Raw genomic sequence first — 51,980 nt, 5'->3', positions numbered from 1 at the left:
AATAATATCCATAAAGCAAATGTTCTACCCCATGAGTGCATAAGTTTAGTACATTTCAAGAGGGTAAATAAGTTTCAAAAAATATTGGTAACAAAAGATTTCTAGAACATTCATCTATAACAATTCAAAATTATCTCAAGTAAGGTCTAGTTCTTCATCGTCTTCATCATCCATTTCTTGATCTGCTCCACCTAAAAAAGAGGATAAATAAAGTTACTATCCTTCAAGAGAATCCGGTCTAAGAATACTCATAGCACAAATTGCCATGAAAAAAAAGAACAGAGAGCTAGCTACTATTACAGAGTGCAAAAAATAGAGAAAACTCTCAGTTATTACACTCTTTTTCAAAAGGCTAAAGCAAAAAAGTGTCTTCTCTGTAGCTTTAACAAGATCCCCAGATGCGTGGGCTGCCATGGAAAGACTATCTTTCCCTCCATCAATTGCAATCCCAAGTTCAATCATAGCCTCAGAAAGAGCAAGAGCAGCGTCATAGATTGCAGCTCCTTCACCATCTAGCTTTGCAGCATACATCCAATTTCCACTTGCTTTAACATCAGAAAGAGAGGTAACTTTCGCCCAAACAAGATTTGTGAGTGCTTCTCCGACAGCCAGCCGTGCCATTGCTTTTGGATCCAAAAGACCTTTTATTGGCTGCTCCCCAATTGAGCACGCACCTCCAGTTAAGTCTGTATAAGTTTGAGCTATAACAGCAACATCAGAGAGAGTAATCTGGGATGGATATACCTTAATATTTTACCTATTCCCCTTAAAATTACCTTGTAAAAAGTTATGATTCTTGGTTTCAGAAAACAGAGGAATTGGGAGACAACCACTAAATTGGATAACAAGAATATCCATCATAAAAGATGTTGCAAAGGCTTTGAATTTCTTGCACCAGTCATTACCATCACATAAGGTGCCACATGGAAACATCAGATCAAAAAATGTTCTAATCCAACAAGACCCCAACAATAAGAATTACCATTCCAAGCTAACAGATTATGGATTCTTGCCTTTGCTACCATCTAAAGAATCCCCAAAAAAATTAGCAGTGGGAAAATCTCCAGAGTTCTGTCAAGGGAAGAAACTAACAAGAAAAGCTGATATCTACTGCTTTGGTATTCTACTTTTAGAAGTGATCACTGGAAAAATACCAGGTGAATTATTCTCACCAGAAAATGGGGTTCATATTGTAGATGATGATCTTTTTGAGTGGGTTAGAATAGTGGTAAATAATGATTGGTCAACTGATATTTTGGATATGTAAATACTAGCACAAAAAGAAGGGTATAATGAAATGTTGAAGCTTACTGAATTGGCTTTGCAGTGTACAGATGAAGTACCAGAAAAGAGGCCAAAAATGAGTGAAGTATTTAGAAGAATAGAAGAGATTGAGGTTGAACAAAAGAGATCAGTCACTGATGTTGAAGATGATTCAGTTTCTTAGTTTTAGTTTCCTTCCTAAACTGTAATCAAGAAAGTTAGAAATTTAGGAGGAGGCTTTAGCTTAAAAGCAGAGTTAATTTAATTAGTTTTGTGATATTATTTTCATTCTACAACCTAATCCCATTTGTTGGACAAGCATGATAAATGCTTGTGGATTACATGGATGTGGTAGGGAAGCCATTGATATATTCACCATTGATATATTCAATTTAAACTGTTATACGTGTGATACTACTATACATGCAATTTGTTTTGGGAAAAAGCATTTACAAATGCATATACTGTTTCTTTTACATATGTTTTTCTTTAACTGATCAAAAAATCGTATATGCATTTGTAAATACCTAATCCACAAATCAGAAACTGCAAGAAAGTTGTTTATTCAGTTTGTAAGAGCCATGTATAATATCTCTCTAAAGTGTAAAGCCTTAACTTGTGTAAGAGATATGTGAACTTCAAAGTAATCTCTGTAGCAGAAAAGGAGCTTTCTACATCAACTAGGTAGGTGGATCTCTGATCCAATTCCAATCAGTTTAGACAGAATACATAAACATATTGCATGAAGCAGATATAACATTATAATAGAGACAGTAAACAGATGATATAAATGTCAATATAACTGTACAAAGACATGATAATACAGCCATATGGACTGCCTAGTGAAAATGGAAAACATGGCATTTCATATCCCCTCTGCCTTGAACCAAAGAAAAATCCCAAGCAAGGAAGGAAGAGAAGAAGAAATAGAAGAAGATGTATAACATTTGGTGCATATTGACCTTGATTGTTACTACCAGCAGATGGTCGACTGTTTAGTTGAACAAGAATTTTTTGTGCATAGGAGGCTTCTACAGGTGAATGTGCACTGAACCTTAACATGTAAGGATCAAGTTGCAAATCTGGGTTCAGACGCTGAAGTCGTGTGATGACGTTCATTGTAATATTTTGTTCCATGGCATCCTTTTGTTCGTTCAACTTTTCATGCATTCTTTGTTGCATCTTCTCTTCTATTTTCTCCATTTTCTGTTGCATCCTCTCATCAGAAGATCCAAGACTCCCTTTTTCCCCTTTTAACACAGTCTTGGTAACCCCTCGTCCATACAATCTCACGCGACCTGGATATTCAGGTCCCATGACTGATGCAAAAGCGTCATCTGAATGACTGCCATCTTCACTTTCCTGAGTTGATTGTATTCTCTCCATTTCAGCCTACAAACCAAAAATGCGAGAAAAAGGAGTTTTAAGTAACTAAAGTTGAATCAATAATTAAGAACAAATAAATAAGCACGACAAACTTTAAATTAGAAATTTCATACAATTTTACTAATAACATTGAAACATGTATACTCGGCCAAGTTTTCTTTTTCTTGTAGCCACAAACATGTCCTTACTTGATACAGTATATGAAGTATTAGAGATTTCCTTATTTTTTTCCTAGTTATATGAAGACAGGTATAAGAATCTTTCCATATAAAGTTAGTAAGTTCATAATTTAAAAAAATAATAAAGATAAAACATCAAACCTCGCAAATTAAAGCAAAAGGTGTTCTGCCAGCAGTGTGCGAACACTTCAACTTATTTCGATTCTTTGTATTGGTTTCGGATATTTTCTGCAAATAAAGGAGTCAACCAATAGGTGATTGATTTACTACAATTGGGAAAGCTTATAATTGAGAGAGTGAGCCTCCGAGTTTCATACTCTCTTATACAGTCTCTTCTTATAATAAACCACCCTATCAACTTAGTAGAACATCTCACAACAGCTGCAGTCACCATTGATGCCCAGTTTTTGTTTTGTTATTACATTTTTCACTGGGTTATTTATCTTGTCTACCTTATGAAAGAGGTCCCAGGTTAGTATAAACCTGCATCTCCAGTGGACTGACAGATTTACTTGTTTAAAACTGGGTAGAAATTGGATAGAAACTTGGCAGAATTTTTCTGAAAAATATTCGCCAGCATTTCGGAGCTTTTTGGACATTTAGAAAGAAAAATAAAAAGAAGAAGAAGAAGAAGAAGAAGAAGAAGAAGAAGAAGAAGAAAAATGAAAATAAAAAGTGCAAAAGCAAAACATACCTGTTGAAACTTGAAAGTTGTTGTTGTAATGTTGAAGAAGAAGAAGAAGAAGAAGAACCCTTACTCGACCAAACTGACTAGTAGTACTACTAATTTACTATATAAACATTTCAAACATAACATGGTAGGGCGGTAGATTGGGAAAAAGCAAATGGTCAGAATTGCTACAATGAAACATAACCAATTTCTGGAGTTCCTAGAGTTTGGATGAAACAGAACTATAGACTGTATATATTGGTGCCTTCCTGAAGTTCCTGAACTATAGTATGTATTCCAACCAAAGTATGTGGTATTAATCACAAAACCACAGAAAGTCAAAAAGCACATGTATACACCAACAACTGCTAATATCAAGCAGAAGTTGATACAAAATAGGTTTAAACGTATTATGCCCACTCCTAGTTACAACAATAGTAAAACTGTAGAATTAGTTTATTCTTGAAAGGACTAAGACCTTCATGTTCGGTACTATTTTACTTTTGATTTTTTTGACTCAGACACCAAAAAATAATTATGTTAAAACAAGAGAAGAGATTATGAATGTAATTACCTTGTGAGGATCGGAGTTCCAATATTTAAGAAGATCCTTAAAGTGAGATTTCGGAATATCTACTGGCCTATTCTCCATTCGAAGCTCATCATTCTCATAGGTTGTGAAGTGAGTTGTCTTAAATTGACTCTTATACTTTCTCCAAGCACTACAAACTGATTCAAAAACCCATGGTTTCGCCTCGTCAGGAATGTCATATGTTTCCTACAAATTTAGTGCAATTGGGTTAGTGTAAGAAATAAGAAATATCATCCATGTTTATTAGATATTGGGAACTTCATACCTTGATATATTTCCACATATCATCTTTTGTGTCAAGTTTCCTCCAATTAAATACATTAAGAGGACAAAAAGTCCCACTCCTTGCCAATGTGCTGAGGAAGCTACCCAACTCTTTTATAACCTCTATAGTAGGACCAACGGGTTGATTATACTCATTTAGAATGATTATTTTACGCTCTTTTCTACCATGAACCCTTGGCATTTGAGTACGGCCTCTTTTTCTTTTTGGCGAGGAGGGGCCTGCAATAGTACAAAACAAAGATAATCATTAATTACTGTTTTTAGTTAAGTTTATGATTAAAATTTATATATATTTGCCTTGTTCCTCAAATTGTTCAACTGCTTCATGAGTGGTAGAATCATCAGATCGGTCATGTACTCACTGTGATGCAGGTGTGATGAAATCCATATTCCCTTGTTGCACTTGTTCATCTACTCATTGTGTTGCTGAAGAGGTGCGATTCCGTGGCAGTTGCTGCACTTGTTCTTGCAATTGAGATCCACCTTCGGAATTATCATAGACAACATTATATACTCTGGCTTCATGCAATCCACAGTGATAAATTATAGTTCATTAACATAACAGGTTACGTGCTATGAGAAATGCTCATGGTCCGAAACGGGTTGAAACCATCACTTGAAAGACCCAATCTAACATTTCGAGCATCTCTAGAGAAGTCTGGGTGCAAAGAATCAAAAGCCTTCCAAGCTTCCCCATCAGCAGGATGTCTTATATTCCCATCATTGGGTCGTTCATTAGCATGTCATCTCATTGCAATAGCCGTTTCAGGACACATGAATATCCTCTGAAGCCTAGGCTTTAAAGGAAAGTACCTTAAAACCTTTGCAGGGATTTGAGAGCTTAATTTAGTCAAAAGACCACCACTCTTCCATCTTGAAGACAGACAAATAGAGCAATTATCGGCATTAGCATCTTCTTTCCAAAATAACATGCAATCATTAGGGCATACATGTATTTTTTCACAATGAAGACCCAAATCTGTTATCGTGTTTCTAGCATTGTTGAAAGATTCTGGTACTTGAGCAAAGGGAAATGTCTCTTTTATCAAGTCTAACAAATCAGAGATAGCCACATTACTCAACCCATGCAAGGATTTAAGCAAGTACAATCGAATAGTGAAACTCAGTTTACTGAAATTTTCACACCCCAGATATAACTCTTGTTTTCCTTACTCCAGCAATTTGAAAAACTTATTTGCATCATCAGATAGTCTTTTCCCTGCTCCTTCTTCATCCCCTGCTTGACCCTCTATATTTCTAAATGTATCATGAAGTAGTCCATCAGTATCGTCACGCATGGTAGAACCTTCATCATCATTGCTTGGATGAGGTGTATTTCTCGAGGAAAATCCTTCCCCGTGGAAAACCCATTTTGGTATAACCATTAACAAATCCATGAACAACCAAATGATCCTCCACCACATTTCTATAATACCAATAGCGATTCACGCACTTTTTGCAAGGGCATAATATTTCATTTCCTTGGGCGGTTCGTTCAAATGCGTTATCAAGAAAATCATTCACTCCACGGATATACTCATCCGTCCATCTCAAGAGATTCATCCAACTTTTATTACCATTATCCATAGATATCCTATATGATAAAAGTAAATCAACAAAACTAACCAAATAAACCAAAAGCATATTAATTTGACATTGACCACTGCTTTTAAGGGTGGAACTCAGAAAGTCACAAACACTAAAGCAATTTAAGACCTTTAAAAGTTAACTTCTTAAAAATCAGTGGATTGTGGTAGATTGAAATAGGATTTGTGTAATTACCTTCTCAATTTCCATCAACCAAACAGTTCTATTTTATAAGAAAAAATAATTGTATCATGAGAAAGTAGGGAAGTTACCAGTTTTAAAACACCACCAGATCCTTTCATAGAATCCCCAATATTCATAGAAGATATAAATGTCATTGAAAAATTACATAAAGATAGCCATGAACTTTAAGAAAAATGAATCAGAGGGAGTGATAGCAAATTACAAACTCTCAAAAACTTAGGTACTTTAAATTTCACATTTATCTCTACACTGGCATACAAGTCTCATTGAATATTTACTGGCATACACTTCTCTAGTTGGACTAAAAAGACTCCTTAAAAATACAGAACTGAATGCAAGTGTAATTGTAATAACTAAACCTTAGTCCAAGTAGTTGGTAATTTCTATATAGATAATTTTCTGCAATTGTGTATTCTATCTTTAGTTAGTTCAATCGATTCTGAGAGATTTTAGGTCTTCTGAACCAACCTCATAAGATATACCTCATCTCCTTTAGAACATTCAATAATCACAATGTCACACCTATAGAAGGGCATGTGGAGATCTACCTAGGAAGCGGCGAAACTATCACTTCGACCTTTTCATTTCCTCTTTGTGCTCTACTTGCACTGTTAATTGCTCATTTTTAAGCTCATTTTCTCAAATTGCATTAGTAAGATTCAGGTATCATTTCTTCAGCTCAGAGAGTAATATTCATAATATACGATTGAAACTGTAACACTAGAGAAATTGTAATATCTACTATATAAAATCAGGAAGGAATTCATAAAATCAGCATTAGGAAGGAATTATAAAATCAGCAGGAAACAAAATCAGCAATAGAAAGGAATCTGTATTCATAAAATCAGTAGGTAAAAACACAGAACTAAAAACACAGGACTAAAGCATAAATTAAAGTATTAAACACAGAACCCAAAAGACTACAACATGAATTAAGAACCTTTTTTCCAAGAACTAAAAAACACAGTAAAAACGTATAGCAATGGTAACAAAAACAGTAAAAATGACCAAAAAGAGAGAAAATTACCAGGCTATGGTGATTTTTGGCTTCTATTATTCGAGCACAAATCTGATTTTAGAATTTGGGGATTTGGGGAAGGCTAGCAACTTTCCTTGATGATTTTGGAACTCTAGGGTTTGATGATTAGGATGGTCTAATGAAGAGGTATTTGCATAGATATAGAGAGAATAAAACTCGGCCAAGAGAGGATTTAGTAAATCTGAAACTCGACCATTAATCTGAAACTCGACAATATATTCTAGATATTGATTAATTCACCAGTCTTCAGAAATTCGATGAGGGATTTAGCTGAAAGAATTTCGATGAGAGATTTAGCTGAAAGAAATTCGATGAGGGATTAATCCCAATATCTAATCTGTATCTGTGTTAGGATTTAGTTGAAAGAAATTCGATGAGGGAGTTTGGATGTATCGATGAGGGGGGATACACCGGAGGTGGAGGGGTTTATTGTATTTACCTATTTAAAATTAGTTAAAAAATATAAAATGACAAGTCACTTGGCGGGCCAGGAAATTTTCAACGGAAAAAATGAGGCGGGAATGAACAACCGTTCCCATAGGATTTTTTTTCCCAAAGCCGTTCCCATATACATATCTATTGGGACGGTTTATAAATCCGTTGCAAAATAAATATCTATGGCAACGATTTTATTACAATTGCAACGGTTTGATGTCTAAAGTGTGCTAATGCCACCCAAATTCTATTGTAACGGTTACAACCGTTACTATATCTACTCTATGGCAATGGTTTTCGAACCGTTGCCAAAATAACTGTTCCCATAGGTCCATTTTCTGGTAGTGCCATTTCATATAGTACCGTTGCAGGCATGCAACCCGCTCCCATTTCATATAGTACCGTTGCAGGCATGCAACCCGTTCCCATTCATATGTTACCATTGCAAGCGTGCAACCCGCTCCCATTTCATGTATTACCGTTGTAGGTGTGCAACCCGCTCCCATTTCATTTATCAACACCATTCATAAAAGAATGCCAGCAAGGGAACAATAGCATAATAACAATATCCCGGCAAGTGAACAATAATATTACAACAACATCCAGGCAATGGAACAATAATATCACAACAACATCCCGGCAAGGGAACAACACTATCATAACAACATCCCGGCAAAGGAACAATAATAAAATTCTCATATGAAGCACGAATAAACCACAACAGAGTCATAAAAATTACAATACAAGACTCACGAGCATGCTTGACACCGACGTATAGATACTCATCACCAAGCTTATACGTCCTACTCCATAGTTAACACATAGCAAATAAGACACGATTCCTAATCCCTCAAGCTAAGGATAGACCAAACTCTTACCTTAAACTTCCACGGTCAACTCAAGCCTCAAACACCGCTTTTCCTTTAGAATTTGCCTCCAAATTACTTGTATCTAGTCCAAATTAATTTAACAACATCAATATATACTAAAGAATTCATACCCAACGCTTAATTATAAGTTTGTTTTTATCATTTTTCCCAAAAAGTTAAAAATCGACCCCGGGCCCGCTTGGTCAAAGTACGAGGTTTGGACAAAAACCCGATCACACATTCACCCACGAGCCCGAATATGCAATTAGTTTCGGAATCCGATCCCAAAAAGAGGTCTAAATTCCAATTATTCAAAAAGCCTTAACTCTACCTAAATCCCCAATTTCTACCATAAAGAATCATGATTTAGGCCTAGAAATCTAAGAAAAATCTCAAAACTTTCAAAGTATCAAATTTCACAACTACGGGCCCGAATCACATCAAACGACTTCCGTTTCTTACCTAATTTCATAGACGCGTCTTACATGTCATATTGAACCTGTACCGGGCTCCGAAACCAAAATACGGGTCCGATACCATAAATTTCAAATATAATCAAATTTCCAAAAACTCTTATATTTTCAGTAAAACTGTTTCTTTCAAAAATTCATTTCTGGGGCTTGGGACCTCGGAATTGGATTCCGGGCATACACCCAAGTCCCCATATTTTCCTACAGACCCTCCGGGACCGTTAACTCACAGGTCCGGGTCCATTTACCCAAAATGTACTTAAATTTAATTTTAAAGGCTAAATTAACATTTTCATCACATTTTCACATAAAAGCGTTCCGGATATGCGCCCGGACCGTGCATGCAAATCGAGGTGAGGAAAAAAGAGGCTTCTAAGGCCTCAGAACATAGAATTTACTCATAAATAAAGTGATAACCTTTTGGGTCATCACATCCTCCACCTCTAAAACAACTGTTCGTCCTCGAACGGAAAAGAAGTACTTGAGTCGGGGAAAAGATAGGGATAATAGCTCCGCATATCGGACTCAGACTCCTAGGTCGATGCCTCAGCAGGCTGACCTCTCCCCTAAACACGAACAGATGGGAAACTCTTCGATCTCAACTGACGAACCTGGCGGTCTAGAATAGCTACCGGCTCCTCCTCATATGACAAGTCCTTGTCCAACGGGACAGTGCTGAAGTCTAACAAATGGGTTGGATCGCCGTGATACTTATGAAGCATGGACACATGAAACACTGGATGCACGGTTGATAAACTCAGCGGCAACGCAAGTCTGTAAGCCACCTCTCCCACTCGAGCAAGAATCTCAAACGGGCCAATGAACCTAGGGCTAAGCTTGCCCTTCTTTACAAATCTCATCACGCCCTTCATAGGCGACACTCGAAGCAACACCCACTCGCTAACCATGAAAGCCACATCACGGACCTTACGGTCGGCATTACTCTTTTGCCTGGACTGAGCTGTATGAAGCCTATCCTGAATGATCCTGACCTTGTCCAAGGCATCCTGTACTAGATCCGTACCCAACAATCGAGCCTCTTCCGGCTCAAACCCTCCAATTGGGGACTGACACCGCCTACCATACAAAGCCTCATAAGGAGATAGCTGGATACTCTACTGGTAACTATTGTTGTAGGAAAACTACGCTAAAGGCAAAACCTGATCCCACGAGCCTCCAAAGTCAATGACACAAGCTCAGAGCATATCCTCCAAAATCTAAATGGTACGCTCGGACTGCCCGTCTGTCTGAGGATGAAATGATGTGTTCAACTCGACCCGTGTGCCCAATCTTGTTGAACTGCTCTCCAAAAATGCGAGGTAAACTGCGTACCCCGATCAGAAATGATACACACGGGCACACCATGAAGACGAACAATCTCACAGATATAGATCTCAGCTAACGTCTCGGAAGAATAGGAGACTGCCATAGGAATGAAATAAGCTAACTTAGTCATCCTATCAATAATAACCCACACTGCATCAAACTTCCTCTGAGTCCGTGGGAGTCCAACAACAAAGTCCATAGTGCATCCACTTCCGCTCGAGAAGCTCAATCCTCTGAAATAAACCACCAGGTCTCTGATGCTCGTACTTTACCTGCTGACAATTCAAATACCAAGTAACATACGCAATAATATCCTTCTTCATCCTCTTCCACAAATAGTGCTGCCGCAAATCCTGATACATTTTAACGACCCAAATGAATAGAGTACCGGGAACTATGGGCCTCCTCTAAAATCAACTCTCGGAGTCCATCCATATTAGGCACACAAACTCGACCCTGAAGCCACAAAACTCCATCATCTCTTAATGTAACCTGCTTGGTACCACCGTGTTGCACTGTGTCTCTAAGGACACATAAATGAGGATCATCATACTGTCGATCTCGAATGCACTCCAATAAAGAAGAACGAGCGGTGGTGCAAGCTAATACACGGCTGGGTTCAGAAACATCCAATCTCACGAACTGATTGGCCAAAGCCTAAACATCCAAAGCAAGAGGCCTCTCATCGACCGGAATATACGCAAGACTGCCCATACTGGCTAACTTCCTACTCAAAGCATCGGCCACCACATTGGCCTTCCCCGGATGATATAAGATGATGATATCATAGTCTTCCAATAGCTCCAACCACCTCCTCTGCCTCAAATTCAACTCCTTCTGCTTGAATAAGTATTGCAAACTCTTGTGATCCGTGAACACCTCACATGCCACGCCATACAGATAATGCCTCCAAATCTTCAACACGTGAACAATGACTACTAACTCCAAATCATGGACCAGATAGTTCTTCTCATGAACTGGGCAAAACCAACACCGACACCGTTGTCAAAGCTATCTTGAGCTTCTGAAAGCTTGCTTCACACTCGTCCGACCACCTGAACTAGGCACCCTTTTGGGTCAACCTGGTCATCGGGGCTGCAATAGATGAAAACCCCTCCACAAACCGACGATAATAGCCTACCAAACCCAAGAAACTCCGGATCTCTGTAGCTGTTGCGGGTCTGGACCAGTCCTTGACTGCCTCTATTTTCTTTGGATCTACCAAAATACCCTATGATGAAACAACATGACCCAAGAAAGAAATTGACCCTAACCAAAACTCGCACTTCAAAAACTTAGCATACAACTGACTATCTCTCAAAGTCTGAAGAACAACTCTCAGATGTTGCTCATGCTCCTCCCGGTTGTGGGAATAAATCAAAATATCATCAATGAAGACTATCACGAATGAATCCAAGTAAGTCCTGAACACTCGGTTCATCAAATCCATAAAAGCTGCTGGGGCATTGGTTAACCCAAAAAACATCACCAAGAACTCATAATGCCCGTACCGAGTGCGGAAAGCTATCTTAGGGATATCAGATGCCCTAATCCTCAACTGATGGTAGCCAGATCTCAAGTCAATCTTCGAAAATACCTTGGCACCCTGAAGCTGATCAAACAAATCATCAATCCTCAGCAATGGATACTTATTCTTGATTGTAACCTTGTTCAACTATCGGTAATCTATACATATTCACATCGATCCATCCTTCTTCTTAACAAACAACACCGGCGCACCCCAAGGCGAGACACTAGGTCTAATGAAGCCTTTCTTAAGCAAGTCTTGCAACTGCTCCTTCAACGTTTTCAACTCAGGCGGGTCCATACGATACGACGGGATAGAAATGGGCTGATTGCCCGGAGCCAAATCAATGTAGAAGTCAATATCCCTGTCGGTTGGAATACCCGGCAGGTCTGAAGGAAATACCTCAGGAAACTCACAAACAACAGGAACAGAATCAATAGAAGGAACCTCAGCACTAGAATCACGAACATATGCCAAATAGGCCAAACACCCCTTCTCGACCATGCGTCGAGCCTTCATATATGAGATAACACTACGGGTAGAATGACCAGGAGTCCCTTTCCACTCTAAACGAGGCAACCCTGGCAAGGATAAGGTCACAGTCTTGGCATGACAGTCCAAGATCACGTGGTATGGTGATAACCAGTCCATCCCCAATATGATATCAAAATCAACCATGTCCGAAAGTAATAAGTGTACTCGGGTATCAAGACCCCCAATCACAACTATACAAGAATGATGGACACGATCAACAATAATAGAATCATGCACCGGTGTAGACACATATACATGAGCACTCAAAGAATCACTAGGCATGATCAAATACAGTGCAAAATAAGATGATACATAGGAGTATGTAGACCCTGGATCAAATTGCACTGAAGCATCCCTACTACAAACCAGAACAGTACCTGTGATAACTGCATCAGAAGCCTCAGCCTTAGGCTTGGTTGGAAGAGCATAACATCGGGTCTGGGCCCCACCACTCTGAACTACATCTCTGGGACGGCCTGCTACTGGCTGACATCCACCTCTAGCGGCCTGAGCTCCACCTCTAATACCTCTACCTCCACCTCTAGCACCTCTACCTCCACTTCTAGCTTGCTGAGCGGGCGGTGGAATAGTTGGTGCCTGAACCATGGCACGAGAACCCTGGTGCTGAGAACTGCTCGGTGCTCGAGGGCAATATTTAGCAATGTGCCTCGTGTCGCCACAAGTAAAACAAGCCCTTGGCTGCTGGGGATGACGACCTTGAAAACTATAAAGCGGAGGTGCACTGATAGGAGCTAGTGATTCACTGTAGGACTGATGATCAAAATACTGCATGTGAGAACCACGGCCACCTGGGGCAGTGTGTGAAGCCTAAAGTGCTGACTGAAAAGGCCTAGGAGGATGACCTCTACCAAAAAATCCCTACCTCCAAATGAGGAACCACTAAATCTGCCTGTATGATGAGGCCTCTTGTCAGACCCCTGACCACCTCCCTGTGATAGAACCATCTCAACCCTCCTGGCCACATTGGCCGCATCCTGAAAGGAAATCTCATTCCCTGTCTCCTTAGCCATTTGAAGTCAAATAGGCTGAATGCGTCCCTCAATGAACCTCCTCACTCTCCCTCTCTCTCAGTGGGAAGTATAAGAAGAACATGATGGGCCAAGTCAATAATTCTGGTCTCGTACTGAGTAACAGTCATAGAACCCTGCTAGAGACGCTCAAACTACCTCCGATATATCTCTCTATGATTGATAGGAAGAAATTTCTCCAGAAATAGCTGAGAAAACTGGTCCCAAGTCAAAGCTAGTGACCCAACTTGTCAAGCCAAACAATAATCCCTCCACCAAGTCTTGGCAGATCCAGATAAGATTAAAAGTAGCAAAGTTGACACCATTGGTCTCCACTATCCCCATGTTCTTGAGAACTTCATGACATCTGTCTAAATAATCCTAGGGATCCTCAGAAAATGCATCACTGAAAGTGGTAGTGAAGAGCTTGGTGAACCTCTCCAATCGCCACAAGGCATCAACAGACATAGCTGCTCCATCATCGGTCTAAGCTACCACACTCGACTGAACTGCTCCAACTGGCTGAGCTATTGGAGTCTAAAACTGGGGAGCCATCTGCTCCGGAGTGCGAGTAGTAGGAGTCTAGGCTCCTCCTCCAGCCCGAGAGACGGCTGATGCGACAGAAAGAAAGCCTGCCCGGGTGACACTCTCCATAAGGCCCACTAGACGGACCAGAGCATCTTGGAGTAATGGGATAGCAATGAACCCCTCTGGGGCCTGAGCTGGGCCCACCGGAAGCTCATCATCATACTCAACCTAAGGCTCCGTCGCTAGTGCTGCTGCTCTAGGCTGAGCTTTGCCCCTACCTTGGCCTCTAGCACGACCTCGCCCTCTCCCCCTCGTAGGAGCTGCTGATAGGGGCTCGGGCTACTAATAGGTGGATGAGGAAGAATGTGTTCTCACTGTCTGCGAAAGAACAGAGTAGAAATTCAATTAGCATTGAGAAACCAAACCGCAAGATAGAAAAGAATAAATGTGAAGTTTTTCCTAACTCTGTAGCCTCTAGGGGATAAATACAGACGTCTCTGTACCAATCCCTCATATTCTACTAAGCTTGACCGTGAATTGTGAGATTTATGTAACCTAGACCTCTAGTACCAACTTGTCACGACCCGGATTTTTCACCCTCGGGAGTCATGATGGCGCCTACTCGTGGAAGCTAGGCAAGCCAAATATTGTAAAATAATTACCTTCCTTTTTTTAAACAAGTTCAACAATTTAAAATAATAAGTGATTAAAAAGCAGAATAAATTAAGTAACCAGAATGCGGAAGACGAAAAACTTAATAATTCAACCAAACACTGCTACATAACCTAAAGTACAATACTACCCAAAATTTGGTGTCACAGGTCACGGACTATCTAAACATACAACAAATAAGGTCTGAATGGAAATACATAAGTCTGTCTCTGAATAAGTAAAAATAGAAAGAGAAAAAATAGGAGAAGATGCCAAGACCCGCGGACGTCTGCAGAACTACCTCAGGTCGCTTCAATGGACTGAAGACATCACCCTCACTGTAGTCCAAACGCTCTGGAATCAGTATCTGCACATAGTGCATAGTATAGTATCAACACAACTGACCCTATGTGCTGGTAAGTGTCTAGCCTAACCTTGGCAAAGTAGTGATGAGGCTAGGACCAGACTACCAAATAAACCTGTGCAGTTAAATCATATACAGCGGAAATAGAAGCAGATAATTACAACTAAAGTTGGGCGGGGGAAACATGTTTTGGGGAGTAACAGATAACAACAGAATAATAGTAGACAAATATAAGGAACGCCATAAATCAATTTCAAGCAAAAGATAAGGAAATAAGAAGAACAAGTACACATGTAATACCATTGCAGGCGTGCAACCCGATCTCATTTCATATAGTACCGTTGCAGGCGTGCAACCCACTCACATTTCATATAGTACCATTGCAAGCGTACAACCCATTCCCATTTCATATATTACCGTTGCAGGCGTGCAACCCGCTCCCATTTCATGTATTACCGTTGCAGGTGTGCAACCCGCTCTAATTTCATTTATTACCGTTGCAGGCGTGCTACCCGCTCCCATTTCATTTATCAACACCAATCATAAAAGAATCCCGGCAAGGGAACAATAGCATAATAACAACATCTCGGCAAGGGAGCAATAATATTATAACAACATCCCGGCAAGGGAACAACAATATCACAACAACATCCCGGCAAGGGAACAATAATAAAATTCTCATATGAAGCACAAATAAACCACAACAGAGTCATAAAAATTATAATACAAGACTCATGGGCATGCTTGACACCGACATATAGATACTCGTCACCATGCCTATACGACTTACTCCACAGTTAACACATAGCAAATAAGACACGACTCCTAATCCCTCAAGCTAAGGTTACACCAAACACTTACCTCAAACTTCCACGGCCAACTCAAGCCTCAAACACCGCTTTTCCTTTAGAATTCGCCTCCAAATTACTTGTATCTATTCCAAATTAATTTAACAACATCAATATATACTAAAGAATTCATACCCAACGCTTAATTATAGGTTTTCTATCATTTTTCCCAAAAAGTCAAAAAATCGACCCCGGGCCCGCTTGGTCAAAACACGAAGTTCGGACCAAAACCCGATCACCCACGAGCCAGAATATGCACTTAGTTTCGGAATCCGACCCCAAAAAGAGGTCTAAATTCCAATTATTCAAAAAGCCTTAACTCTACCAAAATCCTCAATTTCTACCATAAAGAATTATGATTTAGGCCTAGAAATCTAAGAAAAATCTCAAAACTTTCAAAGTATCAAATTTCACAACTACAGGTCCGAATCACATCAAACGACTTCCGTTTCTTACCAAATTTCACAGACGCATCTTAGATGTCATATTGAACCTGTACCGGGCTCCGAAACCAAAATACGATCCCGATACCATAAATTTCAAATATAATCAAATTTCAAAAAATTCTTATATTTTTAGTAAAACAATTTCTTTCAAAAATTCATTTCTCGGGCTTGGGACCTCGGAATTCGATTTCGGGCATACGCCCAAGTCCCATATTTTCCTACGAATCCTTCGGGACCGTTAACTCACAGGTCCGGGTCCGTTTACCCAAAATATTGACCGAAGTCATCTTAAATTTAATTTTAAAGGCCAAATTAATATTTTCATCACATTTACACATAAAAGCATTCCGGATATGCGCCCGGACCACGCACGCAAATTGAGGTGAGGAAAAAGGAGGCTTCTAAGGCCTCGAAACAAAGAATTTACTCGTAAATCAAGTGATGACCTTTTGGGTCATCACACTCCGCCAATGGCAAGAACTGATCCTAAGACCCTCCAAACTTAATCGCACACGCACGGAGCATATCTTCAAGAATCTAAATAGTGCGCTCGAACTGTCCGTCCGTCTGAGGGTGAAATGCTTTACTCAACTCCACCCGAGTACCTAACTCATGCTATACGGTCCTCTAGAACCGTGATATGAACTGAGTACCTCTATCTGAAATGATGGAAACTAAAATACCATGTAGACGAACAATATCCCAGATATAAATCTCCGCTAGACGCTCCGAAGAATAGGGTAGTACACATAGGAATGAAATGCGCGGACTTGGTCAGCCGATCCACAATCTCCCAAATGGCATCGAACTTCCTCAAAGTCCGTGGGAGCCTAACTACAAAGTCCATGGTGATCCGCTCCCACTTCCACTCCGAAATCTCTATCTGCTGAAGCAACCCACCCGGTCTCTGGTGCTCATACTTCACCTACTAATAGTTGAGGCACCAAGCTACAAACCCAACTATATCTTTCTTCATCCGCCTCCACCAATAGTGGTGCATCAAATCATGGTACATCTTCACGGCACCCTGATGAATGGAATATCGCGAGCTATGGGCCTCCTCTAGAATCAACTCCCGAAGCCCATCAACATTGGGTACACAAATCCGACCCTGCATCATCAATACCCCATCATCACCCATAGTCACATCTCTGTCATCACTGTGCTGAACCTTGTTCTTGAGGACAAGCAAATGAGGGTCATCAAACGGTCGTTCCCTGATACGATCAAATAAGGAATACCGGGAAACCATGCAAGCTAGAACCCGACTGGGCTCCGATAGATTCAATCTCACAAACTGGATGGCTAAGGCTTGAACATCCATCGCCATAGGCCTTTCCGATGTTAGTAGATAAGCCAAACTCCCCAAACTCTCTACTCGGTGACTCAAAGCTTCGGCCACCATATTGGCCTTGCCCGGGTTATACAAAATAGTAATATCATAGTCCTTCAGCAACTTTAACCACCTCATCTGGTGCAAATTTTGATGGTTTTGCTTGAACATGTGCTGCAAGCTCCGATGATCAGTATAAATCTCACAAGGAACACCGTACAAATAATGACACCAGATCTTTAGGACGTGAACAATAGCAGCTAGCTCAAGATCATGGACATGATAATTCTTCTCATGTACTTTCAACCGTCTGGACATGTAGGCAATCACCCTACCGTCCTGCATCAATACCGCTCCAAGGCCAATCCTCGAGGTATCACAATAGACAGTGTAAGACTCCCAACCTGTACGCAATATCAAAATTGGGGCTGTAGTCAAAGCTGTCTTGAGCTTCTGAAAGCTCGCCTCACACTCTTCCGTCCACTGGAACGGAGCACCCTTATGGGTCAGCCAGGTCATAGGGGCTGTAATTAATGAAAACCCTTCCACAAAATGACGGTAGTAACCCGCCAAGCCAAGAAAACTTTGGATCTCTGTAGCTGAGGATGGTCTGGGCCAACTGTGCACTGCCTCTACTTTATTCGGATCCACCTGAATACCCTCACTTGACACCACGTGGCCTAAAAATGCCATAGATTCTAACCAAAACTCACATTTCGAGAACTTAGCATATAACTTCTTTTTTCTCAAGGTCTGAAGCACTGTCCTCAGGTACTGCTCATGATCTTCCCAACTCCGGGAATACACCAAAATATTATCAATAAAGACAATGACGAACGAGTCAAGTTACGGCCGGAACACACTGTGCATCAAATGCATAAAGGCTGTTGGGGCATTGGTCAACCCAAATGACATAACAAGGAATTCATAATGACCATACCGAGTCCTGAAAGCAGTCTTCGGGATATCTGGCTCCCGAAACTTCAACTGATGGTACCCTGAACGCAAGTCAATCTTAGAAAACACTCGTGCACCCTGTAACTGGTCAAACAGATCATCAATATGAGGCAAAGGATAATAGTTCTTTGCTGTAACTTTGTTCAACTGGCGATAATCAATACACATACGCATAGAACCATTTTTTTTCTTCATAAACAAGACAGGAGCACCCCAAAGTGATACACTGGGCCGAATAAAACCATTATCAAGCAATTCCTGTGACTGATCCTTCAACTCCTGCAACTCAGGAGGGGCCATACGATACGGAGGAATAGAAATGGGTTGTGTGCCCGGCAACAGATCAATGCCAAAATCAATATCTCTATCAGGCAGCATGCCCGGAAGATCAGCTGGAAACATATAAGGAAAATCCCGTACTACTGGGACTGAATCAACTACAGGGGTATTAATATTGACATCTCTCACATAAGCTAGATATGCGTCATACACCTTCTCAACCATACGCCGAGACTTAAGGAATGAAATAACTCTACTAGAAGTATAATCTAAGGTACCCCTCCACTCTACTCTCGGATCACCTGGCAAAGCCGACGTCACGGTTTTAGCATGACAATCAAGAATAGCATAATGGGGCGAAAATCAGACCATGCCCAAGATAACATCAAAATCTACCATACTAAGCAATAACAAATCAGCTCTGGTTTCAAAACCACTAAGAGCAATCAAACATGACCGATAAACACGGTCCATAATGAGAGAATCTCCCACAGGAGTAGAAACATAAACATGGGTACACAAAGAATCCTGAGGTACACCCAAATGCAGGCAAAATAAGAAGACACATAAGAATAAGTGGACCCTGGATCAAATAGAACCGATGCATCTCTGTGACAAACCAGTATAACACCTGTGATGACAGAATTGGAGGCAACAACCTCGGTACGTGCAGGAAGGGCATAGTTTCGGGCCTGGCCTCCCCCTCTAGGGCGACCTCTACCTTCCCGACCTCCACCTCTAGCTGGCTGAGCAGGTAGGGTAGCAACTGGAGCTGTAACCATAGCCTGAGAAGTCTGTGGAGGTGTACCCCTCCTAAGTCTGGGGCAATCCCTCACCATACTCAAAACAAGCTCTAGTAGGACGTGGAGGTTGTGACTGGCTCGGGCCAGGTCTTCTGGACTGACCACTGAAAGCACCCCGCGCAGGAGGCGCACTAGATACTGGCGGTGCATAATAAGGCTCCTGAGGGCTAGGAGGAGCTGGAATACCACTGTCTGTTAGAAGAGCTGAATGAACGGGGCGACTAATATAACCTCTACCATGATGACCTGCAGCTGGGGCACGAGCACCAGAATAATAGCCCGACTCTCGAGACCTCTTGGCCTCTCTCTCCTCTCTCTCCCTAGCGTGCATACCCTTTATCCTCATAGCAATGCTCACCACCTGCTGATAAGAAATATCCATCTCCAACTCACGAGCCATGCTAGACCTGATGCTGGGAAAAAGCCCCTCAATAAACTGGCGAGCCCTCTCATGAACAGTAGAAACCAAGGCTGGGGCATGTCTAGCCAAGCTAGTGTAACAGACAGCATACTCCAAGACAGTCATAGTACCTTGACGCAAGTGCTCAAACTCTGCGCGCTATTCGTCCCTGAGCCTCTAAGAAACAAACTCCCTCTGGAACATATCTGAAAACTGAGTCCAACTCAGTGAAGCTGCCTTATCCGGGCGGTCTAACTCATAGGTACGCCACCACTCATAGGCGGCTCATCGAAGCTAGAAGGCAGTGAAAGAAACCCCACTCGATCCTGATATACTCGTAGTGCGGAGGATATGGTGACACTCTTCTAGAAATCCCAAGGCATCATCTGATGCTAAACCACTGAATAAGGAGGATCATACTTCTTGAACCTCTCAAGTCTCCGCTGCTCATCCTCTGAAGCAGCTGCCCTATCCTCGGGCTGACCTGGGACTACAGGCTATACAAGAATAATCTTTGGGACCTGATCAACATGCACTGGTTGCTTAGGAGTGCGGGCATCGGGAGTCTATGCTCCTCCCTCGGCCTGAGATGTGGTTGCAATAAGGGGAAGCAACCCTATTTGAGCCAGAGTGGTGTACATGCTCATGAACTGCGCAAGAGTCTCCTGAAGAGCTAGAGTAGTAGTAGTAGTAGGCGTATCAGATGCCTGGACTCCGGCTGGAACTGCTGGTGGTACCTCGGCGGCAACTCTCGGGGGTGCTCTGGCTGCACCACGTGCGCATCCTCGGCCTCTACCCCGACCTTGGCCTCTGATGGCTGCAGTATGGAGTGCGGGTGCCTGATTATCTCGGGTAGCACGTGTCCTCACCATCTGTGAGAGAATAGAAGACAGAAGTTTAGAATTGTGATATCACAATCTCGCACGACAAGGAATTCAAATGAAGTGGAATTTCCTAATAGTTACATAGCCTCTCGCAGATAAGTACAGACGTCTCCGTACTGATCTGCGAGACTAATAAATCGGCTTGTGATTCATGACTCCTATGAACCTAGAGCTCTAATACCAACTTGTCATGACCCCAGTTCGCCCTCCGTGAACTATCGTGACGGCACCTAGTCTCTACGACGAGGTAAGCCTAACAAATGCGGAAAATAAGTAATTTGCGGAAGAAATAATTAAAAACCAAAATAATCAAATGAAATAATATTTAAGATGCCGCTCGGCATATACAATACAACTCTCGAAACTAACAACATTTCCCAAAACTCGAAATCTCATGAAACCACAAGCCTTTGAATGTCTACAAGTATCTCACTCCAGAATGTCTAACAAAAGAAAGTACAGAAGGGATAATACTTAAAGAGAGAATAGAAAGGGACTCCTCGGTCTGCGGACGCGGCAGATATACCTCGAAGTCTCTGGGATAGTCGCCTCGCCTCAAGAGTGATATGACTGAGTCGAAGTACCTGGATCTGTACATGAAAAACATGCGCAGAAAGGGCATGAGTATACCACAACGGTACTCAGTAAGTGCCAAGCCTAACCTCGGTCGGGTAGTGACGAGGAAAGTCAGGGCCCTACTGAGGTTAAATGAAATACAAGGTATAACAGTGTAAAAATAAGACAGTATAATAAGTGCAACAGTAAGGAGTAATACAGAATAGAAAGAACAGCAACAACTACGACAGAGGCAAAGTAAACACCGAGAGAAATACAGCTCAACACAGAAATAACAACCGGGGATCTCCCAGGATATCGTCCTATAGTACCAAATACAAATATCCAATGGATCTCCCGGAATACCGTCCCGTAGTCCAACTCATAATGCGAGGGGATCTCCCAGTATACTGAATCATAGTCGCAAATGTAAATACTCAGTACAGGGGAAATCTATCTGGTGCAGTCCAGTAGTTCCAATGTAAATGTGTAGGGGGATCTCCCAGAATACCGTTCTGTAGTCCCAAAGTAAACATACAGGGGGGATCTCCTGGGATACCATCTCGTAGTCCCAAAGTAAACACACAGCAACAACAAGAAGAATACACAGTTCAATTCAAATTCCATACCAACGTAAAACAGGTATTTTTAGTCTAGCATGTTGCACGAAATCCAAAGAAGGCAGTTTGAGCAAGTAAGGCAATTAAGTCAATTTAGACATGCTTCCCTAAGCTAACAACAGGCTTAAATTACAATTAGCATAACCAGGAAAGAAACACAATCGTAATTACTTAATAAAAATTGGATTTTTCAATAATTAGCACAAGTACACACTCGTCACCTTACATACAAGGCATTTCAAATATCAACAATACCAAATTTTAAGGGAAGTTCCCTCACACAAGGTTAGACAAGCCACTAACCTCGAACTGGCTCAATAATCAACCCGAAACCACGTTCTTGTCATGAGTACTCGATTCCAAATGGCCCAAATCCACTGATTTCCTCTTCAAAATCCTCCCAAAATCGCCCTCTCCCGAGCTCCAAATCAATTTCTAACTTTTTAAACTAAACCCTCAAATTTTTGATTTTTCTACCCAGCAAACCCGCTCTTGCAGTCCACCCATCGCATCTGCGATACCATTTATGCGGTTGGGGAACCGCTTCTGCGGTTCTCATTTAAAGTTCCATCTCCGCACCTGCGACCCAAATGCCGCATCTGCGGTCCCGCAGGTGCGGTAACCCATCACTTCTGCGGTCCGTTCTCTATTTCCTCTTGGTCGCTTTTGTGGCTTGACTCCGCATCTGCGATCTCTCTACCGCAAGATGCGGTTATGACAACAGTCCAAATAACTTCAGCTGAAAATTCCAAATTTCCAACTTTCCGTTAACCATCCGAAATCATCCCGAAGCTCCCGGGACCTCGACCAAAAGCACAAACAAGTTACATACCACTATCCAAACTTATACAAATCTCCAAAACACTTCAAACAATATCGAATCAACAAATTAGCATCGGATTCAAGCCTAAGAACTTCAAAAACTCTCAAAATATGCTTTCAATCAAAAAGTCTATCAAACCTCGTCCGAATGACCTGAAATTTTGTACACACGTCACATTCAACACTACGGAGCTACTTCAACTTCCGGAACTCCATTCCGACCCTTAGATCAAAATCTCACTATCAAACCGGTAACTTCAAAAATTCAACTTTCGGCATTTAAAGCCTAAATTAGTTACGGACCTCCAAAACATAATCTGAACACGCCCCTAAGCCCGAAATTACTCAACGGAGCTAACAAAACCAACGAAATTCTATTCCAAGGCCGTCTTCACACTGCTCCGACTACGGTCCAAATTCTAAAACTTAAGCTCTCATTTAGGGACTAAGTGTCCTAAAACTCTCCAAAACTTCAAATAAATCCTCCCGGCAAATCACAATAGCAGAAATAAACACGGAGAATGCAGTTAACAGGGGATCAGGACTTAAATTCTTAAAACGACTGGCTGGGTCGTTACAAAATTGTATTTCCACTCATAGTGCAGTTCATTGTATTATTGCAAGTAATAATTCATTTCTTTGACACGTCTAAATTTTCTCTTTCTTTTTTTGTAATATGACAAAATATAATCAGCAATTAGGCCAAGCTAATCTTTAATATTTCAAATTTGATTCTTTTTTTGATATAGAGTAAAATCTAACAGAAATAGAGAAATGGACTTCGACGTTGCCGCAACTGATGCTTCACCACGAAGAAGTAAACTAAAGGTAGTTGCCTTTTCTCTTCTTTTTTTTGTTAATAATACTTTGGCAGATTACTATAGCTTTTTAATTGAAGACTTTTGCAAGTTTGATATTAGTATCTTAGAGCTCAAGCATCCGGAACTACATTTAATAAAATAAATTTATACAAACGTGCTTTTAACTATTAATTTTATACTAAATTACTTACAAAACCTTTTGTTAAACTCTCTGTTTCTTTTTCAAGGAGCACAAAGCTATTTGACCCTGATGATATAGCATTATATTGGAGTTGTATGTGAACTTTAATGGCATTCTAATCATATTATAGTTCAGCTTTGGGTAGCTTTTTTTTTCCTTTCTGAATGGTCACTTGATTTATATCATCTTTTGAGCTACTTGTGGGAATTACTAAGGCTAACGATTCTAGCGAATTCAAAAAATCTACGCTACAAGTTTTCAACACGAAACCGAGAGGGTGCGGAACAGTGTGTTTCACTTTGGGCTTCAGGGTATTAAGTGTGATATTGTTGGATCTCATCCTTTTGAAAGTAAGGCAAGAGGGATGAAGCTGAACCATAAGTGTTTGCAACTATTTTCTTTTTCATCTCCTCTTATCTCTTCATATTGAAATTATACTTGCCTTGATACATTACTTTATTCAAAGTTTGTTCCTGCGACTTAGAATACATCACTCTTTGTTGTAGTGTCGTGGATAATTTTTGAAATTTTATATGCTTAATGCAGGACTATTGCTTATAAAAATCGATTGAAGCCTAATCAATTGAAAGAATATTTTTATACCCCGGTAAATATTTTATGCATTTTCTTATAATTTGTACATTCAGTCCATACTTCAATAACGGACAACATTATAACTGAAGAGATGTAAGGTTGGTTATATATTAAAGAGCAACCAGTAAATTCATTGTTAGATAACTTTGAAAAAAATATGAAGTAAAGATCAGCTATTTAATATATTTTAGATATAAATTTAAAAATAATTTTGTTATCCAATCCCGTCTATGAATTATTCAGTCTTAGATATTTGTTTTACTTCATTGAATCATTAAATTGGCAGATACTTTTCAATGGAATACTACAAATTACAAAGGTCTAGAAGACTAGGACCACAACAATGTTAAATTGTTGGATGAAGCAAGTGATTTGGAGTAAAAAGTTGGTTACTTGTAAATGTAAAATAATACTGATGAGGTCCATCTCATTGAAGAAGTATTAGGCATGTGCCTAATAAAAGTTTCTTTGGTTTGGTAATCAACCTTGTTGACTTGGTTTGGTTAGGTAGCCAACCTTGTTGAATTAGTTTGGTTTGGTAGCCAACCTTGTTGAATTTCTTTAGTTTGGTAGCCAACTTTGTTGAATTGTGAAAAGTGTGTGTAAATTGTCAAATATTGTAGGCTTTAGAGGGTGAAGCTTTGGCTATAAAAGGAGAGCTTCAACTCTCATTTCTACACACCAACAAAGAGAGAAAGAAAGAGTGAGGTTTCACAGACAAGGTATAAGAAAATAGTCTGTGAGGAAAATAGAGAGTGAGCGATATTGTAGTGAGGTGAGAATATCAAAAGAGGGTTATTTCTTTTGAGTGTTGTAGTGGTCTTTGGAGTATTTACCTCCGACCTACAAAGTGTAAAATTCCTTACTATAGTGATATCAGTTGCTCCTCTCGGGGTCGTGGTTTTTTTCCCTTATTCAGAAGGGTTTTCCACGTAAAAATCTTGGTGTCATTGTTACTCTTTTATTCTTGTTAATTACCGTATCTCGGTGCTACATTATTATTCCGCTTTATTACCGTGAATATTATTTTGGTAAGGGGTTTATTCCCAACAACTGGTATCAGAGCACAGGTTCTGCTCGTTCACTGAAATACTATTCACTGTCGGTAGTACTATACTTGGTGAAAAATAAAAATGTCCGGAGTAAAGTACGAGGTAGCAAAATTCAACGGAGATAACGGTTTCTCAACATGGCAAAGAAGGATGAGAGATCTGCTCATCCAACAAGGATTACACAAGGTTCTAGATGTTGATTCCAAAAAGCCTGATACCATGAAAGCTGAGGATTGGGCTGACTTGGATGAAAGAGCTGCTAGTGCAATCAGGTTGCACTTATCAGATGATGTGGTAAATAACATCATTGATGAAGACACTGCACGTGGAATTTGGACAAGGTTGGAAAGCCTATACATGTCCAAAACGCTGACAAATAAATTGTACCTGAAGAAGCAGTTATACGCCCTACACATGAGTGAAGGTACGAATTTTTTGTCACATTTAAATGTGTTTAACGGACTAATCACACAGCTTGCCAACCTCGGAGTGAAAATCGAGGAAGAAGATAAAGCCATCTTGCTATTGAACTCGTTGCCATCTTCGTACGATAATTTGGCAACAACCATCCTGCACGGTAAGACTACTATTGAGTTGAAAGATGTCACATCGGCTCTTCTACTCAATGAGAAGATGAGAAAGAAGCCTGAAAATCAAGGACAGGCTCTCATCACAGAAGGTAGAGGCAGGAGTTATCAAAGGAGTTCGAACAACTATGGTAGATCCGGAGCTCGTGGGAAGTCAAAGAACCGATCCAAATCAAGAGTCAGAAATTGCTACAACTGTAATCAACCAGGTCACTTCAAAAGAGATTGCCCAAATCCAAGGAAGGGCAAAGGTGAAACCAGTGGCCAGAAGAATGACGACAACACAGCCGCCATGGTGCAAAATAATGATAATGTTGTCCTCTTTATAAATGAGGAAGAGGAATGCATGCACCTGTCAGGTCCAGAGTCGGAATGGGTGGTTGACACAGCGGCATCTCACCATGCCACACCGGTAAGAGATCTTTTTTGCAGATATGTAGCAGGTGATTTCGGCACAGTGAAAATGGGTAACACAAGTTACTCAAAGATTGCGGGGATTGGTGACATTTGTATCAAGACAAATGTCGGATGCACATTGGTTCTAAAGGATGTGCGGCATGTACCTGATTTGCGGATGAACTTGATCTCGGGAATTGCTTTAGACCGAGATGGATACGAGAGTTATTTTGCAAATCAAAAGTGGAGACTCACTAAGGGATCATTGGTGATTGCAAAGGGAGTTGCTCGTGGCACGTTGTACAGGACAAATGCAGAAATATGCCAAGGTGAATTGAACGCGGCACAAGATGAGATTTCTGTAGATTTGTGGCACAAAAGAATGGGTCATATGAGCGAGAAGGGATTGCAGATTCTTGCCAAGAAATCACTCATTTCTTATGCCAAAGGTACAACGGTAAAACCTTGTGACTACTGTTTATTTGGTAAGCAGCATAGAGTCTCATTTCAGACATCGTCTGAAAGAAAATTGAATATACTTGATTTAGTATATTCTGATGTTTGCGGCCCAATGGAAATTGAATCAATGGGCGGTAACAAATATTTTGTTACTTTTATTGATGATGCTTCACGAAAATTATGGGTTTATATTTTGAAAACCAAAGATCAGGTGTTTCAAGTTTTCCAGAAGTTTCATGCTCTAGTAGAAAGGGAGACGGGTCGAAAGCTAAAGCGTCTCCGAAGTGACAATGGAGGTGAGTACACTTCAAGGGAATTTGAAGAGTATTGTTCAAGTCATGGGATCAGACATGAAAAGACAGTTCCTGGAACCCCACAGCACAATGGCGTAGCCGAGAGGATGAACCGCACCATTGTGGAGAAGGTGAGAAGCATGCTCAGAATGGCTAAACTGCCTAAGTCATTCTGGGGTGAAGCAGTTCAGACAGCCTGTTACCTGATCAATAGGAGTCCATCAGTTCCGTTGGCGTTTGAAATCCCAGAGAGAGTCTGGACCAACAAGGAGGTGTCCTACTCGCATCTGAAGGTGTTCGGTTGCAGAGCTTTTGCACATGTACCAAAAGAGCAGAGAACAAAGCTGGATGATAAATCTATTCCCTGCATATTTATCGGATATGGAGATGAAGAGTTCGGGTACAGACTGTGGGATCCTGTAAAGAAGAAGGTCATCAGAAGTAGAGATGTAGTCTTCCGAGAAAGTGAAGTTGGAACTGCTGCTGATATGTCAGAAAAGGCGAAGAATGGTATAATTCCTAACTTTGTTACTATTCCTTCTACTTCTAACAATCCCACAAGTGCAGAAAGTACGACCGACGAGGTTGCCGAGCAGGGGGAGCAACCTGGTGAGGTTATTGAGCAGAGGGAGCAACTTGATGAAGGTGTCGAGGAAGTGGAGCACCCCACTCAGGGAGAAGAACAACCTCAGCCTCTGAGGAGATCACAGAGGCCAAGGGTAGAGTCATGCAGGTACCCTTCCACAGAGTATGTCCTCATCAGTAATGAGGGGGAGCCAGAAAGTCTTAAGGAGGTGTTGTCCCATCCAGAAAAGAACCAGTGGATGAAAGCTATACAAGAAGAGATGGAATCTCTACAGAAAAATGGCACATACAAGCTGGTTGAACTTCCAAAGGGTAAAAGACCACTCAAATGCAAATGGGTCTTTAAACTCAAGAAAGATGAAAATGGCAAGCTGGTCAGATACAAAGCTCGATTGGTGGTTAAAGGCTTCGAACAAAAGAAAGGTATTGATTTTGACGAAATTTTCTCACCTGTTGTCAAAATGACTTCTATTCGAACAATTTTGAGCTTAGCAGCTAGCCTAGATCTTGAAGTGGAGCAGTTGGATGTGAAAACTGCATTTCTTCATGGAGATTTGGAAGAGGAGATTTATATGGAGCAGCCAGAAGGATTTGAAGTAGCTGGAAAGAAACACATGGTGTGCAAATTGAATAAGAGTCTTTATGGATTGAAGCAGGCACCAAGGCAGTGGTACATGAAGTTTGACTCATTCATGAAAAGTCAAACATACCTAAAGACCTATTCTGATCCATGTGTATACTTCAAAAGATTTTCTGAGAATAACTTTATTATATTGTTGTTGTATGTGGATGACATGTTAATTGTAGGAAAAGACAAGGGGTTGATAGCAAAGTTGAAAGGAGATCTGTCCAAGTCATTTGATATGAAGGACTTGGGCCCAGCACAACAAATTCTAGGGATGAAGATAGTTCGAGAGAGAACAAGTAGAAAGTTGTGGCTATCTCAGGAGAAGTACATTGAACGTGTACTAGAACGCTTCAACATGAAGAATGCTAAGCCAGTCAGCACACCTCTTGCTGGTCATCTAAAGTTGAGTAAGAAGATGTGTCCTACAACAGTGGAGGAGAAAGGGAACATGGCTAAAGTTCCTTATTCTTCAGCAGTCGGAAGCTTGATGTATGCAATGGTATGTACTAGACCTGATATTGCTCACGCAGTTGGTGTTGTCAGCAGGTTTCTTGAAAATCCTGGAAAGGAACATTGGGAAGCAGTCAAGTGGATACTCAGGTACCTGAGAGGTACCACGGGAGATTGTTTGTGCTTTGGAGGATCTGATCCAATCTTGAAGGGCTATACAGATGCTGATATGGCAGGTGACATTGACAACAGAAAATCTACTACTGGATATTTGTTTACATTTTCAGGGGGAGCTATATCATGGCAGTCTAAGTTGCTGAAGTGTGTTGCACTTTCAACAACTGAAGCAGAGTACATTGCCGCTACAGAAACTGGCAAGGAGATGATATGGCTCAAACGGTTCCTTCAAGAGCTTGGATTGCATCAGAAGGAGTATGTCGTCTATTGTGACAGTCAAAGTGCAATAGACCTTAGCAAGAACTCTATGTACCATGCAAGGACCAAACACATTGATGTGAGATATCATTGGATTCGAGAAATGGTAGATAATGAATCTCTAAAAGTCTTGAAGATTTCTACAAGTGAGAATCCCGCAGATATGCTGACCAAGGTGGTACCAAGGAACAAGTTCGAGCTATGCAAAGAACTTATCGGCATGCACTCAAACTAGAAAACAGTGCTACCTCTTCTAGATGAATGAGACTGGAGGGGGAGATTGATGAGGTCCATCTCATTGAAGAAGTATTAGGCATGTGCCTAATAAAAGTTTCTTTGGTTTGGTAATCAACCTTGTTGACTTGGTTTGGTTAGGTAGCCAACCTTGTTGAATTAGTTTGGTTTGGTAGCCAACCTTGTTGAATTTCTTTGGTTTGGTAGCCAACTTTGTTGAATTGTGAAAAGTGTGTGTAAATTGTCAAATATTGTAGACTTTAGAGGGTGAAGCTTTGGCTATAAAAAGGAGAGCTTCAACTCTCATTTCTACACACCAACAAAGAGAGAAAGAAAGAGTGAGGTTTCACAGACAAGGTATAAGAAAATAGTCTGTGAAGAAAATAGAGAGTGTGAGCGATATTGTAGTGAGGTGAAATATCAAAAGAGGGTTATTTCTTTTGAGTATTGTAGTAGTCTTTGTAGTATTTTACTCGGGCCTACAAAGTGTAAATTTCTTACTATAGTGATATCAGTTGCTCCTCTCGGGGTCGTGGTTTTTTTCCCTTATTCAGAAGGGTTTTCCACGTAAAAATCTTGGTGTCATTGTTACTCGTTTATTCTTGTTAATTACCGTATCTCGGTGCTACATTATTATTCCGCTTTATTACCGTGAATATTATTTCTGAAGGGGGTTTATTCCCAACAAATACTGCTATTGCTTCATTTTTCAAGTTTCGTTTTTTTTCTTTCTCTTCTTTATTTTAAATCTCTTTAGCCCCTTGTGGTTCGGCCCTTCCCTGAACCACGTGCATAGCGGGAGCTTAGTGCACCAGGCTGCCTTATATGCTTATTATCATATTATCCTTAAAGTACACTTTGTTATTATAACTAAAATACAAACGTTATTTGCTCAGATTTACACTTAATGAGGAGAAGTGCTGCTTTGGAAGACATGTCGTCTCAGTTATTTTATCCAATTCAGAAAATTTTCATCTCTTAAGGGCATAATATTGATTCTTTTAGTACCCATTGAAGCTACTTTGGTCCTACATAAGCATATATTACTAACCATTGAATAGTGAGAAAGACGACATAATAACGTATAATTATCAGAAAGAGTTAATAGGCACTAGGCAGTAAATGGATAAATTTATGCGCAACAATATTCAGATTTGCAGTTTCACATTCTTACTCAAGCCTTAAGTTATTGTTGTGATGAGGGTGGTTTAATTTGTTGACATCATTTCTTGAGCCCTTTCCATTACTATATTTCCTGTAGAATATAATGTTCTATTGCTTCACATCTCAATTGCAGCGATATGCATGCTTTCCTTTAGTGACTCTCAAGTCTTTTTTAGTAATAATGGTACTGCCCAAAATGATGTGAATTAAAGTATCTATATGGGAACTGGTCGTAAACTCCGATCCGATCCTTACCTGGTGTAGATCCCCTTCCTTATGAATCATTTTCCGGATACAAGAAATGAGCGTCCCTAATGGCTTTTCTCTCTTCTGTTACTGTTCTACTGGCCCTTTGTTCAGTGGTAAACTGTAACTACCTACCTTATGCAGAGGCAGACGGAAAGCAATCTACAAACACCTGAAATAGATTTTTTAGTGTCAACGGAATTTCTTTTATACAGGGCTGCCCTTTCTTTAATTCAGTGTAACAGATTGATGAGTTGAATCCTGTTAGTAGAGATTTCTTCAGCAAGATTGATTCAACATGTAGGAGTAACCAAGTTTTCTCAGGTGAAAATGTAGCTAGGTAGAGAAATGCTAAACATTTATAGGTTTCACCAGCCCTTTTTCTTTGATGTGATAATTACGCAACAGGAAAATCTAAAAATATTTATATCTATCATCATTTTTATTCATGTTCTCTTTTTATTCTTTTCTACTTGTGTCATAGTTATTTAAGGTGCATGCAGCTAATTATTGCTGTTAAGATATTCATAAAAAGATGGTTTTAGTTTTTAGTAGTTTAATTCAAGCTTGTCGGAGTAGTCAAAAGACAAAAGCAAAAGAAACGCTATGGCATGCCAGGTTTTTAACTCAAGACAAATGATGTGTGATTTTTTCATTTATGTTATTCGCAGGAAATAAGATTTGAACCAAATATGACTGTGGGTTCTTATGCATTTGTTTTTGTAGTTGATTTCCTTCAATAGTTTTTTTTTTTTTTATTTCTTATGCTGGAGCTTTTAGATTTTTTTTTTTTTTTTTTTTTTTTTTGCAGCTATAAGATGGGAATATTATTTACTTTCACAAATCCCTTTGAAAGCAAAGCAACAAACAATATCGCTTTCCACATGTTCCTTTAATTTTGAAATACGTCCACAAGAATCGTCAAGTTTGTGATGCGTCCTCTTATTGTGATATTGACCCCTGGAGTATTAAATATTGTATTTATTTGAAGAACGGGTTCGCAATGAAGCAGTAGCAGTTACATATACCATAGGAAATGTTAGTCTGTAATAAGACTGATTCAAAAAAAATAAAAATATAAAATCTGCAATATGTCACACATGATTCATATACATCTGTTTTTATTATCTCTTCATTCCTTTTTCCTTTGAAATAATCCGCGCATCGCGCGGGCACGTATACTAGTTGCACTATAAAAGAGACACATTGCACTACTACATATACCATATGAAAACTCAGAAGTAGGGTCTGGAAGGGTAGTATGTACGCAGACCTTATTCCTGCCTTATGAAGGTAGAGATACTGTTTCAAATAAACGCTTAGCACATTGCACTACTACATGGAGGAGAAGAAATTTTAATAAGGGGATTAAGAAAATATACAAAAATGTCACACTTGGAACTCAAACTTGTGAGTTAAAGTAATTGAAGATTGCACTACTTCTTTATCAAATTCGACTGCATCACTACCTTATGAATTCTCCAAAACCAGAAAATACAACAACTAAAGCAACCCAACAGAGGCTTTGTTGTATTGGGGAACACTTAGTACTTCTCACTAAGCCAATGAGCGCTCTCTATATATATATAAAATTGGCGCTTTTAATCCTAATTTAATTTGGGACGGGAAACGAAGTTAGAAGCCGACATACGGGTTCAACTGAACCCAATATTTTTTGTCCAAACTTTCTATTTGTGTTAAGAAATTTATTAAATATGTAGAAAAGTTAAATTTAGTACCAGTTATATATGTCTGATATTGCTATCCTAAAATTTAGAACCCTTAAAATTCAAGTTTCTGGCTCCGCGGCCATTAGGGAGCAAGAAAAAGTGAACTAACCGAAGAGTTTAATCCTAATTAATGTGTGATTCTATGTAGCCATTTAGGAAAGTGAAACAAAAGGAAGGAAACTAAAAGAAGACTTCTAACCGAATTCACGTTGGATTCTAATTAGCCACTTCGAAGAAGTGGAAAAAAGGAAATTAAAAGAATATTGTGATTTCGGTAATTCCCATGTACTCCAAATGTACCCAGGCTTCTTCTATAGGTTAAGCATGTTTTCTTTTGCCCGTGTTACGTACTAGTAAAAAATAAATATATTTTCTTTTACCTGCTAATTTGTTTTATATATATACCTACTGCTTAAACAATGTATAATTTTATTAAGCAGATTTGACTTACTATTTTCCACTTGATTTTAGTGGTGAGCAATTATCACAAATTTATATATAAGCTTACCTTGGTCAGCTCTTTCAAGAAGAAAAAACCTTTTAATTTATTATCAACAAACTTATGCTCTTTGCTTCATAATTTTCACTCATTTTTATTGATTTTCCACAAGACAAAAAAGATTGTCTCTCTTGACCTCTTTGCTTAACAATTCCTTCCATTTATTTTGTGACATTAATTAGCTTTATGTTTGTGTTTGGCTTTTCAAAAACATGATGCCACCTCCAGAAGTACTAGCAATTTGAGTTAAAGATTGCATCAGAGACAAAACAAAAGTTTTAAGGTAGAGTGCTCTTTCTAGATTGGAATTTCTTGTTTTTTTGTTTAAGATAGTCTTGGCTTCATAGATAAATTGCATAGTAATAGCGCGGGTTAACCACTTTTCAGCCATACAGAAGCGGACCTATGGTAGGAATAGAGGGGTCATCGGACCTCGTTAACTTCGGCAAAAATTCTGGATATATATGTGTATATATGTTGAAAACGGTCATATATTTTACTTGGAACCCTTAAGCTCAAAAGCTATATAGGGGTTGAGTAGTTCGCTCATGTGCTCCCGCCGTCCTAAAATCCTGTCCACCTCTGCAGCCATATATTTGAAAATAGCCACCGTCATGAAGTTTTATATTTCACAGGTAAAACTCCAAGCCAATATCCTGGAATTTCGCATGTGAAATTTAAAATTTATCGAAGAAATGTTTTTTAAAAAATAAGTCTATCTTCTTGGTATTTAGTTGTAAGAAAGTATGTTTTAAGGAAAATATTTTCCACCAAAAGGACTCAAACTCTTAACTCCATATTACTATTCTAGCTAACTTATACATTCTTATCAATTTAAAAAAAAAATATTTTCACTCTTGGATCAAATATTGGAAAGTATTTTTCAGGAAGATAAGTCAAAATTAAAAAAACATATTCTCAAAAATGTTTTCCGTCGTAGCAAGTGAAAATAATGATTTCCTCAAGGGGATGTCAAAGGAAATTTGGAGTGAAAAAACTAGAAGAAGAAGAATCTTGGAGCTTGTTTATAGAAAAACTTGGAAATGAGAAAGTAGTAATTCCTCAAGAAGTAGAAGAAATGGCTAAGTTTGTGGTAAATAGTTGTGGTGGCCGTCCACTTAGGATCGTTACAATAGCAAAAAGCCTAAAAGGGTTGGAATTGGATGGTGTTAATCAATGGAAAAAGGCCTTGGAAAATATTATTCAAGAATTTAAAAGGGGAAAACAATGATGTTATACAAATGTTGCTATATAGTTTTAATTGTTTGAAGGAGCAAAACTTACAACAATGTTTCTTGTATTGTTGTTTGTATCCAGAAGATGAGAAAATTTCAAAGGATCAATTGATAAATAGGTTCATTTTAGAGGGACTAATCGAAACAAAAGAGACTCGCGAGGCAGAGTTTGAGGAGGGATATGAGATACTGAACAAATTGGAAAGTGTTTGTTTGTTGGAAAGTGCCATAGATAACAAAGGTAATCAATGTGTGAAAATGCACAATTTGATTAGAGACATGGCAATGAGGATCATTTATAAAAATCCTATGTTTATGGTAAAAGCTGGAGTTCAACTGAATGATGCACCAAAGGAAGATGAATGGCTGGAAAATTTGGACAAGGTATTGTTAAAATTTTATATACTTCAACTTATATTTTGAGAGATAAATTGTATGTTATTTGTTGTTATTAAAAGGTTTTGATCGGGAGGCCACGGGTTTGAGCCGTGAAAACAGCCTCTTGCAGAAATGTAGGGTACAATAGACCCTTGTGGTCCAGCCCTTTCCCGGACCCTGCGCATAGCGAGAGCTTAGTGCACCGGGCTGCCCTTTTTTTGCCTAAATTAAAAGTAATTTGTGAAGGTTAAAGTTGAATCGGCCTAGGACACCTCATAAAGTATGTGCTTTTATGTAAATAACGAAACACTGCACAATTATAAATTGGGTTATGGTCTCCAAATCAGACGCATGATTGTTAATTCATTCGCCTTGGTTTGAAAGATCAATAACTGCATGACTGAATAATTTTATTAATACTCATGAATTCAGGTACGCTTCTGTATTTGAGTGGCACCGTGATTCAAAATCTGCCTGAAGCCCTTGAGACTTTGTTCAACCTCAAATGCCTGAATTTGCATGCAATGCGTTGGCTCGAGAAAATACCAATAGGGATATTGCCCCAACTCTCCACTCTCCAACGCTTAGTGTTATCGCATCATATAGACGTAGAAGGTGAGGAACTAGAGGAGCTAAAAGAGTTGGAAGAATTTCAAGGCAGGTTCTCTAATGTTCATAACTTCAACCAATTCATTACAGCTAGGGATGCCTTAGGTTTTATAGAATTTTAGTAGGTCAATATGATGGCTTGGGACCAATGACACAAATCCAATTCAATCATAATAGATTTTCCGATAAATTAGTCAAGTGTTATGGACTTGGGAAAGAAGATGAAGTGTTATTGCTTCCACAGAACATCGAGCACTTGAAAATTGAGAGCTGCAATAACTTCAGTGGTTGTCTTTCAGATTGTTTGCCACGTTTTTATGATTCTAAAGATTTAAGGCACTTCAAAGTTTGTTGGTGCAGCATGATGATGTCCATCTCATTGAAGAAGTATTAGGCATGTGCCTAATAAGAGTTTTCTTTGGTTTGGTAGCCAACCTTGTTGACTTGGTTTGGTTGGTAGCCAACCTTGTTGAATTAGTTTGGTTTGGTAGCCAACCTTGTTGAATTTCTTTGGTTTGGTAGCCAACTTTGTTGAATTGTGAAAAGTGTGTGTAAATTGTCAAATATTGTAGGCTTTAGAGGGTGAAGCTTTGGCTATAAAAGGAGAGCTTCAACTCTCATTTCTTCACACCAACAAAGAGAGAAAGAAAGAGTGAGGTTTCACAGACAAGGTATAAGAAAATAGTCTGTGAGGAAAATAGAGAGTGAGCGATATTGTAGTGAGGTGGGAATATCAAAAGAGGGTTATTTCTTTTGAGTGTTGTAGTGGTCTTTGGAGTATTTATCTCCGACCTACAAAGTGTAAAATTCCTTACTATAGTGATATCAGTTGCTCCTCTCGGGGTCGTGGTTTTTTCCCTTATTCAGAAGGGTTTTCCACGTAAAAATCTTGGTGTCATTATTACTCTTTTATTATTGTTAATTACCGTATCTCGGTGCTACATTATTATTCCGCTTTATTACCGTGAATATTATTTTGGTAAGGGGTTTATTCCCAACAACTGGTATCAGAGCACAGGTTCTGCTCGTTCACTGAAATACTATTCACTGTCGGTAGTACTATACTTGGTGAAAAATAAAAATGTCCGGAGTAAAGTACGAGGTAGCAAAATTCAACGGAGATAACGGTTTCTCAACATGGCAAAGAAGGATGAGAGATCTGCTCATCCAACAAGGATTACACAAGGTTCTAGATGTTGATTCCAAAAAGCCTGATACCATGAAAGCTGAGGATTGGGCTGACTTGGATGAAAGAGCTGCTAGTGCAATTAGGTTGCACTTATCAGATGATGTGGTAAATAACATCATTGATGAAGACACTGCACGAGGAATTTGGACAAGGTTGGAAAGCCTATACATGTCCAAAACGCTGACAAATAAATTGTACCTGAAGAAGCAGTTATACGCCCTACACATGAGTGAAGGTACGAATTTTTTGTCACATTTAAATGTGTTTAACGGACTAATCACACAGCTTGCCAACCTCGGAGTGAAAATCGAGGAAGAAGATAAAGCCATCTTGCTATTGAACTCGTTGCCATCTTCGTACGATAATTTGGCAACAACCATCCTGCACGGTAAGACTACTATTGAGTTGAAAGATGTCACATCGGCTCTTCTACTCAATGAGAAGATGAGAAAGAAGCCTGAAAATCAAGGACAGGCTCTCATCACAGAAGGTAGAGGCAGGAGTTATCAAAGGAGTTCGAACAACTATGGTAGATCCGGAGCTCGTGGGAAGTCAAAGAACCGATCCAAATCAAGAGTCAGAAATTGCTACAACTGTAATCAACCAGGTCACTTCAAAAGAGATTGCCCAAATCCAAGGAAGGGCAAAGGTGAAACCAGTGGCCAGAAGAATGACGACAACACAGCCGCCATGGTGCAAAATAATGATAATGTTGTCCTCTTTATAAATGAGGAAGAGGAATGCATGCACCTGTCAGGTCCAGAGTCGGAATGGGTGGTTGACACAGCGGCATCTCACCATGCCACACCGGTAAGAGATCTTTTTTGCAGATATGTAGCAGGTGATTTCGGCACAGTGAAAATGGGTAACACAAGTTACTCAAAGATTGCGGGGATTGGTGACATTTGTATCAAGACAAATGTCGGATGCACATTGGTTCTAAAGGATGTGCGGCATGTACCTGATTTACGGATGAACTTGATCTCGGGAATTGCTTTAGACCGAGATGGATACGAGAGCTATTTTGCAAATCAAAAGTGGAGACTCACTAAGGGATCATTGGTGATTGCAAAGGGAGTTGCTCGTGGCACGTTGTACAGGACAAATGCAGAAATATGCCAAGGTGAATTGAACGCGGCACAAGATGAGATTTCTGTAGATTTGTGGCACAAAAGAATGGGTCATATGAGCGAGAAGGGAATTGCAGATTCTTGCCAAGAAATCACTCATTTCTTATGCCAAAGGTACAACTGTAAAACCTTGTGACTACTGTTTATTTGGTAAGCAGCATAGAGTCTCATTTCAGACATCGTCTGAAAGAAAATTGAATATACTTGATTTAGTATATTCTGATGTTTGCGGCCCAATGGAAATTGAATCAATGGGCGGTAACAAATATTTTGTTACTTTTATTGATGATGCTTCACGAAAATTATGGGTTTATATTTTGAAAACCAAAGATCAGGTGTTTCAAGTTTTCCAGAAGTTTCATGCTCTAGTAGAAAGGGAGACGGGTCGAAAGCTAAAGCGTCTCCGAAGTGACAATGGAGGTGAGTACACTTCAAGGGAATTTGAAGAGTATTGTTCAAGTCATGGGATCAGACATGAAAAGACAGTTCCTGGAACCCCACAGCACAATGGCGTAGCCGAGAGGATGAACCGCACCATTGTGGAGAAGATGAGAAGCATGATCAGAATGGCTAAACTGCCTAAGTCATTCTGGGGTGAAGCAGTTCAGACAGCCTGTTACCTGATCAATAGGAGTCCATCAGTTCCGTTGGCGTTTGAAATCCCAGAGAGAGTTTGGACCAACAAGGAGGTGTCCTACTCGCATCTGAAGGTGTTCGGTTGCAGAGCTTTTGCACATGTACCAAAAGAGCAGAGAACAAAGCTGGATGATAAATCTGTTCCCTGCATATTTATCGGATATGGAGATGAAGAGTTCGGGTACAGACTGTGGGATCCTGTAAAGAAGAAGGTCATCAGAAGCAGAGATGTAGTCTTCCGAGAAAGTGAAGTTGGAACTGCTGCTGATATGTTAGAAAAGGCGAAAAATGGTATAATTCCTAACTTTGTTACTATTCCTTCTACTTCTAACAATCCCACAAGTGCAGAAAGTACAACCGACGAGGTTGCCGAGCAGGTGGAGCAACCTGGTGAGGTTATTGAGCAGGGGGAGCAACTTGATAAAGGTGTCGAGGAAGTGGAGCACCCCACTCAGGGAGAAGAACAACCTCAACCTCTGAGGAGATCACAGAGGCCAAGGGTAGAGTCATGCAGGTACCCTTCCACAGAGTATGTCCTCATCAGTGATGAGGGGGAGCCAGAAAGTCTTAAGGAGGTGTTGTCCCATCCAGAAAAGAACCAGTGGATGAAAGCTATGCAAGAAGAGATGGAATCTCTACAGAAAAATGGCACATACAAGCTGGTTGAACTTCCAAAGGGTAAAAGACCACTCAAATGCAAATGGGTCTTTAAACTCAAGAAAGATGGAAATGGCAAGCTGGTCAGATACAAAGCTCGATTGGTGGTTAAAGGCTTCGAACAAAAGAAAGGTATTGATTTTGACGAAATTTTCTCACCTGTTGTCAAAATGACTTCTATTCGAACAATTTTGAGCTTAGCAGCTAGCCTAGATCTTGAAGTGGAGCAGTTGGATGTGAAAACTGCATTTCTTCATGGAGATTTGGAAGAGGAGATTTATATGGAGCAGCCAGAAGGATTTGAAGTAGCTGGAAAGAAACACATGGTGTGCAAATTGAATAAGAGTCTTTATGGATTGAAGCAGGCACCAAGGCAGTGGTACATGAAGTTTGACTCATTCATGAAAAGTCAAACATACCTAAAGACCTATTCTGATCCATGTGTATACTTCAAAAGATTTTCTGAGAATAACTTTATTATATTGTTGTTGTATGTGGATGACATGTTAATTGTAGGAAAAGACAAGGGGTTGATAGCAAAGTTGAAAGGAGATCTGTCCAAGTCATTTGATATGAAGGACTTGGGCCCAGCACAACAAATTCTAGGGATGAAGATAGTTCGAGAGAGAACAAGTAGAAAGTTGTGGCTATCTCAGGAGAAGTACATTGAACGTGTACTAGAACGCTTCAACATGAAGAATGCTAAGCCAGTCAGCACACCTCTTGCTGGTCATCTAAAGTTGAGTAAGAAGATGTGTCCTACAACAGTGGAGGAGAAAGGGAACATGGCTAAAGTTCCTTATTCTTCAGCAGTCGGAAGCTTGATGTATGCAATGGTATGTACTAGACCTGATATTGCTCACGCAGTTGGTGTTGTCAGCAGGTTTCTTGAAAATCCTGGAAAGGAACATTGGGAAGCAGTCAAGTGGATACTCAGGTACCTGAGAGGTACCACGGGAGATTGTTTGTGCTTTGGAGGATCTGATCCAATCTTGAAGGGCTATACAGATGCTGATATGGCGGGTGACATTGACAACAGAAAATCCACTACTGGATATTTGTTTACATTTTCAGGGGGAGCTATATCATGGCAGTCTAAGTTGCAGAAGTGCGTTGCACTTTCAACAACTGAAGCAGAGTACATTGCCGCTACAGAAACTGGCAAGGAGATGATATGGCTCAAGCGATTCCTTCAAGAGCTTGGATTGCATCAGAAGGAGTATGTCGTCTATTGTGACAGTCAAAGTGCAATAGACCTTAGCAAGAACTCTATGTACCATGCAAGGACCAAACACATTGATGTGAGATATCATTGGATTCGAGAAATGGTAGATGATGAATCTCTAAAAGTCTTGAAGATTTCTACAAATGAGAATCCCGCAGATATGCTGACCAAGGTGGTACCAAGGAACAAGTTCGAGCTATGCAAAGAACTTGTCGGCATGCACTCAAACTAGAAGACAGTGCTACCTCCTCTGGATGAATGAGACTGGAGGGGGAGATTGATGATGTCCATCTCATTGAAGAAGTATTAGGCATGTGCCTAATAAGAGTTTTCTTTGGTTTGGTAGCCAACCTTGTTGACTTGGTTTGGTTGGTAGCCAACCTTGTTGAATTAGTTTGGTTTGGTAGCCAACCTTGTTGAATTGTGAAAAGTGTGTGTAAATTGTCAAATATTGTAGGCTTTAGAGGGTGAAAGCTTTGGCTATAAAAGGAGAGCTTCAACTCTCATTTCTTCACACCAACAAAGAGAGAAAGAAAGAGTGAGGTTTCACAGACAAGGTATAAGAAAATAGTCTGTGAGGAAAATAGAGAGTGAGCGATATTGTAGTGAGGTGGGAATATCAAAAGAGGGTTATTTCTTTTGAGTGTTGTAGTGGTCTTTGGAGTATTTATCTCCGACCTACAAAGTGTAAAATTCCTTACTATAGTGATATCAGTTGCTCCTCTCGGGGTCGTGGTTTTTTCCCTTATTCAGAAGGGTTTTCCACGTAAAAATCTTGGTGTCATTATTACTCTTTTATTATTGTTAATTACCATATCTCGGTGCTACATTATTATTCCGTTTTATTACCGTGAATATTATTTTGGTAAGGGGTTTATTCCCAACACAGCAAACTAGAGTATCTTATGAGGATAGAAGAGGGACAAGAATCCGTCTTATTTCATTCTCTCGAGAATCTTGATCTCCTCGAGTTGCATAGTTTCATTTGGTATTTTTGATGAATGGGAAACACGTTTAAGAGATTCAGTTTCACTAGCTGGTGTCTTTTCTTGCCTTAGAATGATACGAATCGAAAGATGTCACAGTATCAAGAAGCTATTTCCAATTGGTTTATGCTCAAACATGCAAAATCTTTAGAGAATATATGTCCTCTCTTGTAGTCAAATAGAGGAAATAATTGCCGATGAAAATGATGGAATCCTCATTATGGTCTTTGCCTGAATTGAAAAGCATATGCAATGGAAAAATGGTTTGCAATTCAATCAAGAAAGTGTCAATAGAGGAATGTAGTAAGTTAAGGCAATTGCCTTTCTTTACTTCCCCTGAAGAGGAAGGTGAGAAATTTACCATTCCTTCAACTCTAAAAGAAATTGCTATACATTCAAGTGATAAAGAATGGTGGGAATCTTTGGAATGGGATAATTCAAGCACCAGAAATGAGCTTCAGCCCTTTGTTAACTATTGGTAAGAATTGTGTTCTTGATTGAAGCTAAGGTATTCAGACAACTCAACAAACGGGCAGTCAGGTGTACTAAGTTCCCGCTATGCGCGAGGAAGGGCCGGACCATTAGGGTTTATTGTACGCAACCTTACCCTGCATTTTTGAAGAGGCTATTTTCATGGCTCGAACCCGTGACCTCCTGGTCACATGACAACAACTGTTCGCCAAGGCTCCCTTTAGACAACTCAATAAGTTATGAAATATTTTGTCTGCCCATGACTCTACATGTTTTTTTGTTTTGTTTTTCCTTTAGTCAGCTTCCATAGATGAGGCTGCATTCTTGTTGGTGTACCCCCCACCCACCCCCCCACCCTTTTTTTTTTTGGTTGGTGTAATTCATGTTACAATGTTTTGTTTTGTTAATTAATTACTGTTGATGTATGTTTCATATGCATGTAGTCATATCTTGTATCAAATACTACTAAATGCATACCTAAAATAATAAACTTTCAACTGCATATATATTCTAGAAATAATTTTTGCTGTCAAATAGGTATGAACTGCAATACTCAATTTCTGAAAGTAAAGTAAAAATAAAAATCAAACCATCAAAGCACTTGGAATACAAAATGGCAAAGGAAAAGCATACACATTGATTAGATCCAAAGTATCGTCATCTATTTTTTACGATGGTCCTGAAATATTTAAAGTTATTACTATTTAAAGATAAAAATAGGGTTAACAACAAAGGAAAATACAGTAAAAAACTGCATATTGCCGTGAAGCAACAAGTTAGTATGGTTTTGTGAAGAAATGAAGTTTCGTGATTAGTCATATGTGCTCAACACTTCAAAAGAATTACTATCGCGAGACAATATGTATGAAAAGTAGAAATCTAAACAACACGTATGACACTAGAAAATGATAATTAAAAAAAGATGTTAATTATAACTTCTGTTAGCTTCTTTTTAAGTATAACCACTAAATTAATCGCCCATTTGATTTAGTTGAAAGACAAATTTGTAGGGCGAATAGCACATGAACAAATACTGAATAAATAATAATTCAAGAACTAAATTCGCTACTTTTTATTCTTAAGAAAACTAAAATAAATGAAATGTCATATTGTTTAAGTTTCCATTGGTAGAGGATTTTCTAAAACTTGCAATCGATATATATATTTTTCCGATAAAACATTTTGGACCGATGGCTCGTTTTTAACAGTCAAGAAATGCTGATTAACATGCTTTACTCATTTTTGAAGTCTTACGTAAATGAAATAATACCAAAAAAATTAGTAACGACTATACGATTAAACAATCGTTAGAGTATCGCCAGCAAGTATAATGAATTAAATAGTGCAAACGAGCAAAGAAAATATCAGAAAAAATAGAGAAGAATAAAGATTACTCGTAATGATCTTCGTCATTCAAAAAAATATCTTTCAAATTATTAAATCCTTTTCGATTTTTACAAATGTTACAACTTCACGATAATTTTGTCCTAGGCTTCTCATTAGGTTACATGCTTCGGATACCTAGCATATGCTACGTGAGCCATATCCGCAAGTAGCAATTGTTGCATAGAATGTGGTGGGCGATGCAATATTACCAAGTCTTCTTTCTGCGTTCTTCCCAACTTCGCCAAATGATCAGCACAATTATTTCCTTGTCTCAGAGTATGGATTAGAGTAATTCCAAGTTTGGATATGAGATTCCTGCATTCATCCATCAAAACACGATCAGGGTGACTTTCAGTGACATTATCCGCCACGGTTAGCAACATTAAGGCATCGCTAGAGTCGGTTTCGATAAGAACCTTCTTCAAGTTGTAGTTTTTTGCTAGAGTCAGCCCGCCATGTATGGCCCACAACTCCGGTGTGATACTTGATGTCGCTTTCATGCCAAGTCGGCCGTAAAATCCTCCTATCCATCTTCCTTTGTCATCTCGTGCAATACCTCCGAACCCTGCTAGTCCTGAATTGGGCATAAAACTGCCATCTGTATTAATCTTGATATATCCCTGAGGAGGAAAAGACCAACTTATGTAAATAGGTGCATCGCGCTGTTTGGTTGATGATTGTACGTGACAAACTCGAGCAGTGTTTTCGATTAAAGGAAAATGAATGTTTTGTTCGTGAGAATAAGGCAAGTAAAGTGCCATGGCTATTCACACACTTAATTATCAGACTTTGGCTACTAAAACTTTGATGGAGATGAAAACTGAAAAGGAAACCAAAAGCAGTTTAGAGTAGATTTGACAGATTTTAGATGACTAGGAAGTAGGTTATTTATAGTTATTTATTTAACATAAACCTAGTTGGACTAGGATTTTTCCTATTTTTTCCTAATTCTAGTTTGAGAAGGTTTAGGAAAAGTGAAAATAGGTTTTCTAAATGAGAAAAAAAAAAAAAACTAAAGTGATCATTTAAAATAATTTAGAAACAACGTAAATTTATTTTGGTTTCTAAAAAATCCTTTTCCTAAACTAACTTGGACTAGTTTGGAAATTATCCTTTTCCTTCATCAACTTGGATTTTATATTGGAAATCGTGCCCAAGCTTTGGGAGACGGCTAATCATTACATTAGATTGAGAATATCATCATTATTAAAGGAAAATTTGAAACATCTTCCCAAAATCCTGCTTTCCTATCTCCTTGTTTATCTACCCATTTTGCTTTTTGTATATTTGACGAAAATTCCTTATGTTTGTGTTATTAGGCTTATTTTTTTTTTTCTGCTTTTCATATGAGCAGAAAAAATCAGTGTCATTGTTCTTAATTTTTTAAGGGAAAGACTTTATTTTTACAAATGACCACAAGAAGTTAAGCAACTTTCGTTAATTATGATTTGTCACCGTTGGATAAAGCCTTTTATTTAATAAGCTTTTTTGCAAAGCCATAGCTCGTATACTTATAACAATAATTTCGAGTTCATTACTCAGATAATCACACAACTATCCAAAATATAAATTAAAGTCATTTTTCTTTCATTTGTAACAAGAGAGTTGCTCAACTATTCATATTGCACATAAATGGTCACTTAATGACAGCCCATATGGATTTTTTTTAAATATATTTTTGGACCAAATAAAATAATTAACACCTAAACAAACAACAGTAAATCCACCCATACACTCAATCTAACCCGCTAAAAGTAAAAATACATCCGCTAAATAAATCAAAAGCTAAAACGCATCCCTAATACAAATGCATCTGTTGAAGTTGTCAAACTCCCACATCGGTTGGAGAGAAAAATTGTTGAGATTTTTCCATTATAAAAGGAGGCATAATGTTTAAGATTTAAACACACCTCTCATTTGCCTTCTTATCTTCTTAAGGCATTTGTATCTTCTCTCTTTAGTATTATTTCACTTGTATTTTTGGAGTGGAATAAAATATTAGTTGTGTCCGAGGAAGTAGGCAAAAATGGCCGAACCTCGTAAATTCTGGTGTTCCTTTTATTGTTGCTTTATTGTCTTATTTATTATTTGGTGGCTGTCATAATTTTTGGTATAGTAGTGGTGACTCATTCACACTATATACATTTGGCTTCCACAATAATTGGTATCAGAGCCAAGGTACTGCTTAAGTATGCTCTGTGGTTGCAGCATAGTCTGATCTTCCACATCAGAAAAGATTTATCTTGGTAACTGAGTCAAGGTTCTGTCTGAGTATGCTCTGTGGTTGCAGCTTAGTCTGACCTTCCACACCAGAAAGGAAATAATCTTGATTTGTGTCGTCAGCTATTAAATAATATTTGTGTCAAAGATGGGAGACAATAAACAAGAAAAATCTACATCAAGTGTCAACAATACGTCATCATTGGCATCTTCGCTTATGACAAGAATTGTGTCAAATGCAAAATTTGTGGTAGAAATTTTTGATGGGTGCGGACATTTTGGGATGTGGCAAGGCGAGGTTCTAGATGTCCTTTTTCAACAAGGGCTAGATCTTGCCATTGAAGAAAAGAGACCAGATGTTATTGGAGAAGAAGATTGAAAAATTATCAACCGTGTTGCTTGCGGTACCATTCGATCCTACCTTGCTAGAGAGCAGAAATATCCATACACAAAGGAAACTTCTGCAAGTAAATTATGGAAAGCACTGGAGGATAAATTTTTGAAGAAAAACAGTCAAAATAAATTGTACATGAAGAAGAGACTGTTTCACTTCACCTATGTTCCTGGTACCACGATGAATGAACATATCACCAGTTTCAATAAGTTGGTCACAGATTTGCAAAATATGGATACAACTTATGATGATGGTGACTTGGCCTTGATGTTGTTGGCGTCACTTCCTGATGAGTACGAGCACCTTGAAACTACTCTACTCCATGGAAATGACGAAGTTTCTCTCAGAGAAGTTTGTTCGGCTTTGTACAGCTATGAACAAAGAAAGCGAGAAAAACAGAAGGGCGGAGAAGGAGAAGCACTATTTGTGAGGGGTCGTCCTCAAAATCAAACGAGGACAAAGAAGGGAAGATCCAAGTCAAGATCCAGACCCAGCAAAGATGAATGTGCCTTTTGTCGAGAAAAAGGGCACTGGAAGAAAGACTGTCCGAAGTTGAAGAATAAGGCCAAACATAACAATGGAAAGGCCATTATGGATTCAAATGTAGCTGATTGTGATGATTCAGACTTCTCATTAGTTACAACAGAGTCATCAACATCATCAGACATATGGTTGATGGACTCGGCTTGTAGCTATCATATGTGTCCCAACAGGGACTGGTTCATGGAATTTCAAGAAGGAGAATATGGAGTCATCCACACAGCGGATAACAGCCCTCTTACCTCATATGGCATTGGTTCAATACGATTAAGGAACCATGATGGAATGATCAGAACATTGATAGATGTTCGATATGTACCGGATTTGAAGAAGAATCTCATCTCTGTGGGAGCCCTAGAATCAAAAGGGTTCAAAATCATTGCAGAAAATGGAGTGATGAGAGTATGCTCCGGTGCACTAGTGGTAATGAAGGCTAATCGGAAGAATAATAATATGTACCGCTATCGTGGCAGTACAGTTATTGGGACAGCGACAGTGACATCCAGTGACGACAAAGAGGCAGAAGCAACCAAGCTATGGCACATGCGCTTGGGACATGCTGGAGGAAAATCCTTGAAAACTCTATCAGATCAAGGATTGTTAAAAGGAGTAAAGGCTTGCAACTTGGAGTTTTGTGAGCATTGTGTCAAAGGGAAACAGACAAGGGTTAAATTTGGTACAGCGATCCATAATACTAAAGGCATTTTGGATTATGTACACTCTGATGTTTGGGGTCCTTCCAAAACACCTTCATTGGGTGGGAAGCACTATTTTGTAACCTTTGTTGATGATTTTTCTCGAAGAGTGTGGGTGTATACAATGAAAAACAAAGATGAAGTGCTGGGAATTTTTCTCAAATGGAAGACGATGGTGGAGAATCAAACAGGCAGGAGGATCAAGTGTATTCGCACAGACAATGGAGGTGAATACAAAAATGATCATTTCAATAAGGTCTGTGAAAATGATGGCATCGTCCGATACTTTACTGTTAGACATACACCACAACAGAATGGAGTGGTAGAACGTATTAATCAGACCTTGTTGGAGAAGGTACGGTGTATGTTGTCCAATGCTGGCTTGGGTAAAGAATTTTGGGTTGAGGCAATTACATATGCATGCCACCTCATTAATCGTCTACCATCTGCTGTTATTGATGGCAAGACACCATTTGAAAAATGGTATGGAAAGCCTGTTGTAGATTATGACTCTTTGCACGTGTTTGGCTTAACTGCATATTATCATGTGACAGAGTCAAAATTGGATCCAAGGGCAAAGAAGGCTATTTTTAAGGGAATTACTTCTGGAGTCAAAGGATATCACTTATGGTGTCCTATGACAAAGAAAGTAATATTCAGCAGGGATGTTACCTTTGATGAATCTGCTATGGTAAATAAAGTAACAGAAAATATCAAATAAAATTAAGGTGCTTCTAAGTAGGTGGAGTTTGAGGGAAAATTTATTTTTCCTACACAAGAAGCATAGGAGGAAACAAATAAAGATTATCCACTGGAAGGAGAGCCAGTAGAGGATATTCCAACTCAGGAACCTCAACAACAACTTGAATCAATAGCAACCAGCAGGCCAAAAAGGACAATAACGAAACCTATTCGTCTCATAGAGACGGTTGCTTGTGCAACCTCAATTGTAGCTGATGATGTTCCTACCACTTATAAAGACGCAGTACAAAGTTCAGAAGAAGATAAGTGGAGGATTGCCATGAATGATGAAATACAGTCCCTTCATCAGAATCATACATGGAGATTGGCCAATCTCCCGAAGGGAAAGAAAGCAATTGGATGCAAATGGGTATTTGCAAAGAAGGAAGGATTTCCTAACCAAGTAGATGTTCGCTACAAAGCAAGATTGGTGGCCAAAGGATATGCTCAAAAGGAGGGAATTGATTACAATGAAGTGTTTTATCCAGTTGTAAAACATTCCTCCATTAGAATTATATTGGCTTTAGTAGCACAATTAGATTTGGAACTAGTTCAGATGGATGTTAAAACTGCATTTTTACATAGAAACTTGGAGGAGTAAATCTACATGACTCAGCCAGAAGGATTCAAAGTTGCTGAAAAAGAAAATATGGTGTGCAAACTTGAAAAATCGTTGTACGGATTGAATCAATCTTCTAGACAATGGTACAAGCGATTTAACAAGTTTATGTTGCAGCAAAGGTACAAGAGAAGCAAATACGATCATTGTGTGTATTTGCGCAAGTTTAAAGATGGTTCCTTTATATATATTCTCCTATATGTTGATGATATGTTGATAGCTTCCAAAAATTCGGAAGAAATTGATAAGTTGAAGATTCAACTGAAGAAGGAGTCCGAGATGAAGGATCTCGGTGAGGCAAAGAAAATTCTTGGCATGGAGATAATAAGAGATAGACGTTCAAAGAAACTCTGTTTATCTCGGAAAGAATATTTGAAAAGAGTACTACAACATTTTGGCATAGATGAGAAGACTAAGCCAGTTAGTACTCCACTTGCTCCTCATTTTAAGCTAAGTACTACTATGTCGCCAAAGTATGAAGCTGAATGAGAGTATATGTCAAAGGTATCATACGCAAATGTTGTTGGTAGCTTGATTTATGCAATGGTCTGTACGAGGCCTGACATTTCACAAGTTGTTGGAGTTATTAGCAGATATATGCACAATCCCGGAAAGGAGCATTGGCAAGTTGTGAAGTGGATTCTACGGTATGTTCATAATACTGTAGATGTTGGGTTAGTTTTTAAGCAGGAAGACAATCAGTCTGTAGTATATTGTGACTCAGATTTTGCGGGTGACCTAGACAAATGAAGATCAACTATTGGTTATGTGTTTATTTTTGCAAAGGCACCGGTTAGTTGGAAGTCTACTTTGCAGTCAACAGTTGCTTTGTCTACAACAGAGGCAGAGTATATGGCTATTACAGAGGCTGTGAAGGAAGCAATTTGGCTTCAAGGATTGCTAAAGGAGCTTGGTGTTGAACAAAAAGGTATCATAATTTTTTGTGATAGTCAAAGTGCTATTCAATTAGCAAAGAACCAAGTTTATCATGCAAAGACGAAGCACATTGATGTTCGGTATCATTTCGTACGAGAAATCATAGAAGAAGGTGAAGTCACGGTGAAGAAAATTCATACTACAGAGAATCCTGCTGATATGCTGACAAAAGTGGTGACTGCGGTCAAGTTTCAACATTGTTTGGATTTGATCAACATTGTTGAACACTGAAGATTGAAGATGAAGACACAACCAAAATTTGTTATTGAGAGAAGATTGAAGATGTGGAATTTTGCCAAGGTGGAGATTTGTTGAAGTTGTCAAACTCCCATATCGGTTGGGGAGAAAAATTGTTGGGATTTTTCCCTTATAAAATGAGGCCTAATGTTTAGGATTTAAATACACCTCTCATTTGCCTTCTTATCTTCTTAAGGCATTTGTATCTTCTCTCTTTAGTATTATTTCACTTGTATTTTTGGAGTGGAATAAAATATTGGTTGTGTCCGAGGAAGTAGGCAAAATTAGCCGAACCTCGTAAATTTTGGTGTTCCTTTTATTGTTGCTTTATTGTCTTATTTATTATTTGGTGGCTGTCATAATTTTTGGTATAGTAGTTGTGACTCATTCACACTATATACATTTGGCTTCCGCAACAACGTCTCTCTTCTTTTTTATAAAATCAACTCTTTTCCCCATGATTTCACTCTAGTCCTTAATCTCGTAGCCATTATTATTTTATAAAAAGTAAAAAAAAATCGCAAAAAGAAGAATATATAGGTCATTGAAAAAAAAAGAACATAGGTCACTTTAGTCCTTAGTCTTTAATCTCATACCCATTATTATTTTATAAAACTAGAGTGAAACCATGAAAAAAAGAAAAGAAGAAATTTGCTTATTATAAGAGGAAGAAAGATGCATTTACAGCAAGGGCGCGTTTTAGTATTTGGTTTTATTTAGTGGTGGATTTTTATTTTTTGGGTATTAATTATTTTATTTCATCTAAAATATAAAAAGTCCATGTGGACTACGACGTCATATTTTTCCACGGAAAAGTTTTGATTAATCGTGTTGAGTGACCATCTGTATGCAATAAAAATAGTTGAGTGACTTTCATGTTACAAATAAAAGAAAAATGACTTTAAGCTTTAATTTTAGATAGTTGGGTGATCATCTGAGTAATGAAATTTAATAACTTCAGATCACAATAGCTATTTATTACCAAACCCGGTACCGGTGAAATACTTCATCTCAATAAATTCTTATTCCAAGCCTTCGCTAATGATAAAAGAAGCATGTAGAAACTCATAATCACCGATAGTATCAACAAGTAGTAGTACTCTCTCATATGGTAAGACCCATTGCTTGTTTTAGATTGCCTGAAAGCATTCTCTTCCAAATACACCCAAACCGAAGAGTTTAATCCTAATTAATGTGATATACTATTTAGCCATTTAGGAAAGTGAAAAAAAAGGGAGGAAACTAAAAGAAGACTTTTATCGGAATTCTAATGAAAGTCTTTGAATGTACTCAGGTTTCTTCTATGAAAGTCTTTGATTTCTAATGAAGACTATATTTGTTCTACGTACTTACACATGGAGTCTCACCGATCTTTTATGAAAGTCTACGTACTTACTTTTATGATTGGTTTACTGTACTGAAGAAAACTATAAGAACACAAAAGTTATCGGTTAGTAATGTTAGGACCGTAAAAATCAGGTATCATATGGAAGCTAGCAAAGCAAATCTTGAACGATCAAAGGCGGACTCAGGATTCGCGCATGACGGGGGCACCACTGTATATGCTAATCACCAGCAATAAAATTCGGCATGCAACTCTTTGAAACTTAATGATTATGATGACTTATCATCCAAGTATTAACAAAAAAAATATTCTAAAGAAAAAGAAAGCACTAAACGGGGAGAGAGAGAGAATTCTTCGCAATAGGGCGTTCATACGTAAAATTATAAAAGACTTACTAAAGAAATTAAGATTAAGAGTATGTTATTACTAAAAGAATTGAAGAAGAGTCTCAAACTCTTAGTTTCCATTGCTAATTCAAAGTGATTGTTATAGAAGATTGTGGTAGAAGATTTGTATTTTTCTATTTGTGGAGCGATAAGTTGCAATTTGAGGCTTTCAATTCTAAGGAAGGAATTTACAAAAAAGAATAAAATCAATTAAGTTGACTATTTTGTATTAGTACTAAATTATAATTGAATATTAAAAAAGAAGAAGATTAAAGTAAAAATAAAGTAATTTGCTATTAAATAAAAATTATATTGTATTCAAAGAACTAAATAAAAAAAGGAGAAAAGACTAAGGAAAGCTTCGGGGGGGTTTCGAACCTGCGTCACCACAGCATAGGAGAGAATTTAAGTGCCCAAAGCAACCACTTCTTCCATCCATCACTTTGTCTTTGAGGGCACCATTAAAATATTTAAGGGGTCCCCTATATAAGTACACATATATATAATATGTATATACAATATTTTTGCCGAGGCTAACGGGGTCATGTGACCCCTCAACTACCAACCTAGGTCCGCCCCTGTGAGCGACGATAAATCATACAACAAAGGAGAAATATACCAAAAGAGACACAAATATTTAACGTGGTTCGATCAACTGACTTACGTCTACCGCGGAGATGAACAATCCACTATATAAAAAAGAGAGTACAAAATATCGAGAGAACA

The 51,980-nt window shown here is 39.0% G+C and overlaps 1 protein-coding gene and 1 long non-coding RNA gene across 4 annotated transcripts; one reads left to right on the top strand and one right to left on the bottom strand.

Moving 5' to 3' along the window:
• Positions 1-2,001: 2,001 nt before the first annotated feature.
• Positions 2,002-7,613, bottom strand: LOC104219235 (uncharacterized). 3 transcript variants are annotated; one of them, XM_009769878.2, is made up of 6 exons: positions 7,194-7,613; positions 4,673-5,969; positions 4,356-4,594; positions 4,073-4,276; positions 2,970-3,056; positions 2,002-2,655 (listed from the first exon to the last, which is right to left on the bottom strand). In XM_009769878.2, exons 3-6 carry the CDS (start codon positions 4,554-4,556, stop codon positions 2,023-2,025), a joined length of 1,125 nt encoding a protein of 374 aa, XP_009768180.1. In that variant the 5' UTR covers positions 4,557-4,594; positions 4,673-5,969; positions 7,194-7,613; the 3' UTR covers positions 2,002-2,022. The 3 variants fall into 3 exon arrangements, with proteins under 3 accessions (XP_009768180.1, XP_009768178.1, XP_009768179.1); XM_009769876.2 differs by having other exon boundaries at positions 4,738-5,969; XM_009769877.2 differs by lacking the exon at positions 2,970-3,056 and having other exon boundaries at positions 4,738-5,969.
• Positions 7,614-33,343: 25,730 nt separating this feature from the next.
• Positions 33,344-35,784, top strand: LOC104236294 (uncharacterized). The gene is made up of 3 exons (XR_011407457.1): positions 33,344-33,522; positions 34,557-34,858; positions 35,285-35,784. It is a non-coding gene; the product is annotated as an uncharacterized lncRNA (long non-coding RNA).
• Positions 35,785-51,980: the final 16,196 nt, after the last annotated feature.

Source organism: Nicotiana sylvestris, chromosome 5 (genome assembly GCF_000393655.2).
Source record: "Nicotiana sylvestris chromosome 5, ASM39365v2, whole genome shotgun sequence".
Taxonomy (NCBI): domain Eukaryota; kingdom Viridiplantae; phylum Streptophyta; class Magnoliopsida; order Solanales; family Solanaceae; genus Nicotiana; species Nicotiana sylvestris.
This window is presented reverse-complemented; position numbering and strand designations above follow the sequence as displayed.

Coding starts and splice junctions, on each gene's coding strand:
- LOC104219235 (XM_009769876.2), bottom strand. CDS start 4,786: ATGAACAAGTGCAACAAGGGAATATGGATTTCATCACACCTGCATCAC. Junction 4,595..4,737: donor TTCATCACACCTGCATCACA/GTGAGTACATGA, acceptor GTACTATTGCAG/GCCCCTCCTCGCCAAAAAGA. Junction 3,057..4,072: donor GGAACTCCGATCCTCACAAG/GTAATTACATTC, acceptor CTTTATTTGCAG/AAAATATCCGAAACCAATAC.